The following is a 69750-nucleotide window of genomic DNA, read 5'->3' as shown; positions in this document are numbered from 1 at the left end:
TTTATTGATACCAAGCAGCACCAGAGCAGCCGCAGTCCCGAGGAGGGGTCAGCCTTGCTGCTGGAACAGCGCAGACACAAAGAGGCTTTTTCTGTGTAGAGGAACTCAGCTTTTCCGTGCTGCACATGGCCTGGTTTGGGTTACAGACCAGTTTGTAGAAATGCAGTGAAACGTGTACCCCCCTCCTGAGGCACAGACACCAGCACCCACTCCTAGAGACCTCATGGAGGAAAGATGCTCCACCAACACTGTGCTCCCAACATACCATATCTGTTGTTATTTATCCCCTTGAAGTGTCAGCACAGACACTGATGTAGCACTTCATGAACTAAACCGAACTCAGCTGGCAAACTCCACAGTGACATTAAGCAAATCTGCTTCTTGCTGTTATTTATCTGCAGGGATAGCTCTATAATTAAGGTCAAGCAGTGTTGCACTCAAAGTAAAACTTGTGTCAAATTCTCCCTGAAGAGTCGTCATTTTCAAAAGAAAGCTCCTTCTGAGATTTCACAAGAAAACTTCTTATTTAGGTCAGTACTTTCAGTGGGAATTGCTCTGCAGGGGAAGATTTTATATCCCAGGATCAAACAAAATAAATCTCAAGTTGTGAAAAATAATGACTAAAAGTGTCTATTAAACCTGAATAAAAACTGCTGGGGTTTTACTTAACAGTCCTGCTAGTTCTGGGCAGGCTGAGCAGGGGGTGGAGGCAAAGGTGAGGGGCACGGGCATCAGGGGCATGTGGAAGCAGAAAGGGTCACCAGCGTGGGCAGAACTGTGGCACGGGGATAAGGACCTGAGTGGGCTGTGTGAGATGGAGCTGGGCAGGAGGGACAGGAAGGAGGAGCACCAGGATCACTGGGAGGTCAGAGGACACAGGAGGACGTGGCACACCAAGCCCCACAGCCAGTCACCCACACACCAGGGGCTGAGGAAGTTCTCATGCCAAGCTGTGGTCTCTGTTGGGACCCCCACAGCCATGGTGGGACAGTGATGGGGAGCAGTGTCATGAACTCACATTTGTATGTCCTGAACTGATTCTGAGCCCACAGGCAGCAACAGTGGCCACGTGACGGGCTCCCGCTCGCCAAGCAGTGAGTGTCCCACGCACCGGGGACTGTGGGGTTTCCCTGGCTGAGACTGACATGATTAATGGTCTCATTACTGCAGCTTTCACTGCGCTGCCTGACACACTCTCTTGTGCTTGTACACAACTGTGGAGTCCTCACTCCCAGTGCCAGCTCTGATTCATATGTCAATAAACAGCGAAAGAGAAGCATCTTTCCCTGCCAAACCAAACAAACAGTATCTTTTTGGTCAGGGCTACAACATCCCCATGAAACTGGTGCCAAGGGGCATCGTGCTGATGTCATTCCTGTCACTGCTGCCACTCCCCATGCCATGCCCATGGGTCAACAGCCCTCAGTAGGTGTGGGGCACCCTGGCCTGGAATGTCCAGTCTCACAGAGGCAGAGCACACTCCTCTGCCCTTCAGGGCCAGGCACCTTACAGCCAAAAGTGGGAAGGGGTGGTGGAATGCATTGTTTACTGGCACTTTTATCAATAAAAAGGAATTATTGGCCTGTATCCCTCCTGAAACTTTAATAAAAGTCAAACGATTGGTTTTTTTCTTCTCTACTTTTTCATTTATTTCTAATACAGACTTGCACTGGGACCAGATCAAGAATGCTTTTAGCCTTTCCAGCAGGCCTGGTGGAGGCATGCCCAGAAGCAGGGTGGGCAGGAGGAGACTGCCCAGGATCTCCACTACAGTGGCATCCCTGGAGCAGCCACTGACCCCACGCCAGGCTCTGACCGACAGAGATGTCCCACAGCCCTGGGAGCTCCTGCCACACCTTCCCTGTGCCATCTCCTTCTACATGCAGGGTGCTGTTCTTGTAAGTCCAAGACCTACACCTTGGCTCACATCAGTGAGTAAAATGGTTCAAGGTTTCATTCCCTGCACCTTGCACAGATCTGACAGTGCTGATGAGGAAGGCAGAGGCACTGGGGAGGTCTGAGGTGCTGGGTGAGCCCAGGTCAGGGCACTGCTGGGGATCTGTCCTCTTTAACACTTCACCACCCTAAAGCCTGACCATGCAGGCTCTTCCAGATCAAATTCCGGACTTCCTTGATGGAAACAGCTGGATTTTCTGAAGGATAAAGGAAAATGTTTTCCATTAACACATCTAACACACCCATTAGTGTGTTCTGGCTGTACGCAAGTGCTAATGAGATTTCACTGTGACACTGCAGGAGGAGAGACAGTAATTAGGGCAGTTTCTGTTCATGACTGGAGTGGCTGAATTAATTACTGGGATTAACCCTTCTGCAGGAGGCAGCAGCTCTCATGGGAGGGAGAAGGAAGAAATGAGTTAATTTGGTGTGATTATCATCTAACAGAGGACAGGTGCAAGCACAGGTGATGACAAGCAGTGCTGTGACAGCAGTGCTGGCACAGGTGGCCTTGCTGGGGAGGTGAGTGCAGGCTCAGAGAGCAGAGGGGCAGGGCAGGCAGGCAGGCACAGAAAACAAAGGAACGTGTGGGCACACTGAGCAACCTTAGCTTTTTCTTTACTTCCCTGGAGGTTTTATGTGTGCTGTGCCCGCTATCCAGGCAGTACCCAGCTGGCCAAAGGTGACTCTGGAGATGTTGGCTCCCAGGATGTCCCAACAACACTCACAGAGGACTTCCCATTCTGTCACTCTCACCAAGACCCTAGGCAGACCCCATGGGAGGGTGACAGGCTCTGCAGCCCCAACCCAGTGAGCAGCTCTGGCTCCCCTGTGAGGGCTCCCATCCCTCCAGAGCCACCAGACTCTGCCCAAGGATGTGCTAGGAAACCTTCCCAGAGGAATAAAGCTATGGAGGGAAACATTTCTCATCTTAGCAAACAAGAAAAGGGAAAAATAAGGTGAGCGAATGTTTTATTTAAGGGACAATTTAATTGCTGACATCTGTGATAAAAGCTGTTTTTTTCCAAACTGGAATTCGTTTCTATCTCAGGATGAAGCAGGGATGTGGGGGCAAATTCTTTGGAGAGTCCCTTTGAGTCCCATCCAAGGAAGATGGGGAATGAAATGTGGCACATGTTAAACATGTAAATGAGGTACTGATTTACTGATTTATCTGTTTCTCGCATGAGATCTTCTTTGGCTGCATCAAAATTACTGTATTATTTATAAGCCTTAAACATTTAAAATTAGATGTGTGGTTTTAAAACAAAACATCAAAACCTTAATGCAAACCACATTGTTTCAATAAGAAATTAGATTAAAAAAAGCAAATTCAAAAAGTTTCTGTGCTGGATCAAACCTGCACCTCATGTGGTTCACATCCACGTTGGATCCATTCTGTAGGACTGGGTTCTCTTTGCAATGATTTGCAACAGTGAATTCAAAATAAACAGATCTGGTTTCATTCATGGAATATTTCCTTGTTATTGAAAAGCATCATTTTCTGCACTGTCCCTTGACATTTCTTGGGGAAATCCTGGAGACTCGCAGCTCACTGGAGGCACCAGGACATCCCACCAGAGCCAGCAGAGGGATGTGCAGGCAGCTGCTCTCCCTTCACACTGCCAAGGGCTCAGGAGTTGTAACTTCACTCTCTGTGGGTTGTGACAGTCCCTCTGAGGGCACAGTCCCTTCCCCAGGGCAGCTGCCCTTGCTGGGCTGCTCGATAAAGGATTTGGAGGAATCTGCTGCAGAGCACCATCACCCTCTGCCTGTCCAAAAGCAAGATAAGGGATGACAATGACTGCCAGCAGCCCTCTACCAGTTTGCCCACTGGTGAGGCATGTGCCTGTGCCTCTGAGGCCAGCCAGAGCTGCACCTGGTGAGGAGAGTGAAGGTCTGAAACTGCCTGGTCACTGGTTTGGTGCAGCAGTGTGAACTGTGCCTCTGAGCGTCATGGAGTGTGGGTTTGATTCTACCACCACCTCCAGCTTCTGGTCACTCGTGTGACTGGTGTGTCCTGCAAGTGGGGAAAATGCTGATGTCTTTCACTCACCCTCAGGGGCTGTTGCCCTGGCATTGCCACCCCATAAATGTGTCAACAGTGAAATGCAAACCAAGTCACAGTGAAGTCAGCATTGCATCAGCTGGTTTGCCCTTCTGTAATTGCACTTGTGGCAAAGCGGAGTGGGAGGATGAAGGACTTGGGGCTCCATATCATGGGACAAGGCTCACTGGACAGGGGGATGTGCTGTGGGCCACACTGCACCTATTCTGTCACATCACAGTGATTAATGTTCCCAAAATGGGCAGCTTTCCCCTCATGAGGTTGGAAACGACCAACACCCCACTGAGCAAGAGGACAGGCCCCTTGCCCAGTGCCACGCCAGGACTGGCAGTGGGCAGAGGGAACCCAGTGCAGAGCCCTCCTGCTGCCTGGGTGCCAACAGGAAGACAAAGTATCACCCCATAAACACAGGGCAGAGCAGAGAACGAGCTGTGGCTCTCCACGCCGCTGGGCTGCCATCAGTGTGTGCCCTGTGTGCTGGCGGGTCACAGATGTCACTGCCTATTGTCACCATGGGGGACCCCTGTCAGCCTCTGCCCACTGGTCCTGATGTATTTTTTCCCTCCCAGCTTTGTGGTGTTTGTCACGATGAGTCAGCGTTACCCTCTACAACAAGTCATCCCTCCATCCTTCTCAGCACCCTCTCTGCACTTGGGAAGCTGGGAATCTTACTGGAGGACAGGAAGAGTTTGCTAACACCCCATTTAATGCACATTTTTCTAAGAGCAATGGAGGAGCTGAGGGGAAAGCATGGACTGCAGGAATTGTTCATTTCATTTCCTGTGGTTTCATAATTTTGTTGCTTACCAATTTTGAGTTTCAAAAAGCTTGTGGTTTCCCTACAGCCCTTGTTTGGGGGGGAGGACACATTTCAGTAGCATTCTGAGCTGACATGGGATCCCAAACAAAAATAATAAGATGGCAATTGGCTTTCTGATCTATGTGAGAAAAAAACACAACCCTGCTCTGGCTGTGCTTGGCCCAGAAGAGGCAGCAAAGCAGAATCCCCAGTGTCAGCGGGTCACCACAAGTGTCCAGGAGGGTGTAGACAACAATGGGACACTTCAGAATGGGGGAGACAGGAGTGAGTGCATTTCCCTCCCCTCTTTGGGCAGATTTCTGTTTCACTGGACAAAATGATGCTGGCGCTGCTGAGCCGAAGGTGGGCACAGGTTCTGCTCATCACCCAGGCTGGCCTGTTCCCCTGAGCTTGGAGCTTGGCCACAGGAGCTCAGTGGGTGACCCAAGGAGAGATTTGTCCTGTTCTAGCTAATGGAGAGCTCAGGGATGTCAGGATGAGCCCAGATGTCTCGAGCTGGGACACATGGAAACATGTCCCCAAGTGCCTCCCTGGAACAATCTACGAGTCACATGGATTAGGTACAGTGATAGCTGCAAACATCCTCCTCTGGAGACTGCTGGGGAGTCAGCTTTTGTTTATTGAAAATAAACTTTCAGAGGTGAAGAGAAGCCTGTTGGTGAGGAAAATAGGTTTGTGAGCTCAGAATTTATAGCCTGCCTCCATAAAACTGTCCAGAATCTGCGGATCTTTCCTTCAGATAACCATGTTAAAATAATTTTCATTCTGTTAAATGAAAAGTGCTTTAAGTTTGGCAGGGCTGTGCTGCTCATGCTCTCACCACTTCATAAATAATACTTTATAATAACAGCTCAGAACAAAACAAAAAAAAATTTGGGAAGGTGGGGGTGCAAGGTCTGCACCAAGCTCTCGTTGTTGGCTGTAAATACCTCTTGCCATGATGTCAGCCACTATGACAGAGGATCTGCCCAAATCACTACCATATGTGGAGCCAGGGGTTGGGCTTTACCTGGACTTTCCACTTAGTGAGTAATGTGGCTCACAGTCCTGGCAGCACTCACACAGCTCAGGGCTGCAGACTCCTCTCCACTTCCCTGTGAACCAGTTACTAATATTGGACAGCACAATTTCATCAAATCAACTTATTTTTATTTCCCCCAGACTTTTTCATCCTATAAATAAAAATCACTTCACACTTTCCTGAACGTCTCTGATATGATTTAATTCAAAACACACAGTCACGGGAGCGGGAGGAGGATGAGAGCTCCTCGTTCAGACAGAAACCAGAACCCTGTCAGGATGGGGCGAGACAGTACCGTCGTTGGGAGGGCAGTGAAATAAGTGTCAAGAAACAAACCAAATTCTCACTGCAGAAGATACATCCAACTGTTTGAGGCTTTACTGTGGCATTGTAAAATGGGTTCTGTGGCCTGAGACGCCCTGCTCATGCCCTGCAGGCTGCCAGCAGGCTGCGAGGGCTGGGGACCTCAGTCCTTCCCCCTTCATCTGGTGGCAGAGGCAGCATCCTCATGTTTGGAACAAGGAAGCATTGGGCAAATGGTCAGGGATAAACCTTGGACACCACAGCCTCCACTGTTCCTCACGCCTGCCCCAACTCCTGCTGGTCCTCTCAGGAACACGGAGAGTTGAAGACCAATAATACTTTTAATGACCCTCGAAAATTGTTTGCCACCCTTGAAGGGGCTGAATTAATGGAATCTGCCCAGACGTGGCCTGGGTGTGACAGAGCCTGGGGAGGGATCTGCCCCTCGCCCCACAGAGCAGTCAGGGCGCGGAGCACGACCCCCCTCTCTCTGCAGGGCTCAAAGAGCTTTTCCTCCCCGCATGGCTCTGCACCCATGATTCTAATTAGCCTGCTCTGTGAAGTGGTTTGGGGATGCAGCTCGTATGAAAGGCACAGTAAAACCGAGTACTAAGCAGCAGAAGGACATGTCCACATGTGGCAGCTGTTAGTCATATTGCGGGGCCCTTTGTCTGGGGGGACTCAGCCACACACACCCAGCACTGGCATGAGGAAAGCTCAGGGACCTGAGCAGGCACAAGCAAACGGTGGCCAAAGCCTTGAGACCTCTGTGTGATAAGCCCTCCCTAAGGTCTCACTGCAGCAAAGTGTGTTCAACTGGAAGCCCCACAAGCTTTAACCCCTACCCCACACCCCTTAGGGAGCTGCTGCTCCTGAGTCCCCCCGAGCCTTGTGCGGGTTCTCAGGTCAATGACACTCATCTGGGTGTTTCCCAAGTTGGGGCAAGGAGACTCTGGGCTTGTGGAAGGGCTCATCACCCAGCTACGGGCTTCATTATCCAGCCCTGGCCCCAGCTTTTGTGTCAGTGGGAGGGAGATCTCCGAGGATTTGGCTCAGAGCAGACAATGATGCCATGAGCGCAGTCTTTCTCAGTGCCAATGAGTCTAACCTAATAAAAGGGGGAAATTTCCACTGACCGCAGGGGAGCGGGATGGTTGAGACGGAAAAAAGAGGTGGAAAATTATTTATGACAGTGTAATTGCATTTGAGACAACTTGTATCCAGCCAAGATTCCACAAGAAATTTAGGAAAGAACAACTTTAGGTCAATCTGATTTGTTGTCCTGTGTGTAGCAGCAGAGGGGGGAAAATTTCCCTTGTGAAAATTGGGCTCTGCAACCATATAAGAACTCATAATCCAAATTAATGTGAAAAATAAATTGCTGGCTGGCATCCCTGTCAGCGACGGACACTCACTGCAACTCCGCTGTCCTGAGACAGCAGCACGTCCCAGTGTGCCCAGCCCTGCCGAGCTGGCATCTTCCTCTGGTTCCCTTAAAATTGGGTTTTATTGCCTCTGGGGCTGGAGGGAGGAACAAAAGGATGCCAGAGCTGTGGGCAGGGTGGCAGTGCCTGCGTAACTCAGGCTGGGCAAGGAGGGGCCTGCTCACACCCCAGCCAAGGGCAGGACTCCACACTCTGCTCCCAGCCCTCTCGGGATCATGCCTCATCCTTGGGGCCCCCAGTACCTATCTGGGGGCTAGTTCTGGAGCAGTGGAATTTCATGCCCTGGTAGATGCTGCCTGGGTCACTCCAGCTCTCCCTGTGGCTCCCTGGAGCTCTGGATCTGGCAGCTCCTCCCTGGCCAGCACAAGGGTTCAAACCTCGAGTAAATGACGGGAATGTGCTGCTCTTCAGCCCAGCTGGGCTGCGGGGCATCACACTTCCAAGTTTTCCTCCTCCACCAACATAGCCAGAAACCTTCACTTTTTTTCAAATAAAGGTGAGAGTTTAGCAAACTGCAAAAGCCTCTCTGGGCTCGTTTACTGAAGTGTAGAAGTTGGAGCTTTCAGAAAACCCACCAGTAGCTGCAAAAAGTGGTATCATTTGAATAGCCAGGGCTGTTTGCTCTCTGCAGCAGAAACTTGAGGCTGCAGAGGAGCCTCACGAGCTGGCATGGCGGTGTGTGGGCTCCAGAGGTGTCATCTCTGCATGGAGAGGTTCCAAGGTTTTAACCTGGCTCTGTTAGAGAATGTGCTGCTAATTCCAGTGGTTAATTTTATTATGTGTCATTTCCCTCCATTATTTGGTTCAAAAGATGAAGACTAAACGTAGATTTTAAAATTATCCAGATTTCAGATCTTGCCCCTGGGAAAGCTTCAATCTCATCTTTTGTTTTTGTTTCTGGATTTTTGCAGGTCTGCAAATGTGTTTGTTTAATAATGCAGCTGCAGGACAGATTAAAAAAGCAAGTATTGCTGGCATTTAATATCTCTAATCCAGCAGTAAGACAAGCCTGCCGACGGTTTGCTTAATGTTCAACAGCCTTTTCTGATTAAGCAAAAGGTTTGAAGTGATTATAGTTTATTTACAACAAAAGTGGACTTAAATGAGAGTTAATTCCTCCCCCTCCTCCCTCATCGGGCTGGGTGCCAGTCACCATGTGTCTGCTCTGCTCCCTCTTTGAGAGCATCCATGGAAGCCACGGCAGATGTTCCCACCAGGCTCTCCAAGAAGAGCTTCTCCAGGAGCCCCCAGGAATGGCAGTGCCCCCCAGGGTCCTGGCTCAGCCCTGGCACTGACTCTAGAAGGGAGCCCTGTTCATTTCCTGGTCCAGCATTTCTTAAGCAAATCTTCATGATATTGCATGAGAAAATTCTAATTTCAAGCACTAATATGCTTTATTTTCCTTATTGTTCATCAAATAGGCTTGAAAAAGCAAGAGGCCACTGTGGTGAGCAGTGGTGGCAGCCCCCGGGGCTTGGGTGTTGTATCCCACCATGGCCCCATAATCCAGGGAGACAGCAAGGAGGGAAAAAGCAGAAAGAAGAGGTGAGAGTGCAGGAAAAGAGGAGGCAAAATCCACTCCCAAGTGATGTGAAAGCTAAATATGTCTGAAGACCTTTATGGTCCCTGTTGGACAATCATCCTCCCTGCCTATTTGCCACTTCCAGGCGTACTTTCCCTGTTAATTGGAAGTAATTTTCCTATAAAAATGTAAAATTGCTTCTCCAAAGAAGCCGTCAGGCACACGCCGCTCACCAGCGCAGTGAAATGCTGTCGGTGCCGGGTCACGGGCCATGGGCAGGGCAGTGCCTTGGGGGATTTGGCATTTCCCAGCAGCAGCAGCAGCTCAATGGACACAATGAGGCTGGTGGGCCCCCAGGCCAGCACCAGGCACTGCCCCTGTCCCTACCTATGGATCAATGAAGGCCTTGGCTCTCACCGGCAGGGAGTGCGAGGAAGAAAGACACAAAAGCTTCAGAGAGTGAATAAACTCAATTAGATCGCTGTAATTGCAACAAGAATTAGTGTGGGGGTCGGGCACATGTGCAGGAGCAGAGCAGTAATTAAAAGTGCCATGTTTGCCATGCTGGGGAGGTGGCCTGCTGGGTCCCAGCAGTCCCCTTTGAAAAGCTCCATGATGGAGCTTCGAGCCTGGATAAATACAAATGTCAGTGCCTCGCAGCCTGTGGGGGGACTCTCAATCCACAGCTCAGTGGGAGAATCCCCTGCTTTACATTCCCATCAGTTGGGCTAATTTCAGAGTCAGGCTTTGATGTGCTTTGGGGAGCCCTGTGTGCTACACACTTTCCCAGCGAGGCGTCCTCTCCCTTTCTCAAATGCTTTATTAATTTTCTCCTGTGGTTTTTTTTATCCTCCCTTTCTCTTGGGCCTGCCTGCAACTTCTCTTTTGTGCTCACCCAGCAGGGTTCATAGAGGAGAATTTATATCATTCTGAAATAAATATAAAGAAGGGATAAAAGGGGAGATGGAGGAACCTGCAGAGACCAGAAGGACAATCCATCCTGGGAGCCAAGGTCTCCTTCCTCTGGCCACTGGCCCCATGTGGCCTCAGCACTGGTAACACCAGTTTCCCAGCTGCATCCAGAGCTGCTCCTCCTCGTCTCTGCCACCAGTTCAGGGACAAGGATAACTGATGTCCTGAGGGACAGCAAAGGTGACAGTGGGCTGTTAACAACCAGGGCACTCCACAGCAGTGGGTAGGAAAAAACTGCTGCTCAGAGGTTCCTTGGAGCCCACCCTGTGCCATCTTGCCTGCAGTCACTTGAAGGGCAGCAGTGCCACCACTGTGCACTGGCAGGGCAGGCTGTGAAGTGCAGGAGATGGCACTGCCATGGCACAGGGTGCTCCTGGTGCTGCAGGATCCTCACAGCCCCCAGTGCCCTTCCCAGCGCACAACAGCAGCACTGGGTGTGCCCACCACAGGGCCCTGCCCACACTGCCGTGGTCCCAGTGGTCCCCTCACTGCTGCTCCATCCCTGGTGCTCACCAGGAGCAGCCTGCAACCTGCTGAGCACTGAGGCCATGATTGCATCACTGCTGGGGTGTGTGTCCTTTCCAAGCTCCTCCATGGAACTCCAGCCTCCTCCACCTTCTCCTCTCCCCTTGCCTGCCCCCAGGTCCCACCCCAGGATGCTGCTGGGTGATGGTGACACCCACATGCCGCAGTGAGCAGCCCTGGCTGATCAGCTCCTCCAGAACTGGCATCCAGCTCCCTTCCTGTTTTTTATTATCAACTGAATTTGGCATGGAGGGGATTCTCTCCCCACATCCCGTTGGCACAAAAAAGGCTCAAAACCCAGCAAAACCATTGTTTGTGCTCTAAGGGCGGGGACCAGGGTGAGGAGAACAGCATGTTTAGAGCCCAGAGCTAGGAACCATGAGAGCATCTGGAACAGTTAGTGGGACAGGGGCATTACAATTAAATAAAAATGGGCGATTACAGAACCATTCCCTGGCTCTGACACACATAAGGGCAGTGGTGGCACATGCCTGAGCACGCAGTTAGAGGGGATTCCTCTCCTACAGGCGCGGAATAAATGGAGTTTTCATCGGGGAAGGCTGAGCATGGTGTGACTTCCGTGCATGGAACGGAGGAGCACGGCTGCCCTTTGCAAGGACGTGGTGCAGAGGCATCTCCCACCGGAGGCAGTGTGTGGCTCCAGTGAAAGGAGCCACATTTCTGGGGGCCAAAGAGGCCCCAGAGGAGCCGGAAAGTGGCAGCAGCTCCCACTGGCCATAGCCACCGCCGCATCCCGGTCCCTGCACATGGCAGGGAGGCTCCTGTGCCTGCCAAGCTCCACAGCCCCTCCAAGGGTATGGAGTGTTCAGCCTTGGCTGTCAGTTTGCAGCTGGAACAGAGATTCTGAGACAGCTTTCTCTTTTAACAAGTCCCTAAGGAGCATTCATGCCCTGTCCCTCCAGTTCCTGCTGTTTGGAGGGAACTGGCAGGGCTGGACAGCGCAGCTTTTGCAGATATACAAGTCCTGCAGAAAAAATCCTAGTGTTCAAGGACGTCGGCCCCATCCCCTGAAATGTGCTGTTTTCATTAAAGCAGTGAAATCAGATTTCAAAAAAGCCAGGCTTTGGACAGCGGCCCTTGATTTGGGCCTGATGAACAAGATCCTGAAGCAAAACAAAGGCTGTTTCCACAATGGTCGAAGGGAAAGGGAACCAGTCCAATTGCAAAACTTGGATCCTGGCACCGAGGGAGTCTTTGTGTGAGAAACCTGTGGCAATGGATGGCAATGACTTCGGGAAATTCAATACTCGCCTAGCTCATAAACAGAAAACAAGGAAAATAAACTTGGGCAGATGGGAGGAAGCAGAAAGCCAAGCCGTTGATTTCTGCTGGGCTGGAAAACAGCCTGGCTGTCCCCGGCTGCGGGTCCTGAGCTCGATGGCTACCGAGGCCGTGTCAGGGGTGCCCGGGGCCGCGGTGCGGGGCTCTGGGCACGGAGCGATGGGCTGTGCGGCTGCGGGAGGCACCGGGCGAGAGGAGCCCACGGGGAGTCGGGGCAGGATGGACACGGTGCAGGAGCGGCACGGAGGGAGCCCCGGCCCCGCCAGACGGGAGCAGGGAGGTGGCAGTGCTGGTGCCCAGCCCAGCTCACCCCGCGGCGCAGTGGAGGGGCTGGCTGCAGATTGCCTTGTGCCACTTCTTGTGGAAGCTGGAAACGCTTGGCCGCGGCGGTGACAGGGGTGGGACAACCACTTGAATAGAGGAGAAGTTTCTCTGCCAGCCTCCTCCCGGAGTTTGCTGGTGCGCGGTGGTGCCGATGGATCCCTCATGCAAACCCTCCCGTTGTGCAATCTGCTGGCGCATCTCCTTGTCCCGGCGTTTCCATCCCCTCCTGCCTGCTCCCGGCTCTTCGGCGGGGTCCGTGTGCGGTGGCCGGGCCGGGATGCGGAGCCTTTTTGACTTACACCACTCCCCGTGAGTGCTGTGTGGAAGAGGAGCAGTCCCGCAGCGCAAGCCAGGTGAGGACCTGACGGCTGGGGATGCGACAGGAGCAGGGATGAGGGCAGCAGTTAAAGGTTCAGTGAAAGAAATCACTTTTGAAAAAACTTTTGAGAAACAGAGCCAATGGCTCCATACAGCCTCAAATCTGCTGCCAGATGATGCCGCCTTGTTCAAAACCCAAGAACTAACTGTTCCTTCTTGGCCACAGACAAGAGGAATCAGTATTTAGACCATTTATGGGCCACAGAAGGTCAGTGGAGATATGAAATCTGTGGATTCACTGAATTCCCTCAGTACCACAACCCCACATTTGCAATTACAGATTCATGGAGCTCAGCATCCCTCCTGCCACTGAGCACAGCCTGTGACCATGTTGTGTGCACAGTCCCAAAGCTGATCAGGCTGCCCTTGCTCCGTGCCAGGCACTGGCCTTGAGTGTGCCCCAGAGGGACAGCATGACTCCAGAGGTTCCCTGAAATCTGGTATAAGGATGCTGGAGAGTCCCATGTCACCCAGCCAGCTCCACAGGAGCAGTGTGTGTGTGTAGGAAAACCTATGGAATCTTTATGATAAATTGTCTTTCCCTTGGCTCAGGAAGAGAAGCAGCATCCTCTCCTCAGTCTGGGCAATTATCCTTGGTTATTTCATGTTTTAAGCTCCTGACTCAAAACAGAAAAACAATCAAGAGGGGAGCAGCACAGCTAAGCTGTGCACACTGGGACACAGTGCCAGTGCCTTTAACACCAGCCTGGCATTGCCAAACCGGGGGAGCAGGGTCCAGGAGGTGCCAGCACCACTGCCCTGGACCCAAACCTGCTCCTGTTGGTGTGTCTGCAGCACTGGGCCCAAGGGGCAGGACCTGACCAGCCCAGGGCTCTGACCATCCCTGCCATGACGAAGCTTTTGCCTGTTCAAACCAGCACAGACAGCTTAAAGAAATCCAAGCCAGCCACCTACTGCTGCTCCTTGGAAATTCAGAGCAGCGTCATGCCTGACCTTCCTTTCTGACACAGAATTGCATGAGAAATACTTGTGATAAAATACAGTGAATACTTTCTTGGAGAAAAAACATCATAAATCAGCAAGAGAAGCACACTTGAATTTTAGAGGAATATGTCAGAGACACTGGCCAGCCATTAAATTTCACAGGTTCAGTTTAAGATCTTCAGGAGATTGCTGGCATTGCCTGAAAGGGAGAAGAAAATTATAAACACATGCTGGGGGATCTGAGCGAGACACAGAAATCTGGAGGATAATCCTTATTGCTATCCAGGATATAACCAAATAGCCACAAAAAAGAATTCCATTCACCTGCCTGGAGAATGACTGACCATAACATCTAATGCCAGCAAAATTAAAGACATTTCTTCAGAGCGAGTGGATCAGGTATTTGTCGACTGATGCAGGTTTGCTTTGGCCTCGCCTGGCCCTTCCCTGCCCCAGCTGATCTCCTCATGTGCCACTAGTCTGCAATGTTGCACAGCCCATCCTGCAACCGAGCTCACTGCCCATCTTGTACCTGCCAGGAGAACCCAGGGCTCCTGCCAGAGGATATGGACATGGGGTGCAGCAGTGCCCAGCACCGTGCATCAGATCTGACTTGTGCAAAACTGGGAACATCACTTGTGGGGCAGCTTTGGGAGGACAGAGGAGGAGATGATGTCTGCAGGGGATGTAGAAGAAGTGAGGAGACAGTCATGGTGCTTTTGGACATCTCTAGGCATAAAACTGTGCCTTTGGGAAAGCAGAGGGAGGTGAGAACCACAGAGAACAGGGCCATGCTGACTCCTGGGGCACTCTTGTCCTTCAAACATTCTCACAACATCCTCCTGCCCAGCCTTGGGCACAAATGATACTGAATGTCCACATGGAGCACCAGGACGTGGGATGATGCACCAGGACACAAGATGATGTACCGGGGATCTCCATCATATGGGATGATCAGCCAAGGGAACACCAGGATATGTGATGATGTACCATGGGAGCTCCAGGATGCAGCTCTGGAAATTTGCCCATGAGCTCTGCAGGTCTAAACTCAATCCTGGGAATAAGGATCTTGATGGAGCAGTGTCGTACGGGAGTGAAGCACTGGGAGCTCAGGAGTGTCCATGTAGACACAGTGGGAAAGCCAAGAGACACCATCGGCAGGGACTGCAGAGCTGGGAGCCTCAGGATCCAAGGACATTGTTACTATACTTCAGATTATATAAATAACCCACTGAATAAAACCACATGTGACCACATTCTGTTCTCCATCCCTCTGCTCTGCCGGCAGTGCACAGGCTCTTGCAACACTTGTTTACTGGGGAGACTGTATATAAAGCGAAAATAATTTGCTGGGTCTTATGTTTCCACTTTAATTCTCAGTGTATAAAAAAACCTGTGAATTTGCTAATGGGCTTTGAAAAAGTATTTTTAAAGCAAGGGCAGCATGACTCGGTGAGTTGTTACAAAGGATTACAGAGGGAACAAGGTTTGCTAGGAAAATTACTCCCTTAAGAATATCTGGAACAGCTGAAAGGCCAGAGCCTGCTTCTTTCCAAGAAAATAAACACATTTCTGCATGCAAAATCAAGCTTCAACTCAGGTATGGAGCAAGCTTGTTTGTTTTCTGGTGTTTCTGTGCTTCCCATGGGCTTTGATGTTCAGTTTGACATATTTGAAGGCCAAACCTACACTCCAGTTCTCTCCCTAAAGGAAGATTCCCATTGCATCTTTAAGGCACACTTTTGGACAGAGATAAATGGTGACAAGTTTCAGGAGTGTCAGAGCCAGACGGTCAATTGAGATTCCTTTATATGTTTCTCTATTTCACTCCAGAGTTGATCTTGCATAAAAAAAATATTTTTTTTAGCATTAGTTCTGACTTCTCTGGAGCAGGAGGATTTGCAAACAGTCTGCTCAGGGGCCACAAACCCTTGGCTTGCTATTTCCTGGTTATTATAATCCACCTGCTTTGGGAGTTTTGTATGCAGGGCCAATTCAGATCACTTGATTTGCTGGAGGTTTTTTTTATACAATGTCCTCATCCAAGGAATCAGCCCCTCCTGTCACTGGGAATGGGAGAATCGGTGTGAGCCTTGCACTTAACCAGGTAATGAGTTGTTATTCGTTACTCATAGCCTAAACCTCCTGGACAATGGTCCCTGAAATTCTCCACAAACATTTGCCAGTTCTTCCTCCAACAGCTGACAAGTGGGAAGGCAATAAGTGGTGATCTGATTTATAATTTTACAATTTAATTTTACAAGGTCTGCTGGCAAAATACCCACATCCTCTCCCATCACTCCTGCAGTCACTCTGTCTGTGGGGGCTCTGTCCTTCCCAGTGAGGTGACACAGTGCCTGCAGCTCTGTGCAGAACTGGGTTTTGGTTGTACAATCCAGCACATCTCCTGCCTTTAGGCAGTTTCACCATTTTCCTCCTTTCCACAGACACCTCCATGTCTCCCTGAGCAGTGTGAGGAACGCACTGGATTTTCTGCATCATGTTAATCAGAACCAGGCATGACTGCTGTCCCTTGGGCTGGTGGGAGAGCAGGAGTTAACCCATCCTGTGGGATGAGGCTGTATTTGCCACTAGGCTCCTAAGATGAATAAGCTTTTAAGGACTGCCAACTTCTGAATGGAGACAGGAGGACCACAATAGCACCGACTTAATAACCAGCAGCCACTGGCCAGAGCACATATGGAGGCAGTGTGGTTCAGCTGGAAATAAACCCTGGAGGTGTCAGGGCAGCACATAAGGGCTGTGCTGGCAGCGTGGAGGTGGAAAAGATGAAATCTGATTGCTGGGGAAACAAACAAGGCTGCCAGGCTGGACATGCGTGTGAGCTTTCTCTTCCCTGTTCCAGCCTGGGGACCCAGAGCTGCTGCACTGGGGGTGACTCAGAGGCTGGCGGGCTGGGGAGGCGATCCTGGGCTCTTGCAACACATCTGCTGGCTTGTGGCTCCTGCCAGGACACATCTCTGGCTGGGACTTGCATCCTTTCAAACCAGCTGAGAAGCAGCAGAGGAAACCAGCAAACCGTGCATGGGGCTTGGCCTCAGGAGACCACAGAGAGGCTGCAAGCCCTGAGACCCCACAGAGCAGCACCTGCCGGAGCTGCAGGCAATGGTTGGGCAGAGACCAAGGGCTGCTTCTGCAAGTCATGGTGGGGTCACTGAGGGGCACCTGCCCTTTAACCCCACTGGCATCACCACCTCTGCACCAGACCCTGAGGCACAGAGGGATCCAGAGGACCTGTTGTGGCATTTGCCCTAAGTCTTAGCAGCTCTTGGAGCTCCTGCACAGCAGCAAACTCATTTAGAACATTGTACATCACCCTGAAAGCAGCTCCCTGAGCAAGGGCAGTGGGGCTTGCATGGAGGAGCCACAGCTAAGCTTAAACATCTGGTTCTGTGCATTCCTATATTGTAATAAAATAAGTCTTCCCACATATTTCACATCATCTTTGTCTGGGCATCACTGAACTGTGAAGAGAGAAACTTTTTTGTGGTTTTCCAAGGAACAAAGAGACAATCTGCATCTGGTGAGGTGTCCTGGCAGCCTCCTGCACTCTAAGCCTGCATCTCACGCTGGCCATGCAGCCTCATGTCCTGGGACAACTGCCTGGCCCACAGCACCCAAACTGCAGAGCCTGGGGGGACTGTGGTCCCCAAGGCCCAGGGACTACAAGAGAACCTCACTGCAGTCTGCAAAGACCAGAACAGCAGCCAGTAAACAGAAAGAGGCAGCAGGAACATACCTGCAATCTGGATCCCACCTTTTTGGCCCCTGTTCAAATGAAAGGACAACAACGAACATTAAAAACTCACAGTCCCAATGAAGTCCAGAGAGAACCATTCCCTGCAGCTGACCCAGGTGCTCACAGGCACAGCCTCAACACCTCCCAGAGTGGGCACAGGGAGAAAAATTGCATTTTCCCTGCAAAATATGAACCTGCTTGAGCAGGTGGTTCAGCAGAGGGAGTTGGAGCAGAAATCTGTGGGTAATTAACAGTGCAAAGTTGAAGCAAGCTGGATGGGATCACGCATAGCATGGAGCATGGAGCTGCCTTTGTTCCCTGGGAGCAGCCACGGATCCATTCATTCCCACACTTTTGCCCCTCAAGCTTCTGGCACTAGTGGTGCACCTTGACTGCTCTGGTGCTGTTTACCTTTGATCATGGCCTGCTGTGAGGTGCTCAAGTGGCCCAGTGGGCTCTCTGGCCACCCAGCATCCTGTGAGGACAAGTGACTCTCCAGTATCAACAGCTGTGAAGAGAGTTCCCTTCTCCTCAGCTGGCCAAAGCAGCCTGTAAGCCATCAGCCTGCTGTGTTTATTTGAAGCAGGCATGTTTAAGAGACCCTGGGCTTATCTTAAGTCTCCCACTTAAGCAGAGAAGACACACCCACAGGGCTGTTGAAGGTCAGGGGAACATTTGGCTGCAGCCACCCCTTGTGGATGATAAATGGCCAATGGGGGAATGCAGTGGGAAATGGGATGGACTTGGCTGTAAATGTGAGTGGGCAAAGTGAGTTTGATAGAACCTGAGCATTTTGAGGAGGGGAATGTGGCCCCCACTCCCAAGCCTCCTGCTCCCCAGGGCTCCTTGCCCCTGTTCCCTGGCACAGGCTTGAATGTGTCCCCATGGATCGGAGCAGGGAGACCCCAACCATAAATCTTCAGGAGCCATTTTTCAGTGGGACTAGATTACATTTAGGCCATAACTTACCAGTCTGTTTGGGAAAAGGGATTTCATTCCTTTGCTTCTTCTTGTCAGAATGGATTTACTGATCCCAAACATGTTCCTCACACTTTATTTAGGGCTTATTATGTATCACTTACATTGCTGAGCTGTCACCGGCCTGTCTGCACGGTACAGGCAGGGAGACAATGCACTTCCCTGCCCTCCTGCTCTCCCTCCAGATGTGGAGCTGGGAGGATAAGGCAGATAGGAGATCCCTTGTCAGATACCATCTGCCTTTTTGGGGGTTATTCTGCTCCATGCAGGGGTCAGCCAGGCTCAGCACAAATGAACATCTTTCCCCAGCTGTGTTACCAGGAACAAGGCACCTGGAACAGGCAGTTTTGTGGGAGAGGATCTGATTTTCTCATTAAGGAATACCAAGTGATGGCTTTCGAGTCCAGAGTTTTGCCTTTGCCTGTATCATGATGGGAGGTTCCCCAGTGCTGACAGTGCTCACTGGATGGGTCACTTCTACAGAAATGTCAATATTCTTCCCTGAACTACAGGCCACGTTTCCTCCCTGGCAGCCCCCTCTGTGCAGTGCTTTGGGATCTGCCTTCCCACCCAGCACCCAGCATGAAGAACAGGCAGAGATCCCAAAGCCCTCCTGCTCCAGGGCAACTTTCTACCCCAAAAATTCCATGGCTTCTTCCAGGACTCCAGGAACTGATCTGCTGACCTCTGGGAGCTCTGAAAGCAAGAGGAACAGTGGCATTAGATGTCAGATCCCTGATGATCACATGGGAGGGAAAACACAGGCAGGATTTACATTCTGTTCCTTACAAAGGCTTTGGCTGGTGTACTAAAAGTTGGATGGAGCATAAAAATGGAATTTATTCAAATTAAATGGTTGCAAATGTCATACTGCATTGAGCCAGAAAGTTCTCCTACACACAGAGTGGAATTTATGCTTCTTAAATCATGTGGGTTTACCTGCTACTGTCCAGACAGGACAGGCCTGTCCCAGACTTCTGATCTCAAAAATAAAGAACAAACAGTACCATATTGTCAGAGTGCCAGCATCTATCCAAAAGATTTCAGAAAGGCAACATATTTTTGAATTAATTAACTGAACTCTGTTTCTTTCCAGGTGAATACGAAAATTACCTTCAGATGTAACTATAACAGCAGTGGTTCCTGTTTAGTGTTTGCCCTGAGGCTCAGAACCACTCACGAAATTAGAGGACTATCAGGCTGGTGACTAAGGGTTGCTGACCCCAGAGGAGCTCAAAAGGAACAGGTTCAATGGGGGAGGATCTCCCTCCAAAAGACAGACCCCTCTGAGGGTTTTTGAGAGATGACCCCCAAATCATAGACCTCAGAGGCTGAGGACCCTGTAAGGAGGTGACCTGTGCAAGCTGCCCTCTGTCCACGGGTGGCGGAGATAATCCCCATGCCTGGTCCTTCTTGGCCACGGTCCCCTAAAGCCCCAGAGGACACTTCCATGAGTCAGCTCTCCTTTTGGGGGAATTCTTGGCGCAGAGAGCAGAGCTCAGCACCCAGAGGTGAGCCACCCTGCTGGCGCTGGGCCCCCCATCCATACTTGCTTATTTTAGCCCATGACTGCCTGACTCCAGATAATTGGATTATCTTTCTGCCTGCTGTTACATACACACTAAAGTCCAGCATGCAGAGTGGGGCCGAGCTGGGCTCTCGGCGGGCACTGGGGCACCCAGCAGCTTTCATCACATGTTCCAGAACACACAGAGCCTGTTGAAAACAACGGCTTGTAAATGCAAAGCTCCATCTTCAGTTACTGCTCCCCTGCATCAGGCAGTCGCCTGCTTTCCGTGAGATATGTTCCAAGTGATAGCATTTGTCTTTAATAAATGGGCACTACATAAACTGCCTCCTATGGGAGACCTGGAGGTTGTAAGTAAAACCTGATGTTTCCATTTCATTGTAATGCATTTGCTCAGAGATTAATTCCAATCCATCCCCTGTTTAATATCAGCTGAAGGTGTGCAGTGGGTTTGTACTGCTATTTATGAAATTCGTATCACTGGGTTTAATCTGTTTCAGGTTCCCCAGCTGTCTCTGCATCTGTATCAGCTTGACCTGAAACAGGGATATTCTTCTGCTGGAGTCACTGGCATCACCAACATTCAGGGAGGATGAAGAGCAAAGCTCCTTCTACGGCTACAGAGTATGACTGTAGATATGAGGTTCTCATCCAAGTGTTTCCTTTAGGATACCTCCTGGGATACTTCCTCTTAAGGCCGAATCTATCTGTGCTGGTCCCTACTCTAAAAAAAAAACAAAAAAAAAAGGATTCTGAGATGCAGAACCAGTTCCCATGTGTCAGAGCAGCATTGCTGCCATGCTCCTGCATGTGCTGTAAACCCAAGGAAAAGACCAGCACATGTCAGGCTGCAGCACTCAGGCTCTCTGTGCCTCCTTGAGTGCCCCTCATATGCCTCTCACCTCAAACACACCAATCCGTGTGCACAGCTTGGACCTTGACATGCTTCAGCAGAGAAACGCTTCACAGGTAAATCAGTGATGGTTTCTCGGCCACTCAGCAGACACCTGTCACAGCATCCCTTTAACACAGAGCTCATGGAGCACAAAACCCACCCGGAGGATAACAAAGTGGCACAGGCAGGAGTATCTGTGTTTGGTTCAAACAGATGTAAACCATGTGCTGAGCGATCCCTCGAGTCCAGGGCTTATGTTTCACCCACCCATCATGTCCTGGTGCTGCATCATTCAGGCATTTCTAGCAAAAGTGATGAGATAATCTCCGCCCCGAGGGAGCTGCTCTGCTGGTATCTCCTGTGACAGGAGGGGGAAGCAGAGTGCTGCCTCCTCACCTGATCATCTTTGCAGAGATCCCTGTTCTGACTCAGACTCACTAGGGAATACAAATCCCTCAAATAATTTCTAAAGACTTAGAAATTAGGCTCAGGGAGGCATCATTGGTTTGTGTCACTGCTGGAAAGAGAAGAGAAGATATTACCTCAAGTTGTAAAGAGTCATGAACAACTGGATGAGAAGAAATGCATATTGCATTTGTTTTGCTCTGCTCCCCACTTTTTCTCACTAAAAAAAACACCACCACAGAGAGTAAATGACTGAAACCATAAAGCCATTAGCTGAACTCTCCAGCCTCAAAGCTGTCCCATTTGGAAAGGTCCAGACAGGACAGCTGCATGTGGGGACCCCGCTGCATGCTGACACATGGGACTGGGTGCCTTCATGAACCCTGCTGAGAACCTGAGTTTAGCTCACAGCAAATGCCCTTTGGGGATGGAAAAAAAAAAATTAAATAAATAAAAATAAAAAAGAGAACGACTGACCCATTTGAGTTCCATCTGTTGGGGTTTATAACTGTTCTCCTTATAATTGCCAGCAGACAATGTGAATTGCAATTAGCTAATTGCTTGCTAACTTTCCGTTCTAATAATAGTCATGTTCCAGAGTTATACAAGCTGCTGTTCCCTTGCAACTGGCAATAATAAATAATATCATATTCCCTCAGCTTTGCCATTTCTTCCAAGTTTCATCCCCATGCAAATTGCTCCAGCATGTCCTAATCCCTGACGGGATGGCAGAGGCATCAACAGCATTTATTTGTAGTTCCCTGCGCTGAGAGGGTGAGACACTTGCAGGAGGATGTGGCATCAGGAAGCTGTGACTCTAATGTGCCATCCCTGCCACAGAGCCAGCACAGCAGGGCCAGGAGGTGCCTCTCATCATGGCAGGGCAGCAGGACCAGGGTCTGCATCCCTGGAAATCCATCCCTCCCATCACCATGTGTGTGGTTACAGCTCTTTGGAGGTTTTGGGTTTTGTTTGGCTTTTCGCTTTCCCTTTGCAGGATCAGATGTGGCCCTGGCCCCTGTAGTGACATGTTTTATTACCAGTAGCTTCAATAATGTCAGCACAGACCCAAACTGGAGCTTTCAGGAACACACACTCTCCAGCAGCAGAACCAGCTGTACAGTGTCACTGCTGCCGTGATAAGGGGGGACTGGACTCCAGCAGGGCTCCTTAGAGGGACAGGGGTCCCGTTGAGTGCCGAGCCCCAGCATTCCCAGGATGGGGGGCATGGAGAGCTCCCTTCCATACGGGTGAACTTTTCAGCACCCCTCTCCAGGCCGTCCAACCTCCAGCTCATTACTGCCGTGCAGATGTGGCTAATTGAGGAGCAGAACAGCAGCCTGATCCAGCAAAGTCAAGGCCAACAAAATGAGCAACATCATTCCCTGGCGCACGAGGGACTACTGAACGTGGAGCTGCCAGCAGGCTGACATCTCCAGAGCTTACAGACTAATCTCATTAAACCCAACCAAAAAGTCTTTCAGAGCTGGGGGAGCCGTGTCCAGCAAAAGCTGGCCTGGATTTTTCACCTCCTGTTTTTTTCCACACGCCTGATTGTTCCCTGTCACCCCGCACTAAGGCAGGGGGATGCGGGACCCTGGCTGCAATGGAGCACAGGATGAGGGGTATCTGCCCAAACCCCACTGCTCCAGGACTCTGCCCTCAAGGGCTTCTGGCTCCCCAGATGGTATTTGCACAGAAGGCAGAAGGGGGTCTGTTCAGATTCTTCATAAGCAGAACTTTCTGTTGCTGCCTCAGATGCCCTCCCAGCTCCTGTTCCCATTGGCTCCTCAGCTCCAAAGTTGCTTCAGTATGTTTCTCCTTTGGGCGCAACTATCAAAACTTTTCCCTTCCCACCTTCTCCTCTCCCCTGACTGACTCATGAGTGGATTTATGAAGTTTAAAAGCACTTTTTGTACTATCAGCACTCCACAGCCCTGTCTTCCCACTCACACAACCTGCTCTCACCCCTCCCTTGGGGCTTGGGCAGAGGTACCAGAACCATACCATGAAAGGAAATTCTCTCCCTCACCTCTCTCAGCAACTGGAGATTGCTGTCCCCTCCCCACAGCTCAGGTGCACAGGGCAGGAGGAGGCAGCTCTTGCTCAAACCAAGTAGCAGGACATGAGAAGCTGGAGGAATCCAGCCAAAGGAACAGCTTTGCTCACTTCTGCTTTGGCTTCCTCTGTGAATGTTTTCTCTCAGCAGTGGTTGATGGGTTTCAGACTGAAGGAATGTTGGGAAACGAACAGGAGGAGTCTGTGACACATTGCATGAGATGCCAAGGACTGGTGGTGATGCACAGCAGCTGGCAGGTTCCTGATGTGTACCTCACCTGGACTGCTCCCAGGGCACCTGCTGCCTTTTCTCCAGTTGTCCCAGCACACCCACAGCCACCAGCACTGGCTGCAGCTTCTCTGCTCACACCAGCAGTTGGAGACCATAACCTGCTGCTCCACACCCACAGTATTGGTGCTGGCTGGGCCATGCCAAGGGGACAGGTGGAGGGTTTGTGGCAGAAGCCTCTCAATCCAGGGCAGGAGATGGGCTGGCAGAAAAGCTGCCAGGACCTGGCAGCTGCCAGCACAGCTTGTCCCCAGGGCCACTGGCACACTGCAGAGAATGGCCATGGCATGGGAGGCTGAGGTGCCACTGGACCACGCTGCATACAGAGGAGTGTCTCTTCTGCTACCCCTGTATAGGTCACTGCCAGGTGTTCTTGGACATGAGGCCCTGAGGTTTGACCAGCTTAAATTCATCTCCCGACCTCAAGAGAGCCGAGTAAAGGTCCTGTAGGCTCAGTGTGGGGCTGAGGCAGGTCCCCAGCTGACAAGTGGCCAGGGACTACACACAAAAATGCTCTAAAGCTGACAGCACCAAATGTTTCTTCTCCACCTAACACAGTTGTTTGGGATTCAGTTAGGAACAAAACTGCATCTTGTAGGTTTTAATAAAGCTCTTGGCAAACAGTTCAAACACTGGGGAGGGAAGCAGGAGAGAGAGGTTGAATTTATGGGAGCAGGAGGAGATCATTTGCTTTCTTAGGAATTGGAAAAGATTAATAGTGTGCAAAGGTTCTTGGACTCATTCCTCACATAGCAGAATGGTTAGGAGACTTACTGGCTTGATGTTCTTCATTCTGTCTTCCCCAGGTGGCCTAGAGACTGTCTGGGCTGCAGAGACAAGGACCAGGGAGAAAAGAGAGCCATCCTGTGCCAGCCCCAGTGAGAAGGCAGCTGTGGCACACTGGGGGATTGAGGGGCACCAAATCTCACAGATGGCTCTGCTGGGAAATTAAATAGGTACTCAGTATTTCTATAAGTGCTGATCTGTGTGAAGGCACCAGCACCTGGAGAGGTGGTGGGAGTGTAGGGCAACAAGGCAGGTTTATCCTTCCACCACACACCCACGCCAGGACCACAGGGTGCCAATGACATAGAACTGTCCCATATCAAGAATCTGAACCTGGAGAAGGTCCTGTCTCTCTCCCACCACTGGCATTTTGCAATGATCATGTACCACGTGAGGTGAATCCTGAAGCAAGGAACAAAGAAAGGAAAAACACAGGAATTTCCCAAGTTTCACTGAACAGCCCAAAACTTCTTTCCAATAGTCAAAATACGAGGCAAGCCTCACTGCACACAGAGTGCAGGGGAAGGTTGAAAAGCCACTGGATGCACATGGGGAACCACAGGTTCTGACTTCCAGACAAGCCAGAGGTTGTGCTGGAGAGGCAGACTGCTCAGGCACAGCTTCAGTCTTACAAATCTCATTTGGCTCTGGGCTGACAGACAGCCTGTGTCCCCAGGGAGCTGTGCCAATGCAGCCTTTAGCGTGGCCCAAGGGGCTGCAGCAGATCCACACTCACCACCAAGGACAGGACACAGAGGTCACCTGGAGAGTGTGAGTGACAGGAGCCACTGACTGTGTCCTCTGCCTGAAGGAACAGTCATCTCTCCAAAACCAAAGTTAAGCTGGAAATTAGATGAGAGGATGGGCAGAGCCACTTGCTTTCCATTGTTGGTCCCAGTCAGAGGAATAGATTTGGAGAGATTTCCTGATTTCTTCATGCTGCTGTAGCAAGGAAAGTCCAAGCCAACACCCTGACACTTGGCCAGGTACAACTGCAGCACAGAGTGTTTTCAAGACTCCATAGACATCCCTGGACCTGTCAGCAATGGAAAATAGACTTCTGTGCTATTTATGGATGTCTGTTGTGCTCTGATTCAGGAGTGGAAGGCTGCAGTGGTGCTTAAAACACTGCACTGGAGGCAGCAGCAGCTCTCAGGCAGCCACAACAGTCTGAGTCCTCAAATAATATTAGGAAGTATAATGTTTGCTCTGTCAGAGAATGAATGAGGAACTTGAGCAAAACTGCTAAACATAAAAGTTCCTGGACATCTGGAAATCATTAGTCAGGAAGGTGCTTGGGACAAGGAGTTCAGGCGAGTTCAGGAGACACCTACTGCAGATCTGTGTCCACAGGAGGAGGGAGGAGGAGCGAAAGGGTTGGGGGGAAAAGCAGGAAGGGAGGATTGAAATAAAACCTCTGCAGGATGGGCAGTGAGAACAGGCTCTGTCCTGCAGTGACATGCAGCACAGGCGGCCCTAGAGGGTCTGCAGGGGGTGGGAGATCAAGGACCAGACCATGGTGGCAAAGAGCTGGCCAGGTAACTGCTCATGCCTGTCCTTGCAAGGGCAGACACGGGGTCCTGTACTGAGCACATCCCACCTCGGGAAAGCTCATCACTGCTTCCCAGCCACGTGTCCCCACCCACCACACATCCATCTGACCAGCAGGTTTTGTCCCCTTGGAGCTAATCAACAGCTCAACAGGGCAAATGCTATGACAAAGTCAGGAGCACTAGAGAAACACTCCAGAGAGCTGGGTGTGGGGAACAGAGCGACACAGCCAGGTAAGGCAGTGGGAGAATCTTTGCTTTATTTCAGAGCAGATAAACACTCAGGCAGCCCTTTGGGCCCTGCAAAGTCACAAAGGAGTTCTGCTTCAGGCCAAGATGAAAGTCTCAAAGAATAAGCACAAAAACAGGGGCTTGTGAAATCCATGCTAGGTTTATTAAGTGAATCACAAAGCTTTTTATCACATATTTCTGCCCCTGAGTCACTTTACACTTCATGTGCCAAATCCTTTGTCTTTTCCCTAACTGTGGACCCTTGTAGTACACTCATTTTTGGTATCTGTTTGAAATCCATGAGCCTGTGCTGAAATAGAGCTTTGGGGTTTCTTTTGGAAGTCTGGCATTACTCACAGCAGGCCCCCATTTCTGAGCAGAACTGTGCACGGGCCCTGCTGCAGCAGAAGTCAACACTCACCGTGTGGGAGGACACAAACCAACCACTTACCAGTCAGGTGCTCCCTATAAATGTTCGTGGGTATTCGAATTTAGTAACTTAATATAGTTTGTGCTTTCTCTGGAAGTGAAGAATAACTATTTTCTATTGGAGGTAGCAGGAGGTAAAGCTGAAAATCAAAGCGTGAGCTTTGTGTTTCCTGACCATTTTCATTTAACAAGGTAGCTCCAGCTGCTAACTGCATTTTATTGCATTCCTCAAAGACAGAATTCCATGCAAGAACATTTTGAGAGCTCTGTTCCAAAAATAAAGGTACTTGGATTTATTTTTATGGTTAGGTGTGTTTTACCAATTGGTCTCAGAGCCCTTGGTGCTGTCCTTACCCACAGCCTCACTCGGGTATGGCACAGGCTGGAGCTGAAGCAGCAGATGCTGATCTCACTCACCTCCCTCCTGTCCCAGTAATCTGGAAGGTGCTGAAATCTGGCACCCAGTGACATCCCTGAGGTGTCTCAGTCAGCCTTGCAGCTCCCAGGCACAGGAGGAAGCAGAGTGGCCTTTCCCCCTCCCCGTTGTCAAGTGCAGCGCTGAAAGACTGAACGCCCACCTTGATTGTCTTCTCAGGAGAACTCTCAAACCCTCAGACTCCCGAGTGAATGCCAGCTGAAGGGAGTCCCACACACATGAAAAGCCACGTTCCTGTTAGCAGTGGGGACCTTGGCAGCCGTCCTGACTGAACATCCGGATGTGGAACAGAACAAGCCCACAGCTGATCCCAATTAGGGCGCTCTGATGCGGAGGTTCACCCGCAGCCTTCAGAACACTGCAGACAAATGCAACTGCTGACACGGCCCATCAGCCAGGAGCAGCACAGAGCAATTAATCACACCAAAACTTCAATGAGTGCCTCTTTCACCCCGTTTCAGTCAGTCACAGTCAGGACACAGCCACTATCACTGCAGAAAGCTCCCTCAGCACTTTTTGCAGGGCTGTTGTTAGCCCAAAGACAGACATCAGAGGCCAAACATCTGGGTGAAGCAGAAGGGCCACCACCAACTGTGCTGAACATCTTCCAGAATTGAAATCCATTTGTTCTTTGTGCAGATGTCCTGGACAGAGGCTGACAGGAGTGTTGAAGGGCTGTGCAGTGTGTGCACATGTAAAGAAAATTCTGCATCCATGCACATCGTGATCTACTGCTTTGTGATGATCACGCGTCAAGGCCTGAGCAAGGATGACACCACGATTCACCCTGCAGGCATCAGCCTCGGCCACCCTTCAAGCCCTGGGTAAGGAGCACAAGAGTCTGCAGCCAGGTGAGCCCCCACCAGGACCCCCAGCTCCCACCCTGCTAGGAGCAGAACCCACCTCACTTCCACCCTGGGCAAACACCAACTCTCTCGGCCAGAACACCCAACTCCAGCAGGGGGACCGTGGTTTTCTTTTCAAGTAGAAATGTTAAGCCCCATCCCATGACGTCTCCGTCCTGCCAGGAGCACTGGCAGCCCCAGCCCTGCAGCCAGCACCTTCCCCCCCCTCCTCATGTTGCTCCTCCCAGCACCCCGATCTCCTCCCGCACCCCTTGCACCCCGATCAGCTCCCGCGTGCCCTGCACGCCCCTCTCCACAGGTCGCACAGTGCCCTCAGGTGGCCGCAGGGACTCCTCAGGTTGGAGACAGAAACGGGAGCACAAACCACCCTCACAATGTGTCCAATACAATTCTTTATTATCTTTGTCTGCAAAGCTGCAGTTTCTTAACAAGTACGTTATTTAGAGACAAACATTCCCCTGCTTCCCGGGAATGAGGGGATGGATCAGTGCCATGGCTAACAAAAGGTGTCCCTGAACTGCCAGCAGCTGCTGCCACCAGAGAGTGAAGTTTTAAGCAGGTTTAAGTGGGCCCTGGCAAAGATATCAGAGCAGTGTACTCTGACAGCCCTGAAAACTGCCTGTGTCACAACTCAGGCATCCATGCACCTCTGTAATTACGTTTCCAAACCAGATTTGCTCCCTTCTCCCCCATCCCCAGGTGGGATGAACACAAACATACTGCTCAGAGGCACAAGTTTGTAAGCCCTGATCTATTTTCTTTTTTTGTAAAGACAGAACTCAAACATCTTTCTTACATGGCATCAGCCTGAGGGACTCTGTGTTACCCTCGTGCATCTGCAGCACCTCACGTCAGTAAGTCTCAACATTTTTCCTGTGACACAAAACATCTGTGGCAGAAGAAGGAAAGCACAAGTTCTGCAGCTGGAAGTGACTCCCTTCTATCCTCAAGGTTTGTTCAGCTCAGCCTCTTCTTCAGACACCAAGTCCATTTCCACTTGAAAACAGGACAGTCCAAGCATTTCCTGCTGAGGCCAAGAATCAACTCATTCAGCTTGCAGAAAGCACCAGCAGAGCTCCCTCAATTCTTCATCACCTGCATTGCAGCACCACACAACACTCCAAACTGGCAGAAGTTGCTCAGTGCCAGTCCCTGCTGCTCTGTCAGGAGCCAGATGAGCAGCTCAGCTCTTGATAGTTCTCCACAAACAGCGAGACCCTCAGGAGAGTATCTGAGTCAGAGGGAAAACAACAACCCTGTCAGCTTAATGCACTTTACCTGTATTCTGTACCCCCAAAAACTTACATTGTTCCTAAAGGCAATGTAGAAAAGTATTAAGGAAAACTGATTGAACAGTGAAATGGGTCACTAAGCCCTTGTTACACCACAAAGGTGTTGCTTCCAGGTGTGGTGGTGAATACTTCCAACTGAAGCTAAACCAGATCTCAGAGCAGGTCACAAAGACCAACTGAGCAGGGTCACCAGGGTGGGGACAACAGCACCAAGTGCAGGGAAAGGCCCCCAGAATCCAGGCACACGGAATTACCTTTAACAACATCCTCCCTGTGGCGCTCCAGAATCCTCTCCCAGGCCTGCGGGAGGGCCTCCATGTCTGCCAGGCTGTCACAGCTGAGGTGCTGCAGGAGCAGTTTGCTCTCCAGGTACCTTCGCGCCCGGTAAGGACAACAACAATGAGAGAACTCTTGAAGGGACTGGAGCACAAGTCCTATGGGGAGAGGCTGAGGGAGCTGGGGGTGTTTAGCCTGGAGAAGAGGAGGCTCAGAGGTGACCTCAGCACTGTCTAGAACTACCTGAAGGGAAGTTCAAGCCAGGTGGGGGTTGGTCTCTTCTCCCAGGCACTCAGCAATAGGACAAGGGGCTTAAGCTCTGCCAGGGGAAATTTAAGTTGGATCTCAGAAAAAAATTCTTTCCAGAGAGAGTGCTCAAGCATTGGAATGGGCTGCCCAGAGAGGGGGTGGATTCCCCATCCCTGGAGGTTTTTCAGCTGAGCTTGGCCGTGGCACTGAGTGCCATGATCTGGTAAAGGGACTGGAGTTGGACAAAGGGTTGGACTTGATGATCTCGGAGGTCTTTTCCAACCCAATCCACTCTATGATTCTGTGATTAACAACCCCCCCAAGCGCTGCCCAGAGCCCCCTCCAGCAGGATACAGGTGCCGGTAGTGGCGCTCCACGTCCTGCAGCCCCTCCAGCACGTCGGCCAGCGAGGGGCAGCGCGGCCCGCGCCGCAGGGCCCCCTCCAGCCCCAGCTCCGCCGCCCGCTCCTCGTACACCCGCAGCACGGCGGCCGCGGCGGCTCCCGCGGCGTCCCGCACCTCCCGCAGCTCCGTCCTGCCGGCACAGCGGAGTCAGCCGAGCCTCCCGCCCCTTCCTCCTCCTCCCCCTGCTCCTCCTGAAGGCAGAACAAGGCCTAAGGAAGTTAAATGCCTAGTTCTGCTAAGAGAAGAAACCTGCCCGTATTACTCAACGCATGTTCTTTCTGTTTTACCAAAGCAGTTCTGCTCACTGAACCAAAATCTAACACAATAGGCTCCCAGGCCATAAATTAAGTACACTTAAGCTTTTGAAATAAGTATGAGAGCCCAGAGCCAAGATTTTGTAGAGTTAAAGCCAAGATTTTGCAAGTTTGACAGGTCGTGTCATTAAACAAAGAAAAGGCAGAAGCCCAACAGTGATGAAGATGCTTCATGATCACCTGAGAGATGAAGTCAGGAGACCACCACCCAAATTTCAAGCCAAAAGGAAAGCTCTGCCTAAGATTTCGCCCAGCCATTAATATGGGGATAAGAAGGTGTAATCATACACCCCAAACTATAAATTGCTTATTTTACACAAACAAGCCAGGCTAGTTTTTGCCCGGTATGAACCGGCTTGCCTCCAATGTTACTAATAAATCTCTTTGCTGCTGAAAGAATAAAAAAGTCTTTTAGCAATTCCTTTTACTCTGAGATTAGCTCAGCTGGTTAAAACTTGGCTGTAATAATGCCAAGATCATGGCTTCAATCCCCGGTATGGGCCACTGACTTAAGAGTTGGACTCCATGATCCTTGTGGGTCTCTTCCAACTTAGAACAGTCTGTGATTCTGTGGTATAATCATTTACAAAGCTTTTGGGGCTACACTCCTCACCGCCGCCCGCCGAGCTGCTCCAGCAGCGCCTCGGCCGCCCCGCGCTGCTTCCGCCACAGCCGCTCCCGCAGCTCCGGGAAGGCGCCGAGCGGCGCCGCGTCCCACGGCAACCGCCTCGCCGCCCGCATCTGCGCCGCCAGCGCGGCCAGGGAGCCCAGCAGCGGCGTCCAGGCAGACAGGGCCGCCCGTCCCGCCCTGTCCGCTCCCACCGCCGCCAGCCAGACCCGGAGCGCGGCCGCCACCTCCGCCATCGCCGCCATCGCCGCCGTCCCCGTGTGCGTCATCGCCCCGCGCCGCGCGCTCATTGGTCGCTGCGGCCGCGGCGGTTGGTTCGAACGCGCGCGCGGGCGCGCCTGGCACGGAGCGGGGAGACCGGAGAGAGATCGGGATTGAGAGACCGGACACACCGGAGAGAGAAATCGGGACAGAGAGAGAGGCCGGACACATCGGAGAGGAATCGGGATTGAGAGATCCGACACACCGGAGAGAGAAATCGGGACAGAGAGAGAGGCCGGACACATCGGAGAGGAATCGGGATTGAGAGACCGGACACACCGGAGAGAGAAATCGGGACAGAGAGAGAGGCCGGACACACTGGAGAGGAATCGGGATTGAGAGACCGGACACACCGGAGAGAGAAATCGGGACAGAGAGAGAGGCCGGACACATCGGAGAGGAATCGGGATTGAGAGACCGGACACACCGGAGAGAGAAATCGGGACAGAGAGAGAGGCCGGACACATCGGAGAGAGAAATCGGGACAGAGGCCGGACACACCGGAGAGGGATCGGACACACCGAGAGAGAGACCGGACACACCGGAGAGAGATCGGACACACCGAGAGGGGCCCGCACACCGACCGAGGGACCGAGACCGACCCGAGGGAGCGATACCGACCGAGGGAGCGACACCTGGGCCTAGCACTGAGTGAGGAATAGAGCGAGGGAGCGAACCCCGGGCCCGACACCGAAAGCGGCTTCAACCGCTGCACCGACCCCCGGCACCGACCGCGACCCCGCCATGGCTCCCGTGAGGAAGAAGGGCGGGATGAGCGTCCGCGGCCGGAAACTGGAGGCCTTCCTGAAGGATTTCGACTGCGAGGGTGGGAACGGGAGAGGGAGCGGGAACGGGGCTGGGAGCGGGCACGGCCTGGGAACGGGAACGGGGCCGGGAGCGGGCACGGCCTGGGAACGGGAACGGGGCCGGGAGCGGGCACGGCCTGGGAACGGGAACGGGGCCGGGAGCGGGCACGGCCTCGCCGGGGTGACGCCGCGTGTGCCCGCAGTGAACAAGCGGCTGGAGCGGCTGCAGACGGACGGGGAGCGGCTGGTGAAGGGGGTGGAGAAGCTGTACGACATGGAGATCCTGAGGCTGCCTCTGGAGCTGCGCCAGATGAACTGGCTCGAGTATTTCGGTAACCGGGGAGTGGCGGGAGGGGGCCCCACTGGGACAGGAAACCTCGACGGGAGTAAAGGGAGCAGCAGGGACCTGCGCCTGGAATCCCGGGGACAGGCGGGGCTCTGTGGGTGCCACCTGGTTTGTGCTGGGTTTTGCATCCCAGTGGTGACGGCCCTGCCTTGCTGTGTGGGCTGTCCCAGCCTTGCACTGATTGGTTTAAAATATACCCTTTTTTAGGTAAAGAAGGAAGTGGACAGGCACTGGAGGAAGCAGCCATGGTAGGTTTGCAGCAGAAACATGGAGCTCTCTGCAGCTGTCACACCAATGCAGGGAATTCTCAGGCTATAGCAACGCTCTGGAGCATTGCAAGAGCAAAAGTTACATCAATATTTACACAGATCCTGCTTTAAGACTTAACATCAAGAAATGCCTGTTGTATCCAAGGTAGGATTTGCATGCTCTGGCTGCTCTGTGTTCACCTTTCCTTACCTGCTGGATTCCTCTCCCAGACCCCTGGGAGCACATGCACATTGCAATAAATTAGAGCATTTCCAAAGTGGCTGAGCAGCAGTGGGGAGCTGAGGCACACTTGCAGTTGCCAGACCAGGCACTGAGTCATGAGAGCATGTTGTCATCTCCAGGATTATGTGACAGGGCCCAGCTTGAGCACAACAGCAAACGTGGAGCTGCTCTGGGTGTAAAATAATTAGGGGTTTGCTCTACAATTCACCTGAACTCCGAGCTGCCAACAATCCTAATGGTGTCACAACTGTTTTAAATTTTAGGCAGACTTGGAAATAGCAGAAATAGACAAGCGAACAGCAGAAGTTATCAACACTCAGTTTAAACTCGTCAAGAAAGGTCAGTTGGAAGCTTTGTGGGGTGATTGGTGAGGTGCAAGTGTGTCATGGTTGCTTAATGTGAATGATGATTCAGTTCTTGCTCACATCCCTCAGGAAAAAAGAAAAGAACCCTACTTTTATCCTCAGTACCTGCAGTAGCACTGGTTGGTTTTATAAAAACATTCAAAATCGTTCAAAGTAGTGCTCTGTAACACTTGCTCTTTCTAGTGGAGAAATCCAAAAGGAGTGATGAAACCATCGAGGAGAAAGCAGAGCCTCCATCACTTCCTGTACCAAAGAAATCCAGAGCTGACAACAGCCAGTGTTCTTCAGAGACAGAGACTGAGAATCCAAGAACTGCACAGGTAAATAGCTGTTCTATGGGGTGACTTTATTCCCAGAATATAAATTCCTGACTGAGATGGTGACTAGGACTGTCCAGGATGCTCTGGGGGGAACTTCAAACAGTTTCCTTGAGAATTCTAGTGATAGGGGAAGGTCATGTAGGTTTGAATACTGTTTGTTCTGGGCTGTTGTGCCATGAAAAGGAGACTGAGCCAAGCATTTTGTATGGAAGCATCTGTTTGTGTGGACTCAGCTGTCCCATGAGAGGGAAGTGACTGATCTGGTGCATGATGTGTGCTTCAGGTAAAGGCATCCACCAAAAGGCCACCTGTGGTCAGAGCACACCGCTCATCAAGAGTGAAGCGCCTGAGCAAGAGGTAATGGGGATGTCTCTGTTTCATCTCCAGAAATGGGGAATCAGAGTGTAAATATCTCTCTCCTGGGATAGAATTTGGTTCAGCTGGGGGGCTGGGAGTTTTGCCATGTTATAGTGAAAAATTGATGATCTGACAGTAAGTAAAAGATGACAACTGCCTCTCCTGTGAGGATCAGCTGTCCCCTTACTGAGAACTCCTGGGTTTTGTAGTAATCACCTTGTTCAGGCCTTTGATAAGTGTTTCTACAATTTTCTAAAGGTCATCTTTATGAGCAGATGTTTATTTCCCTTTAAACAGATCAAGCAAAAACAGCTTTATTACTCCAGCTACTGGGAAAATTGGTGATTTCTGTGCTCGGGGAAGTACCTCCATGGTCACAGCCAGATTTGATTCCAGGTTTGTATTCTGTTAGGTTTCTCTGTTAACCTGTTAACAGAGGAAAATAAATCTATTTCCCTTCTCTCTCTGTTACAAGCCGGTTGCTTTCTGTCACCTGTTTACAACACAATCTTGTAGCAGCTCTTCCAACATGAAATGAAAGACTTTGCCTAGAAGTGCTTTGAGCAGATGTAACTCACTAATCACCTGTTGTTTCAGGGTGTTCAAGACGCCGGGTTTGCGCACGCCCGCCCTCAACGAGCGCGTTTACACCATCTCTGCCAACGGCAGCCCCCTCGCTGACACCGGGGATGCCGTCCTGACCCTGCCCCTGGGCAAAGGGGAGGTAATGCCAAAGCTTTCACCTGCAGGGGCTGGGGGGATGCACAGGCGAGGCTGAAGCTTCGAACCTCCTGGTGCCTCATCGGCTTCAGTTCATCCACTCTTGTCTCTTTAGCTGTGCTGCTATATCAGAGTGTTGATCAAGCTTAAAAAGAACCTTAAAAGGCTCTTAGTCAGAAGTGGGAGCTGCTTAAGCTGGTCAAAACACAACAGAAGGATGTTTTCAAGTAGCAGTAGTGACAGTTATGCATTAATGCACTGCAGGGAAGGTGGGAGATGAGCTGCTGCTCAAGCTGAGTGTAGTTCCCTGCCTGTCTGTGGTCTTCTATAATGTAAAGATCTTAATTCCTTTATTTTTTAATTTTATTTTTTTGCTGCCTCAAGCTGCTGCAGCTGACCAAAAGAAAACCTGAGATTTGTGTTTGTTTCCACAGACCATACGTTTGACAGCAAAGGATTTGACCAAAAAGAATTTTCTTCAGTTGGACCCCAAGGCCCGAAGGCTCATGAAGAAGTTGTCAGTAAGTCTGGGTATTTTTGTCAGCCATGACCAGAAGTTGTGAGGCAGTGCTGTCACTCTGTCATCAGTCAGGAGACTGTTGAGCTGCAATACAAACCCCTTATTCCCTGCCTGGCCTTGTCTTGTATTTTGGCTCGTGTCAGAGGTGAAGAAGCAGCATGGGGCAGGGAGGGAGAGGGAGGAGTTTGCATCACATCTCTCTGGATACACACTGGGGAAAAGAACTGTTCCCAGTGCTCTGAAAAACAGAGGGTTGTCCTTTAGGCCAGAGCTGTGGGTGGTTGTGGGCTGGACCACTGTCTCTGAGCACTGACTGATTTCTCTTTCCTTCCAGGTTTGTCTTGCACAGGCTTGCAGCGAGACAAAGAATCCCCTAGATGGAACTCAGTGAGCAAGGACATCCCTCTGGAAATACATTTTACCTTTAGGACTGCTACCTTCATTTAGTTCTTCTAATTTGTGTGTTCCTTCCATTAATTTACAGAATGGAAGCTAAGAACTAGTTTTTTTATCTGTTATAATCAAGGTATGTAATGGGAGCCAAATAAATTGCTTTTTTTTAAAATTTGTGTGGAAAAATTAGTCTTTATTTCCTATTTCCTTTAAGGCTGAAATCATGACACAGGTCTCTCAGGTTTGCAGATCAGTAAGTGGGCAGAAAGGCTGTTTTTTGGCAAGTTAAGAGCATTCAGATCAAAGAACTTTGCTTCTCTAACTTTGTCTAGGGAATTTTTTTCTAAAAATAGGCCTGTTTATTTGTTAGCTGGTACACTGTCTTTTCCAAAGATGCCTCTTTGTTCTTGATGTAAGCCCCTTTACAGGGCTATAAACAAGGATGTTGAGACTTTGGAACTTTCTCTGTGTTAGAAAAGTTCTGCTTTTGGCATGGCTAAGAAGGGAGATGGGGACAAGCTGCAATCAGAGCTAACTGAGGTCTTGGTGTGGCTTTTTGGTGCAGTGTGGCATAGGAGATTGCTCTCCAAAGGAAAGTCAAGTATGAATGCTGTTCTACAAGCTAAGATGTTACTCTAATACAGACCTCAGGTATATACCATGGATTTGGAAATCTCTGTTTAAGAGTTTTGGCAGGTTCTAGGTCCTAACTGCAGGTGGCAATATTATAAACCACTCAGCTACATGCACACCTGCCTTGCTGTCATGGAATTCTGTGAACATATTAATTAAAAGCACTGATTAGTTCAGCTCTAAATAAAAATTTTGCTCATTTACAGATATGTAAGTCAAGATTCTGCTTTAAACACATCTTTGTCAAGGAAACAGAATTGAATGCCCTCTGAAGGGCTTCCCCAGGGAGCCCCTAGAGCTGCCACCACCGTTCTTGTTGGTAACAAACCACACTCCTGTGCTCCGTGGCTGTGCTGAGGTCACAGCCCCCCAGCCACCACCCCCGAGCTTCCAGGGAAAAGTCAATACTTGTGGGTCAATCTTCCCTATAAAGCACAAGCCCTGCTGATGGTGCACAGTTCAGGTCCATGCAGAGCAGGGCAGCCACCTGCCTTCATACAGAATTTGAATTTAATTCCCTTGCTGTGGGATAGTAAATGGCAATAAGGTCTCAGTTGCTGTTGTGACCCCATCCCTGAGCAGGGCTGAGACCTGGCTACAGCCCCAAACCAAATACAGTGCCCTGGGGAAAAGCTCTGCATCTGGTGCTGTTGGATGTTCCTGTGTTATTTCACTATTTCCCAGAATAAAATTTGTGAATTTTCTCCTCACTTACCACTAAAATGGTCCAAGAGCCCTGAGGCAGGATGAAGAGGTCAGCAAGCAGTGGCAGCCTGAAGTTTGGGGTCTCTCTCTGCCCAATGTGCGGCAGAGTCAGGAGAGGGGCAGGAGCAGGGCTCTGCTTGAGCTGGAAAGCTGATCTCCCACCGAGGGTGACCTTGTGGCCCAGGAGCCTGGGAAGCTGGATCCTGATGGCACTTGATTGATGGGATCTGAGTTGTTCTCTCTCAATGTCAGTCGGCTGCCTCTGCTGACTGCAAATGAAGGCACGAGAAATTGGGCAGTAATTGATGCCAGATGGAAGTGCAATTGGAAATGCCTCTGTCTGGAGCATGTGGTGGGCGGGAGCCTCAGCCAGGGCAGTGCTGAGGTCACAGATTGAGCCCACTCAGATGCTCCTGCTTCGTGTTTCTGTCCCCATCACTCCCTTTTGATCCCACCAGGGCTTGGGTATGGGAGGATGTGCCAGCACAGCCCCAGCACTTTGCCTTAGCCTTGCAAGTGCCCATTGAGTGGACAGAGGGATCCTGGGCAGAAAAGGTCTTTTTCTTCTGCTCTTCCACTTGTCACCTCCCAGAGGCTTCCAGGGTGGGGAACAGGGCAGCATCCTCTACCTGTTGTGCTTGAACAGGGTCATTCCATCCCATCCCAAGGCTTCAGGAGCAACTGTGGCTCCACAAGGTGGGACCAGAACTGTTCATAGGGACCTGGGTGACAAATCACCAGTGACGTTGTTGAGGGGAGCACGCACACACAGTGATGGGGTTGTAATGAATTAAGTGCTGTTAAAATTGATGCAGGGCTGCTGTAAGGAATGTGCATGGGTTGTGAGGAGTCAGGCACAGGTGTGATGAATATTGTCCATCAGCTGTGATAAAAAGCCTATCATCCCAATACATATTTTCAAAAACTAATTTAAGGCTGAAAGAGATTATTAAAAATGAGGAGAGGAAATTGTCTGGGATATATTTAGAGTCTCTTGCTAGGTAAGATGAATTCCAGAAGTCAAAATACTGCCTGTGGGGTGAAAGGGATCGATGCCGGTGTTGTGGTGGCTCATGATAAGAAGACGGCTGAGACAATTCTGCTGCCAGAGAAGAGCATCCAGGAAGGGAGAGCCCTTGTCTGGGACTGGTGTGCTGTAGACTGGAAGGCTGAGCTGATCCCACAGCACAGGGACCATCCTGAAGTCATCAGCCCTCCCAAAGAGAGTGGAGCACAGCAAGGCTCTTCCCCAGGGGTCCAGCTGGTCCCTTCCTACCTCAGTTCCCTTCCTGAGGCTGTGGCGACTTTGCAGCTGGAAAATGGAGATGTGATCTGGTGAAGAATCCCAGGGATCCCCCGGGGAAGAAGCTTCTGCAAAATAAGGTTTTATGGGCAGCCATGCCTGGAGATGCTTGGGAGAGAAGACCCCAAACCCTGGTGCTGGATAGGCTCAGGCTCTGTCCCTCTGCCTTTCATTCTCTATTATTAAGAGGACACATGTTCCTGTACCCCGAGTGCTGTACCAGCATGGGTCTGAGGAGATAAGCATGGCCAGCCTGCAACCTGCCGCGCTCTGGACATCTGGAAATCTGAGTTTTGATCATGGCTGTTCCCTCACTCTTTCATTTATCTCTCTGTGCTGTTCTCAATGACAAGATCATTAGAAGCCCAGTTGCTGTTGCAGAGCCCTTCCTCCTGAGCTGTGTGTAACCGTGGACGATGCCTGCAAGACAAGAGGCTTAATTGTGTTCTGCCAGCACCGAGGGGCTGTCATCCAGGCAAATTTAAAGCCAGGCTGGATGGGGGTGGGAGATGCACCTCCATTACTCACCAGCCTGGATGAGGTTTAGCTTTATTGTATCCTGAAATAGCCAGAGTCTGGGAGGTGCTGATTGAAGCCATTTGAAAACATGACAACATCCCTGGGACGAGAGGTGTCTAATCTAATGAAGCCAGAACACATTAGCTAAGAGCTGCACAAAGCGAGGAAAACGCAATTAAAGCATTCCTGAGGACAGCTGTCGACCTGCGCCAGGGACACCAGGACGGAGACATTGGCACGTGTCTAATGAAAATAAATGATCTGTTTGAAACACTCCTCAATCAATAACAGAGCCTCAGCCTCACAGGATGTCATGAACTGGTGCAGGCCCATGCTCATTTGGGGTTCCCCAGAAGAGCCAGTGGCACCTCCCTGTGCTGCACTGGGGGCATGGCAGGGTTTTGTCTTTGCAGCAAACCAGCCCAGGAGTGTCACCATCTTATTCCCCAGAGCTGGATTAAGGGAGCTGCTGGGATTAGCACCCATGCATGGCACATCAGGACCTTTCCCAGACAAACACCCTCCCCGAGGCTGCCAGACTGACACCTTCTGTTGACCAGGCAGGATCTCTTCCCTCCCTGCAGAGTTTTGTAAGTTTTTGTTTCTATATAACCCCTTAAAACCTTTCAGGATAGTGAGGTGCAGGGGTCAGTGCTCTGGCCAGGGCAGGCAGCAGTCTCTATGTATCACTGCCGTGGTGTTGGGGAAGTGGAGAAGGAGAAAATGATCCTTTTCCTTCAGTGCTCAAGAGTATATTGTGCTTTGTGCTCTCTCCTCCCAGCTCTGCTGTATAGGAGCTGCATTTAGGATCAGGGTTTCCTGTTGCACATTTGGATAGAGACACTTTCGGCTCTCCCTTTAGACTCTTGCTGTTATAAATAGTGATTAAACCCAGACACTTCTGTAAATCGCTGGCAAAAGGAACTTGTATCAAATCACACTTCTTTGGCAAGACTTTAAATTGACAGTGACAAGCTTATTTCTAGAAGAAGGTTCTATTTTGGGGAGCTTGATTCACTGTGCCACTTGGCGTTTTGATGCAGTGTGATATGATACCTGACACATCCTGTTCCCTGCGAGGCAAAGCAGGGATTTATGCATTGCTGTGAGACAGAGCCACCCAGCTCTCATCATGCTGTTAGCAGTGATTTTAACTGGCTTAGGGAAACTCTTATCATTTTTGGGGTCCCTGAGCCTGTTTCTCCCCAGGGATGTACAGCATTCCTGATGTACATTCCATTACCCTGAGAACCTGTATTTACAGTCACAAACCACCATTTATCCAACACACAATTGCCATCACCCAGGAGCACCTAAATCTCACAGAAAGCATTTTTACTGCCCTATTAATCTCTTTGTCTCCTGGCATTTAATAGAATTCACTTAAAAATATTTCACAACATAAACGTCCAGGGCTGAGTGCCATCCCTATGGCTGCCTGGAGGGACAGCCCCACCACCTCCATGCTCAGGACACCAGGAGTATGTTGCTCCACTGCTTTTGTCCCTGACCCTGCTGCCAGGCAGGTTGATGAGCCAGACAAGCCCTGGCAGCACCAGCTGCTGCCCCACTGCTGCCCCATCACACCTGAGTGCTTCTTTAAGCCTCCAGTGAACAGACATCCCCCTGGGAACATGTCAGCAGGGAACAGATTTCATTGTATAGAAGGGACTTGCAAGAAAAACCTGAATTGCCTGGTTTTAAGTTCTGCAAATATTTCCCCAGGGTGCCTCTGGAACAGATGATCGAGGGCTCCTGCGGGGATATGAGTTGCTGCTGCTTTATTTCAGCCCCATTATGGAATTTAAATACTGTGGGAGTTAATGGAGATGTTTATAGCTGCACGTACAGCAGCGAGCTGGGCTCCCTCCTCACAGGGCAGAGCAGGGGCAGTTCCCCACATGCTGCAGGTGTCACAGCACCCAAGGAGGTGCCCAGAAACAGAGCAGCGAGGGGACATCACAGAGACAGAGCTGCCAGTCTGGTGGGAACAGCACTGACAGCTGGGCAGCACCACCTAAAGTGCCCATTTACAGGATGCTCTGTAAACACTGGTGCAACCTCCTCCTGGCACTACTGACTCCTGAGAGTCTGGTCTGACAATATAAATATATCAGGGCTCATTAAAATGGCCTTTTATTACTGACATCCTCTAAGTGTCCTAGTTATAGGGGCCAGGACCAGTTTACCACTATGTGGGTATAAACAAAACTGTGCATCTTCGTGGGCTAAACCCAGTTTTTCTCTGTATCATTTTTATTTATTGTAATTTTTTTACTAAATTGTAGCTCTGACTTGCAATCTCTCTTGAGTTGGGTTCATTTCTCCCATTGGTTTTCCTTTAAACCAGCACACTAACTCAGACATCATCCTGAAAAAAAGGGGGACAGGGGCAGGTGCCTGAGAAGAACACCCTGTAAGTTCTCTTCATTGTAACAAAAGCTCCAGAAACCTCTGAACTACTTCTCATCTCTCCTCTTTCCCCTCTGCTGCTGCCGTTGGGGTTCCAGAAGAGGCAGGAAAAGGGTAGCTCCTGCTCCCCTGGTGGTGGCCGTGCCGGTGCCACAGCAGTGGCTCTGGGAATCATAGAGACCTACTGACAGCGTACAGCTCCTCTGCTTTTGTCTGTGCCCCTTCAGGGGTGGCAACTGCCCAGGAGCTGCCGCTGTGCCGAGAGATAACGGCAGCTCTTTGTTTGATGCTGAAGGTGCTTGTCAGCCTTAGTGAGATAAAAAGGCCAAAGACATTTGTAATTGCGTAATTAAATGTCTCCTGTGCCTTCCAGGCGGCTCTTGCTGCTGTGCAGATGGCCCTGCTGTCAGCAGGATGCCACGAATGCAGAGGCGGCTGAGGTCACCTGTGGTGGGGCTGGTGGGTGCTGCTGGATGGCACCCAGCCCTGTGCCAATGTCACCCAACCTTATGCCAGTGTTACCCAGCACCTTGCTGAGGTCAGCCAGCCCTGCACCAAGGCCACATCAACTGGGATGTGCCACAAACTCCAGCACTTGCCTCACACTGGGCACCCCTCAGCAGCTGGCACAAGTGCACCCAACTTGTCCTGGCTGAGGTGGGTGCACAGCACTGGGGACAGCCTGGCAGGCCACTGGGAGCCTGTCCTTCGTGAGGCAGGAGGAGCTGCAGGGTCTGACTGTGTCACAACCTGCCTAGTGCTCCTTAGGAACACCAAGACTGTGGGAGATGAATATGAGCGGGAAAGAAGGATCTGTCCTGGTGACACTTGAACTGACAGATCGCAGATTACAATGATAGATGGCACCTGCTCTTCCAGGTAATTAGCAGTCATTTGTATTCAAACCTTGCTCTTCCTCCAGGGCCAGGCTCTTTTAACATTCCCTGGACACAGGGACACATGCCAGCAAAGCTGGGCTTGTCTGACCCCTGCATGCTGTGACAGCCATCAGAGCAGAGACAGGGCTGTGCAGTCTCGCTGCACTAAATGTTCAGAAGATGAACAGGGAAGGTGATGGATTTCATGTCTGAGGTTTCTCAGTGGGAGTGAGGGGCAAAAAGAGAAGCCCTGCCTTCTCCTTTGCTCTCCCCAAAACATGAACCCATTGGTGGGGCCTGCCAGAAGCAATGAATGTTTTATTTTAAAATATCCCCCATAGGAGCAACACCTGCCAAGTGCTGAGGCCAGCCCTGACCAAGCACTGCTGCACCTCGGGGTTCTCTGTATGAGCCATAACAGCTTCTTGATCCCCCTTTGCCACCAGAGCATGGCTGAGCAGGGTGCAGGGCTGCTGTAGGATGTGCCAGCCCCCCAGGGCAGCCAGGACAGCAGTTGCCCCACAGTCTCCAGCCAAGATGGTGCCAGGAAGGTCACTGAAAAGAGACAAACCCATTACCACAGCCCCCAGGAGGCACAGCTGCCAATAACTGGGTAAAATCTGCCTCTGCTTGGCTGGGACTGAGAATCCACTGTTCATCACCCTTCTCCAGAGCTCTAATTGTTTCTTTATAGTGCCAGTACAGCCCTGGCAGGCTCCGAGCGTAGGCTGCCTGAATTAATTGATCGACAGAAGGCAAATAGACTTCACCCATTCTAAGCACCCATTCAGTCCTTTTCCAGCAGCTGTCACTGCTGTCACTGCACCAACCCGGGCTCCTGTGCCTGTTCCCTGGCTTTGAGAAGCCTGGGAAAAAGAGAAGTGCACGAGTGAGAATCACATGAAATAATTTCTAAATATCCTTGTGCAGAGTTTGCATTTAATGTGCTGGCCATACAGACTTTCAATTTACTCAATTAATTGATTAAATACATGCCTTAAGCACAGGAACTCTGCAGTTTTCCCACTGCTCAGCAGGATTCCCACACTTACACACCAGATTGTGTATCAGACTGATAATTGCACTTGCACTGACAGCTCCACACTGAGAGCACCTCCGAGGTTATCTGGTCCTTGGGGTGGGAGGGATTCCCACCTGCCTGAACAGCACCTGGCCCCACAGGCCACCTTTTGTGTCCACACAATACACGAGCAAAGCAAAGTGGGTGTTTTTGTCCCGACAATAGTAAGATAACACCCTCTCTCCACAGCTGGAGAACAGGCTCCCACCTCGGCACTAATGTTATTTAACAAAACAATACATCACTTCACACCTTGCTGCTATTAAAACTGTCCCCTACCTGCCACCCCTGCTAAAGTGACACTTCTTCCCCAAAAACTGAAATGAATCACACAGATAAGCCAAGGCAGGATTAGTGGTTTGTTTTACTCAGGTATTTAGATATCTTTTTATTGCCATCTTCAGTCATGGTTCAATAAATACAAAATTAACAAAAATGTCAATAGATTTTTATTACTTTTATAATTATTAGTATCATTATTATTAAATATTTCAAACCAACTGAGATTCCCTGGAGATGTCTGACTATAGTTCAAACATGAGATGCACACAGTGTCCCTTGTGATATTATATTACATTTATCTCAGGCTTACAAAAATATATATTGACTTCTTGAGTGTGTATTTACAGTATTTAACAGGTGGCTGATGAATATAAAAGCATGTGGAGATGAACCAACTTGATTCCTGTTTGGTTTCATGTGAGGAGGGTTGTTGCTCCCACAGCTCCCAGCCCGGGGAGGAGGGACAGGAGCCTCACACTGTGCCAGAGGCTGGATGGGAAGAGACCAAAACCATTTTGAGGCATTTCCCTTGGTTGAGCAGCTCCAAAACAGCATTGCTAATTAATTTAATTATACCACTTCCCCAAGGAGAGGGGCTGAGAGGATGCAAGTTAATTTTAAAATCATAACAACAATCTATAGCTTCATCTACTAATTTTGTTACTCCATGTTGGTGAGGAGCTCAATTAAAAGTGTTTATTGTTGCAAGAAACTGGGCTAGGGGCGTGTTTGCACTGGGGGCACCCCCAGCAGCAGCTTCCCAGTGCGGGTCCTGAATCCCAACAGTCTGGATGAGCAGGGAGAGGAGGAGATCTGGAATCAAGCTGGTTCAACCCCCTGCCTAGAGATCTGTAATATATTTTCTATACAGATAAAATGTAAACATGAGGAGCACACAAATTGCACTTGATCCTTGGGATTGGGCATTTCACAGATTGCAGGGCTCAGTTCACCACTATTTCTCTGCGGGCTGGGAAACAGTGGGATGGTGAGTGATCAGCCCAACTGGACATGGGCCAAACTAAAATTATTTCTGCTAAAAACACTAACCGAGGCATTGTGGAGTATTGTCTGAACTGAGGAGGGGCAGGAAGGAGAGAGCTCATTTTCCTCAGTGTGTGTGGGCAGAGTGACCAACCTGCTGGCTCCGAGGGGCTGCCTCAGGACCCTTCACTCAATCCTCATTCAGATCCCCATCCTCTTGGAGCAGGTTAACAGGAGGGTCTGACTGCAGCAGATTTCCAGCCACACTGTGAGCATCTCCCACAGCCCTCATCCCCTTTGTAAATCTTTGCCTTTCAGCATTAATAATTCACTTGCAATACTTACAGATGATAATAAAAGCCCTACAAAATACCATACAGGGCTGCAAAGACCCATTTAATTAACTAACTTCAAGGAAATTATATTATTAAGGAGATGCTATTTATGTCTTTGTCAGGGCTCGGGCTGCAGCCATGGGAGCTGCTGACAGTGCCAGGCAGGCAGCATCGTGCTCAAAAGCAAAGTGTGGGTGTGCCCTGGATTGCCTGATGTGCCCTGGATTGCTTGGATGTAGCACCATTTGCTCTGCTCTTTCCTGGAGAATATTTAGTTTTGTTCACCAACTGAGGTGTCAACACTCAGAGAAGTAACTCTGAGCAGAAGGGATGTGGCTGGGAAAGACTTTCCTTCAGCACAGATGGGGAAAGTCACCTCCCAGGATCTGGGAGCTGGGTGAGAGCTGTCCTCCACTCTCTAAAAATAAAAGCAATAAAAAAGCTCCTTGTGGGGTTGGTGGGATCTGTCAGGTTGTATAAAAGTACCCATGGATTCACCAGCAGAATACTAGATACAGAAACATCAGCTCTGGTTTAAGACAGTGCACAAAGGTCCATCCCACCCTGTGAACTCAATTACCACCTGAAATGGCATCAATACAGTTTGACTCATCTTACAAAACAGTGCTGGGGAGAGCCACATCCACCCAGGCACACCGCACCATCCCAGGAATCCTGGGCTGCCCTGGCTCAGGGGATGGAAGCCCTGCTCTCTTGCTACATGGAATGACGTGTTTGGCAGCACCCAGTGATTCCCACAGCCCACCTGAGACCACCAGGTTTCATGGACAGGGCTGGTTGAGGCCGGGGGCCGTCCCTCCCCAGGAGCACCAAGCTGGTGCTCTGCACCTTCTCAGGGCACGCTTCACACCTGCACACCTCGGCCATGCATCTGGATCACCTGGGCCCGGAGGCTCTGGATCCCACTCAGGATGGTCTTCTGGTGCTCCATCAGCGTGATGCCCAGGCTGAGGACGTCTCTGCAAAATGAGCCCCACATCAGCCAGGACAAATCAGCCCTGAACACCACATATCCCAACAACACCTGCTCCCAGGCAGGGGCAGCACAGGTTCCAGACATGCAGGAGTATGAAATTCCCAACATTTTCTCCCACCTGAAGCAATACTGACACTGACCAGGAATTCTGGGCTAACAGGAGCCTGTAGAATCCCAGGCATGGGACAGCTCCAGCCCTGCCACCCTGTGCTGTGGCACAATAGCTTACCAGTAAATCACACTGGATTTGGCTCTGCTCTCTGGCAGGGGAAGGACACACTGACCTCACTGCACTCACAACACGAGGTTACAGCCATGAAACCACGTCACTTACTGAGCTGTCATCCTGGCCACTGACTCCAGGTAGCAGTAGCCCGCAGCAGTGAAGTTGTCCTTGTACCTGCCCATTTCTATTGTTTCCAGCCACTCGCCTACAGAGCTGAAAGATGGGAAGGCTGAGAAGGTTCGCTTGGAGAGAGGGATGGATGTGCTGTGGGACCTGCCAACAGAGGGAGTGGTGAGGAGGGAGTGGGGCATAGCATGGCAGAGGGGGACAGGCAGGCACAGTAAGAGGGCAGTCACCTGGGGCATGTGGAGCTGGGGCACTTTGGGGGCTCCAGGCTCTGCACCAGCTTGCTCAGGACATTATGGATGTGGGAGAACTTGGGCCTCTGGCTGCGGTCCTTCTGCCAGCAGTCGAGCATCAGCTGGTGGAGGGGTGGCTGGCAGTTTGCTGGGGCAGGCAGGCGGAACCCGTCCTCCACAGCCTTCATCACCTGCAGTGAGAAGGGTGTGAGGGGCTGTGCTCAGGCACTGCGGTGCAGATTGAAGCACAAACTCTGGGGCAAACCCTGGGGCAAACCTCCCTCCTCACACGCCCCCAGGAGCAACAGCAGCTCCTCTGCAATGGCCACACCATCATCTACCGCACAGCTGGAAGCGACTCACGTCCTGGTGCGACATGTCCCAGTAGGGTCTCTCGCCGTAGGACATGACTTCCCACATGACGATGCCAAAGCTCCACACGTCGCTGGCTGGGCTGAACTGGTGATACTGGATGGCCTCAGGGGCTGACCACAGCACCAGGCTCTTCCCACGCTGGATGGGCAGAAGGGCAGGGAATGATGTGCTTGCCCAGCAGGATGTGGCCAATGCTGGCGATTCCCAGGTGGCCATTCATCATTCAATGTGCCCTGCCTGGCACTGCAGGGTGGACACCGAGCAAACCCTCATGCCATGAGCATGTTTGGTACCAGCAGAAAACCTTCCTCTCAATTTGTTTAAAATGGCAGTGCAACTGTACACTACATGGAAGTTTGAGTCCTGAAATATTAATGGGGAGCAGAATGTCCCCAGGAAGGGCTGATGGCATTTTCTACATTAATATTTAACAAAAATCACCTCAGAGCTGCACAAACAAAAGTTCCTCTGCTCCGACTTGTTCTCCTGTAATGAGCCAACTCTATCCTAGCATCCACACAGTGCTCTGAATGCACTTGGGGAACCAGGTGAGAGAGACCACTGCTAATTGTAATTAACAACAGGAAGACCTTGACTCCAAAGCCACAACCCCACTGCAGCACAGTGGGAGAAGTCAGGGCTCCTGCTGGACTCTCCATTCTGTGGCTCCATACCCATGGCACACCTGGGCATGGCCGTGCAGAGGGGCTGTGGCTGGGGCAGGAGTAGTGCTGGGCCACTGCTATGCAGTTCCCTGCCCAAACACATTGGGATTCTATCTGAGAAAGAAGCTGAAGGTGCAGAGGCCCTGTTCATACCCTAAGGATGGAAACAGGAGCCTAGGAAGCGTTGACAACAGAATGTGGAAATGCAGCTCACCATGGTGGAGAAGATGGTTTCCATCTTATCTTCCTGTGGCTGTCTGAACCCAGTGATCTTGCACACGAGGCTGCTGCTCACAAGGACCTTGTGTGCAGCCAGGCTCTTGTGTACGTAGCCCATCTCTGCCAGGTATGCCATGCCAGAGGCAATGCCCTGCAGCATGCAGACCAGCTGCGAGCCCTTGAACTGCCCCTCATGTTTCTTTGAAAGCAGAGGAAGAAAAGCCAAAGGTCAGCAATGGGGACACAACCAGCAGAACCCGAGCTGGGCAGACCCCACAGCACTCACCCTGAGAAAGGAGTCCAGCAGGCCGTTCCCCATGTACTCCATCACTATCATCATAGTGCTCCCTGCATGGACAGACAAGAAGCACAGCATGAGTCTTACCATTGCTCAGGCAGTTTGGACATCAGGGGGGTTAGAAATCCCGGTGCCAATCCCTGCATTGCCTGGCTATTGGAGGAGACAAGGACTTTTTCTTGGCCAGGTTGCAAGGAGCAGTGGGTCTGGGGCTTTCTTGTCTTTCCCACCTAGGATTCTACTGGATTCCAGTATCAGAAGTTCCTTTCATCAGGACTCTGAACCACATCACAAAGGGCAGCACAGCACAGGGAAAGCAAAAGCAACCTGCTCAGCCAGAATGCTTCCTTTCCTAATAAAAAGCCTAGTTAGAATCAGCACACATGCTCCAGTTCCTTTGGATTTAGATGAATATCCATTTAACTACCTGGCATCCGGAGCCTGGTTCAGCACACATACTCCTGGGAGAGCAGAGCAGTCAGTCTCATCTGTTTTACTGACAGAATCTCACTTCAATTTGCTTTTATTAAAAGTGCACAGGTTTGGCTGCTAGGCCAGTCCCACTACCTGCATTTATTAATCTAGCTGGAAGCTTTTTATTAATCATCAAAATGCGAAAACAGCTGATCCATGTGGGAACACCAGATCTCCAGGGAGCCAACTGCACCTCCAGCACCAATCACCACTCCAGTGCAGCAGCCTAAGCCCATCCCTGCACAGGAGCCTCCTGGGACCCCCATACCTCTGGTGATGACCCCCTCCAGGCGGATGACGTTGGAGTGGTCAAACTGGCCCATGGTGCACGCCTCGGCCAGGAAGGAGCGCTGCTGTTTCTCCGAGCAACCTGCCCGCAGCGTCTGGATGGCCACCGGCAGCTCCCGCTTGCTGGGCAGCTTCAGGCACCCCCGGCACATCTCCCCGAACTCTCCTGTGCAGCAGAGGGAGGGATTAAACAGATCCATGGCTGCACAGCACCCAGCCTTCCCGAGGACCTGCCCTGGATCACACTGCTCCTCTGCATGGCTACTGACCCTCAGCCATCTCAGGAGCCTCTCAGGTGTTTCCACCCTCTGCTCCAGTGTGTGTTGTGTTTTATCCCATGAGAAGAAGATTAAGCCCTTGTCACTGAGCTCTTACTCCAGAGCTTGGCCACTCTGCCTCCTGGCTAAGCACGTGCAGGGCCTGCTTCCCAGGGGGCAGAGGGTTCCTGCAGTCTTTGATGCAGAACATCCCACTGCAGAGCCACACACTCCACAACAAGAGCTACGGAATTCCCAACATAAAAAGCCAGTATTGGCTTTACAGCAAAAAGTGTGTAGCTATGAATAGCTTTATTGATTTGAAAATCAAGTTCTTGTTAGGTCAGCAGTGGGACAAACACACTCCCAAATTCCTTAGATTTAAATGTCTTTCTGCTAATTTATTTCTTGATTTTTCAAACACCAGTTTGCTTCTGAAAGGTATGGGGTTTCATCTGAGCTGCTCCAGGCCACAGCTCAGAGACAACCTTGTCCCCTCCTCAGTGTCCTCTCACTTTCAACACTGTCCTTCAGCTGCAGGAAAAGCCCTTCCCTCCTCCCTTTCTCCACCTCTGCCACTGCTGCAGCTGAATTTATCTTTAGGAAATGACAAAGAATGATCATGTTTCCTACGTTCTGGCTCACAGTAGCCATTAATGCTCTAGGGCCTAGTCAGGGGATTTTAATTTGCTTTTAAGTTTTAAGCAGTGAAGTTGATGAAAATCGATAAATCATTGGGTTCACATATTTATAAATAGTTTTTATGCTGCTGTCAAACTGCCCAGATGCAGGTAACTGCTGATGCTTGCTGGTTCGTGGGGCACTCACTTGGCTGTGCTCAGTGCCTCAGGAAAATACCAGGAATGTGGAACCAAGTTCCCAGGGAAAATCCTCACCAGCCCCTCTCCTACCCTCTGCTGCAGGCAGGTACCCCCAAGACAGGAGTAATGTCACAGCACTGCCATGGCCCAAAGTGCTGGGGGTGAGAGGAGAGGGCTCTGGCTGGGCTCCAGCACAGCCCATGGCACAGCCACCACCCCATGGAACTTGCCTGTCCTGATGACCCTCTCAATTTTGATGCTGGCATTATCCAACTCCTTGGCAAAGAGGTGCACAGCCTGCATGGGGTCTTCACAGGTGTCGGGGTCAATGTATGTCCTCCTGGTTGGTATTTTAACTGCAGGAAAGGCAGAAATGGTGGATGAGAAGGGCTCAGGAGATCTTCCACCCACCCATCCTAGGAAATGCTCTCCCAGCTTATCCATCTCCAGGGCTGTGGGCAGGACCAACGTGCCACCTTTCTAGAAGCAAAGCAAAAGACTCAGCTATAGGGTTTCTAAGATTTTTTGTGGGATTAAGTGAACCCAACTGCTCTGCTCCACTGCCACAAACCCTGGGTAAAGGAGAGTGGTCCCTTTGGTCCAGCTCCTGCCCTCCAAAGCCAATTTAAACAGCCAAGGCAGGCTCTGCTATTCCTGAGGTGCTCTGGGGAGCAGAAGAGCACATGTGCAGTCCACAGGCATATGCAAAGAATCAAATAAACTCATCAATCCCAACATCTGAATTCCCTCTGACAACTGTTGTCTGTAAAATTATTGCTGCTCAGTAATCCAGAGTAGCCCCAGAAAAAAACACAAGGCTGTTTGCTCATGCTTGTGAGAAGCTGATAGAATAATTCATACACCCCATGGAAGGCTGCAAGTATTCCCATTTCCTGGCCCGCAGTGACCCGCACGCAGGAAGGACGGACACTGGTTCATGGAGCTGTCAAGCCCACAGTCCCTGGAGAGCCTTGCTGTGCTGACCCCTGCTCTGAGATAACACAAGATGAAAACACTTCAAAAGTGAGGACTCAGGGCTGCCTTGGTGGGAGCCAGGTTATTAACAGCAATAAATTCAGGAATCCCCACAGTCACCCCAGTCACTTACAGTGGAAGTACAGCTCCTCGTCCCCATCCTGGCTGGCTTTGCTGTACCCACACTGCCTGCAGAGAGAAGGAAGATGCACTCCAGCATCTGGACAGCAGCCCCTTGTCCCAGTTCAAAGCCCCCATGTCCATGCCCAGCCCCGTTCACCTCCTCCAGACCATCACGCCGATCACTGTGGACACCAGCACTGTCAGCCCTGCGATGGCCACCACCACGATGATGAGGATGGGGTTCTGCTCACTGGAAGCCACTGTCACTGTGGGAGGGAAGCAGAGCCAGTCAGCTACATGCCCTGGGGCAGGTCAGAGGAGAGAGACCACCTCGATCACTGTTCCCACAGCCAGATCATATCCCCCAGCGGTGTTGTGGGACCAGACACCCACCTGCTTTTCACCATCCTCACAATGATTTTTGTTGTGGTTCAGCTTTAAGAGCTCAGCCTGGTGGGATCAGCCCAACATGCTGGGCAGTGCTGCAGGCGCAGACAGAGCAACCCAGCACTGCCTCACCAGCTCCTGGTTTTGTTAATCAGAGCTGAGGAGGATTCCTGTTTATCAGAGGGACACATCAAAATTTATGGCTTACAAATAGTTTTCCTTCATCACACTAATCCCTTCTCTTCCTGCTTTTGCAAACAGCGGTATTAAAAAGCTACATTCTCTATAAAATTTTTATTGGCTTCAATTCATTCTGAAACGTCTTGTGTGGCAAATGGAGGCAATTTAAAGCCCTGTTAAACACAATCTGCAGGAGCTGTACTGAGCCAGCCAGCTCAGGCTCGCACTTCCAGCCAAGGTGGGGGACTGTGCTGAAGCCCAACATCCCTCAAGCCCTCTTTTATTAAAATAAGATGCTTCTGGACCATAGTTATGAATGAGAACTGAAAAGAAAAAGCCCAAGCAGAAAACACTGATGCTGGCTGTCCTGAACCAGCCAAGCAGAGGACAAGCCAAGTGCCTCCTGAGCCAGGACAGCAGCAGAGGGAAAGGGAAGGGGAAGCAGTCACGTGCTAAGGCATATTCTTGGGCAATCTCAGCCAAGTCTCCACACCAGAGAGCACCTGCCCTTACTGATGCTGCACTGAGAAGAGCCAGGCATGTCCAAGACAGACAGGGCACCAGGACCAGGCGTATTAAAATCCTATGGGAAAATGCAAGGAAAGCAGGTCCCTGGGCACTACATGCCCTTAAACCTGGAACAGCAGAACCAGAGGAATGGGTGTTGGTCCTCAAAACCAGGAGCAGCTGGGGCAGGAGCTGTGAGCACAGCATCCCCATGGCCCAGCTCAGAGCCCTGACAGGGACAGGGACACGAGCCCTGCTGCACTTACACTCTGCCAGCGTCTCCACTTCAATGCCAGGGTTGAAGTTCCCGTAGTCTGGAGAGGAAGATGTTCGGATTTGGAAGATATAGAGGGTACCAGGCTTCAGGTTATTGACTGTCACGGCCGTTGATGTAGTTTTCACAGTTGAGTAACTCTGATCTCTTTGATCCTGTGAAATAATGAGATACCTGAGATGGAGCTGGACTGACAGCTGCACTGAGGAGCCAGCACAGCACAGCTGCATCCTTGCCTTTGGGTCCTGTCAGGACAGCCTGTCCGAGCGAGCAGGCTCTGACAGAAACAACACCTTCACTGGATGTCTCATTAATGGAAATTACATGGGAAGGTCACAGGAAATGGCAGCTGGAGCTGGATGACGTGCTGTGAGAACAGGGGCAGGATGGGGTGGTGGGAAGCAGCTGTGCAACCCTGTACAATTCCTTCCCCCCACACCAGGGCTTGGCTATGGTGCCAGCCAGCCTCTTCCCACCCGCTTGCTGCAGCCTCTGGAGTCCTGGAGTAAATCCACATGGATTGGTAAATTCTGAGGAACCACCAGCTGGCAGGTGTAGCCCCAAGGAGCATCCCAGTGCCATGGCCTGGCACAAGCACAGGCAATGTCCCAAGCCCATGGACCAGCACAGACAATGTCCCAGTCCCATAGTCCAGCATGGCCAGTGTCCCAGCCCTGTGGTCTGGCACAGGCACAGGCAGCAGCCTCTCACTGCACCACTCACATCCCTACCAAATGTGTTCTCCATTTGATACACTTTTTCTCTTGAATCTCCACAGTTAAAGCAAAAGCTTTAAAAGCAAAGATTAGGAACTAAGTTGATTTTCATGTCAGCATCAAGAGCCTCATTTCAGTGAATAATTGCTAAACTATAGATAAATTTCCTACTCAAGCAGGACGGTTCCTCATTTCATACCCCAGGTATTGTGTTGCTGCAGCCCATTTGCACAGGAATTACCATCTCAGGCTCCAGCATTTGCCCTCCCCCACAGATCCCTCCTCTCAAATCTATCAGATGCTGAAAATCACATTAATATGAATCAGCTTCACGGTAGCTTGTTTCTAAATACAGAACACTGACATGTCACCTGCGCAGTGTGCCTGACATGCCGTCAGCTCCATAACGAGTCTGAGCACATGCAGATACAGTAATTTGCAGAACTGTGTCATAAACTGCATTTATTTTGATCTAGAGCCTTGCCCCTGCTCTGCCCACTGGTATTTCTTCTAAAATTCCCAACCCACCATACCTGTCAAATAGCAGCAATTTTTAAACTGTCATAAAAATGCTTGTTGGGCCTCTTTTGTGTGAAAGGCCACTCACAGGTCATCAGGTTTGTGACCCTTGTTCCTAAAACCGTGCAGACCACAAGATCCAGCACTCTCCCAGAGAGCAGGCTGGGAACGTCTCCTCAAAGATGTAGGAATTCACTGTGGTGTCACAGTCCTGTCTAGCTGGTGTCATGCAGTGCATGGATGACTTGGGACAGGGATAGTGGGCACAGGCAGCACCCGGTACTGTGCTCCTAAGGGTGGACCTGGCCAGCAAGGGAAGGACCTGGAGTTTGCCAGAGCATGACCAGAGCCCAAGCCGGTGCCCAGTGCCTACCTTCTCATAGTACTTGACCTCATACTCAGTGCCATTGGCAGCTGGGAAGCCTGGCTCCTGCCATGACAGGGAGACGCTCTTCTGCTCCACTTTATCCGTGCGGATGTCGGTGACAGGGGTTGGTGCTGAAAAAGGGGAGGGGAAAAGGACAGTGACTGCAGTGCTGCCTCAGTAAAACCTTCAACAACTTCAACAGCTGCAGAGCATGCAGCTGCTGCAGTGCCCTCTCTCTGAATCAGGACTGGAGTAACTTCAAGCTGGTGACCATTCAATGGAGAAGACAGTGGTGAAACACAACAGCTTTGTAATCCGTGGACAGTCAGGAACACTCCAATGGAAAACTGGCAAAAATCCTAATGGCACCCTCTGTTCTTGGTGCTGCAGAGGAGTCTGAGCACCAGCCCACATCCTGGGCTCTGAACCTCTGCTAAGGATTTCTGGGAAAGACAAAATGCAACCTTTGATCAGGAAGGCTGGTGGGACACACCAAGGCCTCCTCAACCACTTGGTACTGGATCTGCCCCATGTCACCAAACAGCTGGGAGTATGGGAGAGCCACCTGCTCACTCTGCTCTGAGCACAGCCTGTGCCCCTGCAGCTGGCTGGGTATTCCTGCTCAGCACATGCTCCATGCTGAAGGTCCCTTCCTGACACACACGCACCCATTTAGTTTATGTATCGCAAGATGTACTTGCCACCTATTCCCATTTTAACCAGGTTTGCCTCCAAACTTGTCTCCAGCCTGTGCAGCCTGCTCACAGTTCTCAGGCACAGCAAAAGGTGCACAGGGATGTTGACTGTTTCCAGCTTGTCCCCGTTCCCATCAAATCAGGATATTTGCTGGACTTGTCTGTCTCCCACAGAGATACCTGTGGAGAGGAACAAGTCACTGGAAAGTAAACTTAAGTATCTGTGAAAATTTGTATTTATTACTTAGCTCATTAATCTTCACCCTCCTGATGTTTTATTCACGATGATTTGCCCCTTGATTCCAAGTCCCTTTGGCTTCCAATGAGAGCATGAGAGAAGCCAAAAGGGCAGCTCTCAGTGCCCACATGTGCCTTCCTCTGCTGTGACCCACCCCATGGCCTGGGACATCATCAGACATAATCCCCCAGTGATTTCATTGGCTCCAGAGCTGGCCTGTAAGAGAACATTGACAAGGAACAGAGAGCAAGCTTACACCCAGCATGAAGCACAGGAGGAAGGTCAGTAATGCTCCATCTGTGTGGTGGTAAAGGGCTGGCACTGGTAGCACCCACCTGTGGTGAAGATTCCCCCAATGTCTGCCCTGGGTCCTGCTCCTGTAAACTAAGCTAAGCATTTCTTGCTGAGTTTATATGGTTCCCATCAATAAAATATCACACAACTGCCCTCCTGTAACTCTGAATGCAGCAAATGGACTGGAGAGACCTGAACGTGTGGCCTTGACTGTTAACAAAATCATCAGGAAAAATCCCACTTGCTCAGGGATGGGTTGTAGAGCAGAGCCCATGGTACATCCCAGAAAAGCAGGCACCAGCCTCAAACAGGTTTAAAGAACATTAAAGAAAATCACACAGGCTATAAAGCATTTCACACTGTGAAAAAAATGTGTTTCCTATCAATATTTTAAGCTCTCCTAACATTGCCTCTATTCTGAAAAAGCAAACATTAAATTATTCACCACTCTGCCTGATTTTATAAACTCCATTCCCCTGTACGTGGGTTTTCTCCTCTTGATTAACCAGCGTAGCAGCAGAACAGGCATAAAACAAGATGTGGCAGCGTGTCCCTCCCTGGAATGATCCACTGCATCCAAAACCTCCCCTCAGCGAGGGACACTGAACGACTCTGCACCGTGCCCTGCCCTGCCCTGCAAGGACCAAGCAGAGCCTCTTCTCCCCTCCCTACCTAGTTACTGATATCCCAACACAGAACATGCCCTGAGCACTGTTCCAGGCAGCTCCTGCCTCAGAGTTCTCCATTCCAAACCAGAGAAGCTGCCTCTCAAGTCAGCAGGGAGCTTTTTCAGGGCAAAGACCCCAGGAGTGCAGATCCTCTCTCCGGAGCTGGCTCATCCTGTGGCCCCACTGTCCCCTGCTCCCTGCAACAGCCCCAGGCACACACAGGGAAATCTGCTTTGGAGGACCAAATCCAGTCCAAACACCTTCTGCAGCCTCAGGAAGAAGGATGCATTCCAGCACTGGCTGCATTATTAATCTGCAGCAGATTTAAAAGCCCTTTAAGGCAGGAGCTGATCCCTGCCGGGAATACAAATGACATGAGCCCAGAGTGCACATTTACATGGCTAATGCAGCTCCGCTCCTGCAGGTGAACAGCTCCGTTCGCTCCTCAAACATTTTTATTTAGCCCCATGCTGGGGCCAGATTAGAAAAAACACAGTATTAATTTTGCCTCCTGCAGACTAAATTGCATCTCTTCTTTTTCCTGCAGATACAGGGAACGACAGCCAGTTCCCTCTGGTGACTGCTAGAGGGGAAGGGCAGCGCAGGTCTGCACTCGAAGCTGGATTAGAGGAGCAGGATCTGATAGCTAAATAGGCTCTTGTTTCATGTTTAATTTTTCCTCTGAATTTGTGTATCTGCAGCCAGATTCCTCCTGCTGCTGCAAAGGACTTCCCAGGCCACGGTATGACAGCCCTCATGGAACTCACTGCTGCTCAGGCATCTCTGGAGTCTCCTTTCCCTTCACCTCTGGTCCCATCCGGCATTTCTGTGGTGGGCTCTAATGATGAGGGGCTGCAGGGTCAGGCCTCCAGGAGATGGGACAGTCTGTGGAGAGGCTCTGCCAGCCATGGCTGCATGTCTTGCCCACACAGGGTACCCTCCTCGCAGTGGGGTCTTACAGCCAAACTCAGCCGCACAGCCTCCTCTGCAGGAGATGACCCTCTCCCCCTCTCTGCCAACAGGTTAACCATCACTGTCACTTGGCAAGAGGAGCCCAGGCACTGGGTGCCTGCAGACAGGGAAGCCCCAGCCTGGCATGCCCAGAAGGGGACACCTCATCAGCAAAAACTGATCATGTTCCAAGAAACTTCTGAGCCTCAGCTGCTCAGGTAATTCCAGGCCACCATCTGCATCTGGAGACTTGACAGCTCAACAAGAGACATTGATTTTGAGCAGATTACAGGATTAATTATCCACATTCTTTATGTGCATTTCAGTTCCCTCAGGAGTACACAGTGTCGAGTAAGGGGCTGATATTCCTCCTTCCCAAGGGGAAAAACTGGTCTGAACAGCCAACTCATGGGTTGGCATCACTGGCTTTGCTACCTAAGAGGACAGGGTATTTGCTGCCCATACCTGGCCTTCATGCCCAGCTCAGACCCGGAACCCCAGACAAGGAGATTGTCCCTCTGCCTCCACCAGACTGGAGGAATGGCTTGTTATTAGACCTCCTTAAGCTCACCCTTCCCCAGCCTGTTCACTGGCTCACTGGCCTGAGCTCGGGAGGCAGATCTTCCCAGAGCTAAATCCATCCTTGAACAGCAAAGATCCTAATGAGGAATGACACCTCTCCTGAGGAGCAGCCTGCAGCACAGCATCCCTCAACAGATCCACGGGGATTAAGGTATGAGGGAAGAGAAAGCAACAATGTGCACAAAAACATTTGATCAAGTGGTGGGGAAATTATTTAAAACAAGATCAAAGTTTAATCTCTTCAGATGAAATTGTTGGCCAGTTCCTGCCAAGAGGTACGTGAGGATCATCTGTCTCCATTAACTGTGGCTTGGCAAAGGATTTTCATGCAAATTAATAACATAACCACAGGGGAATGGACAAGGACACAGCAAGCCAGAGCTGACTGTCCTTTGGCACAGCCAATAGCCAAGGAAGGACTGACCCCTCTGGCCAGATCCCTGTCCACAGTCAGCCAGGTGCCAGCTTTCCTTCATCTGAGGGCACAGAAATGCCAAACAGGAAATGGAAAGGAACAACTACGGTAAGAAATTGTGTCAGAGACCAGTGCAGGATAGAGAGAGAAAATCAATTATTTTGTTTCCAAAGGACAGCCAAAATTGGAATTATATGGTTTAAGGAGTGTTTGTTTGTGAGTGGGCTGAAAATACTGCTTCATCAAAGGTATTTTTCTTCACTCTGTAAATTCACCTGTAGCCAGATCACGGAGCAGGCTCATCCCTTTGCAGCCCAGGCTGTCACCACTGTCATCTGTCATCACCCCCTGAGAGTGTCATGGGGCGGTCTTTGCCCACCTCTTGGCCATCACTGAACACCACATCCATGGCACCAGGGCAAACCAAGCAGAATTGGGGCACTGGCACAGCAGGCCTGTGGAGCTCCAGGACACCACCCAGAGACACCACCACAGACCCGGAAAAGCCACCAACCCGGCTGTGGAGCAGATGTGGTACACCCCCGAGGTGACATGGCAGAGCAGGACAGTGCCATCCCCGTGCCCGTGGCCGTACCTGCGTGGCCGATGGAGACGTTGACCTCGGCGTACTGTTGCCTCCAGAGTGGGCTGACACCTGAGACACCATTCATGGCTGTCACGCGGATGGTGTAGTTGGCGTGAGGCAGCAGGTTCACCAGGGTGACCGTGCGGTCCACCAGCCCTGTCTGCTGTGGCACAAAGCCCACGCTGCTGCCACACTGCTCACAGCGGCCCCGCAGCGCTGCAGGGCACCGGCCACACCACAGGCTGTAGGTCAGGTCGCTGCGGCCACCGGCGTCAGCTGGGGCGTTCCACTCCAGCACCAGAGATGACTGCCGAAGGCTGTACACCAGGTTCCTTGGGGCAGAGGGTGGGCCTGGAAGCAGAAGAGTGTCTTGGCACAGGTGCCATGACAAAGCTACAAGTCCCCTGGGAGCAGCAGGGCAGGGACCGGTGGCAGAGCATGAGAGTGTGGTCCTAGACAGGGGACAAGGGGACACGGAGGCGTTGGTGTGTGCAGCACAGTGGGACATGGGACAGAGGATCCCAGCTGGAGGGATGTGTGTGCACCAAAAGCCAGAGGTCACACTGGTTTCTCACTGTGTGTGAGAAGCACCTGGTTGGACCCATCACCTCCCCAGGTTTCGGACACTGCCCAGCCATGCTCAGCAGAGCCAGAGGGCTCTTCATCACTGTGCCAGCAGCTGGACAGCATCCATCACCAGAGCAGCTGGAGTCCAATCCAATTAACTAGAGGCCATTTAATTAAAATCTGTGAACTGTAGTGACTAAATGACTGCCCCAGTTTAACCAGGGAGTCTGAGCGCCCAAAAATGCATCCGTCTCATCAAACCACAGCTTCAGCCTGCAAGTCCCATGGTGCAGGGACAGCCCCTCGGCCCCTTCCCCACTGCAGCACCACCCCAGCACAGGTGGGAACCCCAGGGATGTGCTCCCACAGGTGAGAACACCTGGCAAGGGACACCCCCTGGCTCTGAGCTGCAGGATGGTACAGCACCTGCACCCTGTTCCATTGCCATGAAGAGTGGCCACTCCAGACATACGTGTGCAGGATGCAGATGGTGGGTCTGATGGAGACCTGGAGTAGTTCTTCTGGCACAAGCAGAACGTGGAGGCTTCCTCGTGGGTGAAGCTGTGCTCAGGGCATGGAGAGCAGCGAGGGAGACGGAGGGAGATCTTGTAAAATCCTGGAAGGCAAGCTGAAAGAGAGGGGGAGGGAGGTATGGGAAGAGCATCACAGGCTGAATGGCATATGTCTGATGACTGAATTTCCCAGTTTCCTGGGACATTCTTTGCTGCCTAGCCAGTAGACACCACCCTCCAAGCTGTGCTTGGGCACCTACCTGATGCTGGCACCAAGCAGAAGAGACATTTGGGTAGCTCTGCACTGACTTCCACAGTAAATGAGATTCCCTACCTAGGGCACTAGACAATCCAGGGAAAAACTAGAAAATGTAAAAATTATTCTCAAAACTTCCAGCTCCCTGTTTAGATTTGAGAAATCAAATCAAAACTAACATTACATCCATAAAATGGAGACAGAGTTTTCTTTTTCCTCTAGTTAGGCAGCACTGACTATAATACAGGGCAGAAAAATCACTGTGTCAGGCAGGACAGGAAAATCAATCCTGTTTACAAACATGATGGGACTTGAGATCTAAGCCCAGAGCTCCCATCCCTCAGATGTGCCTGTCACACAAATCTGACACCTCATTGTAGAAAACTGAAAATTTCCAATTAGAAGCATCTTTCAGAATGTTCCTCCCTGTTTTCTAACAGTCAGAAGTAAGTTTACAGAAGTATCCATCCTTAATTATCACACAAAATGCACCTGTTTTCACATCCCAGGCACAAGCACCACAACCCCGTGTGAGCACATCCCACGAGAAGCCGTGGGCTTTACTTGCTAATTTTGTTCTTTGGGTGTCCGAAACTTGCCCTTGAGAAGAACAAAGGCACACAGCACATGTGATGCATCATGTGTGTGTCTCTGTTTCTTTTTTCAGACAAACTCCCACCCTCTTCCACCTCATCCTACGAGAGTTTTTCTTGGTCTCCAGCTGGTTTAGGTGTCCGTGTCATTTTGCAGTGCTCATTTCTGCAGTGGGTATGTGACAGCTCTCAGGAGATCGGGTCATCAATTTATAGAATGAAATTGTACACTATTTTCTATCCCGTTCCTTGTCCCCGGTACTACCACAATTAAATTGTTAAACACTAAAATTCAATAATTCATTCCCCCAGAGCCAAAGAGAAGCAGCCAGATGTGTCAGACAGATCAATCATCTCTCTCCAGCTCCACCACTGTTGACCACAGAAGCTCTTCAAGGTGTGTCTGATCCACATCACTGACAGACAGAGCACGTTCGCCCCTCGATGTAACACTGTCTGCACATGTGGTCAAACCAGCAGCAGAACAAGCTACACTGATTTGTGCTGCAGGTTGGCTGATCAGCCAGCACAAAGTAAGCATGGGAAGGGCTTCTCTTACCGCCTCACCTGACGTGGCTCCTCGGATGGGAGTGGATGTCTCCATCGAGAGACAGTAACATCTTCTCCAATTCCCAGCCTGTGCCATAGGGAGAGCAGGGGCAATTGAGGATGCAGAGCTGGAAAATGCATGGTTTCCTGTTCCCATGGCACGGGACAGCTTTCATCTTCCCTCCCCAGCAAAGCCCTGCCAGCAGCAGGAGCGCCATGCGCGCCAGTGTGAGTCAATAACGGCTGCAGCCTCACTCAAAACACCTATACAGGCATTTATAATTAACACTACAACTTGGTTGGCTTCCAAAATCAATTCCTTTCCAGTTTTTGTCATGGAATTGTATTTGACAAAGTTCATCTGCTTTAATGTGTGTTAATTTTCTCTGCTGAAGCAGGCATTCATAAAAACAGTCTTTAGGAAACCCACAGCTGGGGGAACACCCAGCTGGTACTAAGTGGGTGCTGCAGCAAGAACCAGGACAGCACCAGGGGGGATGAGGTACCCCAGAAGCCTGATAATCCCTCCTGGGAGCACTGGGTCTTCCCCAGAGCTCTTAGACTTGCATCCAGCCTTCACCAAGCAATGCTCAAACCTGCAACCTCATCATTTTCATTAAAGTTGTTCTAACACATCTCTCCCAGGAGCTCTTGCTCCTGCTGACCCCTTGCCAGACCAGGCCAGCACAGTCAGCCTCCATCTATCTTAATTCCACTACCAAGCCAAGCAAGTCACTGTTTATTATGTTCTAAACATTTCATCAGTGCTTCAGAGGCGAGGTGCCTCAGGCCAGCACAGCAGCCGCGAGGAGGGACAGGCACTGCCAGCCAGAGCCTGGACAAGGACACGCTGCCCAAACCAGACAGGGCACCTTGTGCAAACCACCGGCAGGATGGAGTTTCAGTGTGTATTGAGCTTGCCAAAGAGTCTTATTGGCAGCCACCCTCGGGTAACAGAGAGGCTCCTGCCCCCTCCCCGCTGGGTTTGCGATCTTGCCTCGTCTTACCACGCCAGCTGTGATCAATACCGCAGGCAGAGCGATGCCGACACACAGACAGACCCCTGGAGAGCAGGGACAACAATCAGATCCAGCCTCCACAGCAGTGCGAGAGGAACAGCATGAGGAGCGATCGATGTGAGCACTGAGTCGGGTCTCCCACTCCCTCTCAGCTCAGTTCTGTGCTCAGATGAGATTTTTGGGCTGCACCACCCCAGAGAATCCAAAAGCACCTTGCCTTCCACGCGGTTTGGGGGGTTTTAATAAGTGGGTTTAAATGTTATTTTCTAGCAGCGTATGGTCCAACATGTTCCCAGCAACTCTGACACCTTTAGACAAGGCTACTCTGTAATTTTTGCCCTTGTTAAATAATTTGAAGAGCATTACAATGAAAACCTGTGTCCAAGGGCAAGATCTTTGTACATTCCCAACAATGAATTCTTACCAGCTGAAATTAAATTCAGTGATTCAGTGCAGAAGAAAATAAATACACAAGAATATTTAGTGAGACAGTCTTGAAATATCTAACAGAGTGAATCTGCTGAGTCCAGCCAGGACTGACAGAACCTTGTTGCTATTTATGCCGGAATGTTCCTCAAGGACACACTGAAGCAGGCACATCCACTGAGCCAACTGCAATTTACTGTTGTCTCTCAGTTCCCTAATGGATCCACCAAACAGTTCCTGGGGAAGGACTGGCCGACCAGTCTCTCCAGTGCATCCTGTGCCTGCCGAGCACTTTGGCTCACACAAAACCCCTCAGCCATGGGCAAGACACATTCCCCCAGCATTTCAACAGCATATCTATCCTGCAGGCAGGTATCCATAACCATCACCTGACAGGAATTCTGCAAAGACTTGTGATGCTTGTAATTTTTGGGGTGGTTTGCTCTGAAATTAAGTGTCATGGAGCAATTCACATTTGTTGTCTCTGCCATGATTTCCATAGCCATAATTATTTCAGACACTGTGAACACACAGTCCTAAATGATAACTATCTCCAAGCCTGATCATTACTCCAGAGACTGAAGAGAAAGCCCATTTTACATGGGTGTTCCATGTGCATGGCTGATGGGAAGCAGCACCTGCCACCCAGTGTTACAGCTGCCATGGAGGGTGTCACTGATGGGCAGGGGGAGGCAGATATTCCAGATTCATTCAGGAGAAAGCTCTCCACCCCTTTGAACTGTCACTTTGTCATTAAGGGGCTCCAACCATGTTCTGGTAGACCACAACACCCAAAAGGAGAAAGCCAAGCAGTAGCTCATGCAGGAAATCGAAATATAAACTTCCACAGTGACTGTTCCTCCAGTGCAAGCATAGACTGACTCCCACAGTCCCTGCAGTGTCTCCAGCCCTCCCAAGGGCCAACTTGGGGCAGTAGTGCCAGCTCTGCAAGCACAGGGTCTGGCTGAGGGATGCCCATGGCTGCATCTGTGATGAAAGCAAAACCTGGGGCTTTGTGCAACTTACAGAGTCTCAGGAGGAAAAATAAACTTATTATGCATAATCTTCCAGCATCAGTCAGTAGATAAAATAGACTCCAGGAGCACATACAGGTTTGTAAGCTAATGTATAAAAGATGAAACAAATAAAAAGCACCAAGTGCTGTATGTTTGGATCCATCTCTTTTGTATTTAAACAGGAAAGCAGACCTCAGGCTTCAGGAAGTGTCTTTGCACTAAATGACAAAATACTGTAATTTATCATTTTAAATTTCTCTAACTTTCAATTGAACTATTTATTTTGCACCTAAGGACATTGCAGTGACACAATGTTGTGCTGAAACACATCCAACTGGCAGAAAAGCATCTTACTCACCCCACATCCCACTCCCAACAAAAACCTTTGCTTTCTCCCTGAGCAAGAGAAATAAATCTTTATTGATGTCTTGCCTTTGGCATGTTGAATCCAACATACTGCTCAAAAATCCATTCAGTGATGAAGAAAAGTGTGGGGAACTTTTTATTCCCCCTTTCAAACAGCCACCACAGAAACCAGGAGCTGCTCCCTGTGCTGCCACAAGCAGCACATCACTAAAGCCACATCCCTGTGCAAGGTTACCTTCCCTGGAAAGGGGAGAAAGAGACCTCTTTCTCTCCTTAAAACGTCATTTAAGAATCCTGACAAAGCACTCGAAACTATTTCGTCTCCAAGACTGGTTTCAGTAATGCCATTCCCACACAGACAAGGGGCATGGACACTAATTAGACCATCATTGACCCGACTGAGCAGGGCTCCAGGTGCTGGGGAGGGAGAGCAGAGCACAGAGCCAGCTCCCACCTCTGCTGTCAGAAGTGGGGGGGAAATGAATTGAGAAGGAAACTTTGCCAGAGCACAAATTTAGGTTTCTGTCAAAGAAGAGTGGCTGGCAGCTATTTTTGGTAACTGGTCTCCATCATATTAACTCAGTGTCTGGTTTAAGTTGTCTTGTTTGCAGCAAATCTGGCTGGTAAATATTAACCTTGGGCTTTGTTGAAATTCTCCTTGCAGATATTACTAGGAATTGGAAAAGATGAAGCACAAGGAGACAACTTTACAGGCACACTTTGGGTAGATCCTCCACATCACAGCTTCATTTACACAAAAGCTATTGCAACCCACCACAAAGCAAATAGCACAAAGGGGTTACAGCTCACATGTGGAAAAATTAAGGGTAAAAGGCATCAAAGCCAAGAAACGAAGCAAAACCAAAACAGGGATGGGCAGGGGATCACCAGGACTGCCCACTAGCCTGCTGCACATCTGCTGGGAATGGGTTTTCTGGTCAGAGTACGTGCAGCATCTGGCTACAGAAATACATCAGATGAGACAAGCAGCCAGAGTGCATTTACAGTGACAAACCTCTCCTCTTCTTCGTGAGTGGATGTTAAACAGACACTAAGGCTGTGCAGTCCCACCCCAGAGATGGCTGCGCTCCACCGACCGCCAAAATGATTCATCAGAAACGTGCAAACCCATCAGCAGCACTGGAGCCCCCTCGGAGCAGTGGTGCAGGACAGGAGGATGGACAGGGAAAAGCTTGGCTTTCCTGAAGCAGGAATTAGCAGAATCAGAAGTCCTATTGGGGTTTTTTTCATCTCTTCTAATTTCACAGTGAGGACACAAATGTTCTCTTGGCCCAGGATGCTTTTGGCACTTGAGTCAGGGCTACAGGGACGCCAGCTCTGTGACCCAGTTCAAACACCTTCACCAATTCACCTCCTGCATCCCTCAGCTGTGTCACAGCTGCCACCAGTGCCACAGCCCTGCTGCCACCACGACCCACAAATGTGACCCCAGCTCCTGCCACGCCACAGGCACCAGTGGCAGTAAAGCCCTCACCTCCTCAAGACCATCACCCAGACCTCTCAAACCCACAAGGGCTGTGACAGAGACCATGGCCAAGGAGTTTCGTGGGCCAGCAGGATTCAGCAAACTCATAGCTGTCGAGCCCTCCAAATGGGACCAGAGTGGTGGATCCAGGTGCTGTGCCATCAACTGACCCCAAACTCCCACTGTATCCACCTGCCTTCAGTTCAAGGGCTTCTGTCCTTGTTGAAGAATTTGCACAGCCCTGGCTGCTTTCATCTTTTAAAGCTCTTAACTTAGCACTGTACTAATGAAGGGCTGCAAAACAAACCCAAAACTTTCAACCTTTAAAAAATATTTTCTGATATTCAACCAGATATCAGATGCTGCTCCACAGAGAGTGACTAATGACCTGCTTTCTGTGAGAGGGGAGAAAAACTTAATTATGTCCATTAAATTACTTCAAATATTTTTCCTCAGAGAATATGAATTATTTAAACTCAACACAGAGAAACCTGAAACATTAGCAAAAGCCTTCTGGGACTCACTATGTAAATCCCCACTTGAAACAGATGGGGAAAGCATGGCGAGCTGCCACGCAGCCACTGAAGCAATCAACAGCACTGAGATTTCAATTGGATAGCTTTAATAAGGTCTTCTTAAGGAGAAGCCACTGCCCAGAGCACTGGGAAGGGCATCCCACTGCCTGGAAGAAGGAGGCACCGTCAGCACAGTGTAAAGCTGAAAAGCCTCGAGTTGCTCCTGAGACACAGATCCAATTCCACTGGAAAAGCTCACTCTCCTACTGCACCACCCACCTGCAACACAGGGGAATTCCACCTCTCTGAGGCTTATTTAGGTGTTTTCCTCACAAATGCTTTTTGAGATGAAAAAGAAGAGGTCTAACATATCACCTGGACACCAGGCATGGGCAGCAAAAGGTCTTTTCAGGTGTGTTTTACTGAGGAACACATCCCCTCTCCCAGGTCCAAGCTGGCAGGAGGGTGCCCAGGGGTGGCATTAGCCCTGGAATTCTCTCTATTTAGAGGCTCACATGCTCCAAGGAGGAGCACAGCAGCCAGCATCACACACTCAGGGCTGATCCCACACCTGGCTCTCACCTGCCTTCAAAAGTGAGATGACAGTAGTCACAGCCCCGGGTTCATTAGCAGGACACCCGTTAAGGCAGAGGGTACATCCATTTTTTCAGCTGTCCTTAAACACAACCTTGTGAGCTGTAAAGTCAACAAATTATTAAACAGTGTCCAAAGCATGACAACAGGGATATAAAGTTCTAGAGTAATTTTAGCATTACAGATAAAGCTGTGGGAAATGCCTGATGGCATCCAGAGCTCTGGCACGTCTGCCCAGCCACACCGTGTCCCACATTCCCAAACAACCACCCTCCAAACGAAAATCTGGTGGTTCACTGGGGAGCTGCCATTGCCTAAAGAAACATATTGCTGACAAAAAGCAATTCCACTTGTCCGAGCTGTGCTCAGGCACCAGAGTGGTCTGGCAGCAGCACAGACTGACACAGACAAAAACTGCCAGAGGACACCAATGGCCACTTTTACCTCTGCATCCCCCGTCCTTCTCCTCAAAGCCAGGGCCACATGTGCATTTCCCTATGGGGACCAGCCACTCTCCCTCAGCGCTGCAGTGCATCCGGGGGGGATTATCCATGTCCACTTCAGCATGAGTGACACAAGTGCCCTTAACTTCCACCAGTGTCGCAAAGGCCGCCTCTGCCACCGTGTCCGGGAACACGGCCAAGTTCTGCACAGTGCTGAGGCATTTCTTGTAATAGACCCGCACAGAGACCAGTGCCACACAGGCACCCACGTCCTGGAAGCCCAGGTGGAAGCCTCTCTTGCTCAGGTGCCCAATCTCCCTCAGCTCGGTGTTCAGCTTCATCTTGCGCTCGCCCAGGTCCCCCTGCGTGAAGCTCTCGTCAGCAGCGATGGTGTCGATCTTGCTGTGCTTGCTCTCATGGATGCTCCGACCCAGGTCGGAGTCAGACTCCACATAGTACAGGTTGAAAGTCTCCTTGCAGGTGCTTGTCACGCCAGGGATGCTGTTGCAGTCCCGCAGGGTGAACTTGAGCTCGATGAAGATCCTGTGGCCGTCGCGCCTGGAGATCCAGCCCGTCTGCAGCCAGTTGTTCTGGTTTGGCTCCATGACGTTGCAGACCTGGTACGTGCGTATGGGCTTGTCGTTCTCATCCACACCACTGATCTCTTCCCACTGGGGAGAGAACACCAAGGGCTGTAAGATCTTGGGAGCTGACCCTACAGAGACACACCAACCACACACCAACCCATGTAAATGTCACCACCACAAGCCTCCTCGCTACAAGCCATTAAGTTGTAGGCACTGGAAGTCCTTCAGCCTGTCAAACCCACCAGGTGCAGTAACCCGGCTGCTGGACCACCTAAAACTCGAGCTTTGTGCAGAGGTGCAAGCACAAGACACAACCAGAAAGGCACTGGCAGCAGACCTTGGAAAACAAAGCCTGATCCTGGACACATCACCCACTGAGGAGCCAGAGCCTTCATCTCCCACACGGTGCTCAGATTTTCAGTGTTACAGAATGTAACACTGCATGGGCCACCCAAAGAAATCCAAGATGTCCAAGGAGATGTCACACATCACATGAGGACATCAAATGTCTTTGTGAACAGCAGCAGTAGCAGCTTCTCTGTTAGGAGAAGTTTTAGTTGGAACAGGACAAATCCTCAGACTGTAAGTGAAATGGTGTTTCCCCAAACCTACCAGCAGAGATTCTGATTAGTGAAACGATGATTCAACCCTCACAGCCTGAATGACGACCTGGCAATTTCCCAAAGCAATTCTTTCTGGGGGTAAATTTATGCAAAATAGCCAAAATGTACCCAAACAGAGTTTCTTCTCCAGGCAAGCAGCTGGGCCACACAGATGACTCCAGGATCTCTCACTATTTCCTCTGAATGCTTTGTTTTCATTCCAGAAAATGAATGTAAAGCAGCAAGGAGCACAACTCTGAGCTTTCTGACACACTCTCCTGAAAGCAGCTGTAGATTGACCCCAGCAGCAAAGCCAAGGCCTGATCAAACAAACCCTACATGACACAGAGCTCCTGACAACTCCCCCAGACACAGCCCTTTAGAGTCCAAGGACTGGACTGATCCCCAGACCTTGTGCTGGTGTGCAAACCACAACACAAACTCTTAACTGTCCTGTGCTTATTTGCTTGTTTTAGGAGTGTGTAAAATCCATTTCAAGGAGGGACTCCACACCAGCTGCACTGCCCATGCAGCCAACACCTCTTTCCTTACTCTGCTCCTTGGGGTACCAATGCTTATCGTGCCAAGCTGCCCATCACCTCTGGAATGAGGAGACCCCAGCGCTGCCTGTCCCTGCCCAGCTCCATGGAAGCAAAATGCTCATACTACAGGGCTTTAAATGCTGCTGAGCACCAAGAGGACAACAGATTCTCTCGGGTGGTGCAGGGGGACAGTCCCACCTCTACACTTACCCCATTCAATGGGTGTGAGGTCCAGCCCAGCTCTGCCTGAGATTCCTTCGAGTCCAGCAAGACAACTGCAGAGAAGACAGCACGTTAGCAAACCCACCGACACAGGAAACGCCGGTCAAACCCACCCAGTCCATCCGCTGGGAAGCTCAGTGCCGTGCCGTGCTGGGTGCCAGGGCGCGGGAGCAGCTCCCGCTCCGGCTCCACCAGCCGCGGCATCACCATGCGCTGCAGAGCCCTCCCTGCACACTCAGAACAACCTCGCAGGTACCTGCCCAGCGCCCTAACGAGGGTGCCATCCCAGGGGCGATCCCTCTGACCCCACACCCAACCCTGCCGTGCCTGTAGCGTGCGGCTCCTGGCACTGAAAGCTACCGGCGGCCGCTTTGAAACAGGGATTTCCCTGGCAGACGACACCCTTTTTTCCCCGCAAAACAGACAATTCTTTCTTTGACAGGACGAGATCTTTCCCTCCATTCACAGCTTCTTCACGATGCTCCCACAGCCTGCAAACAGCCACAGCCCCGACCGGCAAGTTGAGCCTCGTCTCGGGCTCAGACATCGGTAACGCGGGGCGCGGCAGCGCATCCCCGGCAGCCGATCCGCTCGGAGCGCCCCGGGATGCTCTTCTCGTCGCCGGGGCCGGGCGGGTCCGTCCGTGTCAGGGCATCCGCGGCGCAGACGGACCCCGGGGGCTCGACCCATCTGCTTGTCATGGTACCGGCAGCGATGCCGCACCAGCTGATCCGGTCACACCGCGGGGACCCGTCCGCCCTCTCCCGCTCCTCCCGCGGGTCCCCGCGTCCCGGAGCGCGGCGGCACATCGCCCCACGGCGCGTCCGGCCAGCCCTGAGCCGAGCCGAGCCTTTCCCAGTACCGCAACCTGCAGGCAACCGACATCGGGTCCGATGCGGCGGCACGGGGGAGACGCGACGATGCCGGAGCATCGGAGGGACACGGCGCGGCCATGGGGGTGCGGGAGCGCCGGAGCGGCGGGAGTGGCCCTCGCCCCGCCCGGGTCGGCTCGGCTGGGCTCTGGCCGGCTCACCCTGCTCGGCGGCGGCGCGGGGCAGCACCGGCAGCAGCAGCAGCAGCGGCAGCGCCGTCTCCATGGCGCCCCGGTCCGCGCCCCGCGCCCCGCGCCGCCGCCGCCGCCGCTCCCGCTCCGCGCCCCCGCCCCGCCAAACCCCGCCGAGGGGGCGTGGTCTTGGCCTGCGCAGCCAATCGAAGAGAAGAACCAGCTGAAAGAATCCTCCCATGGGCGTGGTCTGGCAGCGAGTGGCCAATCAGGTATAAAGGGCGTGGCCACTGTTGGCGCGCCGGGGCCGTTCACTCTGAAACCGACTG

The 69750-nt window shown here is 51.0% G+C and overlaps 3 protein-coding genes across 4 annotated transcripts; 1 reads left to right on the top strand and 2 right to left on the bottom strand.

Annotated features, from left to right (window-relative positions):
- Positions 1-28166: 28166 nt before the first annotated feature.
- Positions 28167-32077, bottom strand: AIRIM (AFG2 interacting ribosome maturation factor). Of its 2 annotated transcripts, XM_071576910.1 has the most exons (4): positions 30941-32075; positions 29964-30143; positions 29339-29457; positions 28861-29023 (listed from the first exon to the last, which is right to left on the bottom strand). In XM_071576910.1, exons 1-4 carry the CDS (start codon positions 31681-31683, stop codon positions 28956-28958), a joined length of 1110 nt encoding a protein of 369 aa, XP_071433011.1. In that variant the 5' UTR covers positions 31684-32075; the 3' UTR covers positions 28861-28955. The 2 variants fall into 2 exon arrangements, with proteins under 2 accessions (XP_071433012.1, XP_071433011.1); XM_071576911.1 differs by lacking the exons at positions 29339-29457; positions 29964-30143 and having other exon boundaries at positions 28167-29023; positions 30941-32077.
- CDCA8 (cell division cycle associated 8) lies at positions 31258-35700 on the top strand. Its single transcript, XM_071576912.1, has 10 exons — positions 31258-32042; positions 32226-32354; positions 32576-32616; positions 33124-33199; positions 33409-33545; positions 33829-33902; positions 34200-34298; positions 34500-34626; positions 35057-35143; positions 35477-35700. The coding sequence occupies exons 1-10, from the start codon at positions 31961-31963 to the stop codon at positions 35531-35533; spliced, it is 909 nt and encodes a 302-aa protein (XP_071433013.1). The 5' UTR covers positions 31258-31960; the 3' UTR covers positions 35534-35700.
- A 9832-nt stretch (positions 35701-45532) lies between these two features.
- Positions 45533-69492, bottom strand: EPHA10 (EPH receptor A10). Its single transcript, XM_071576996.1, has 17 exons — positions 69452-69492; positions 68407-68471; positions 66467-67136; positions 59163-59318; positions 58133-58474; positions 53701-53825; positions 52085-52247; positions 50902-51010; positions 50755-50810; positions 49877-50002; positions 48549-48734; positions 47795-47856; positions 47504-47707; positions 46613-46762; positions 46247-46440; positions 45999-46163; positions 45533-45647 (listed from the first exon to the last, which is right to left on the bottom strand). The coding sequence occupies exons 3-17, from the start codon at positions 67068-67070 to the stop codon at positions 45533-45535; spliced, it is 2757 nt and encodes a 918-aa protein (XP_071433097.1). The 5' UTR covers positions 67071-67136; positions 68407-68471; positions 69452-69492.
- Positions 69493-69750: the final 258 nt, after the last annotated feature.

This window comes from Pithys albifrons, chromosome 24, assembly GCF_047495875.1.
Source record: "Pithys albifrons albifrons isolate INPA30051 chromosome 24, PitAlb_v1, whole genome shotgun sequence".
NCBI classification, from domain to species: Eukaryota; Metazoa; Chordata; class Aves; order Passeriformes; family Thamnophilidae; genus Pithys; species Pithys albifrons.
Note: the sequence above shows the minus strand (reverse complement) of the source record. Positions and strands in the feature narration are given on the sequence as shown.

Bases quoted from the DNA above. Each gene is read 5' to 3' on its own strand.
- AIRIM (XM_071576910.1), bottom strand. From the start codon at position 31,683: ATGTGTCCGGCCTCTCTCTCTGTCCCGATTTCTCTCTCCGGTGTGTCC. The intron at 29,458-29,963 runs GTATCCTGCTGG...CCGGGCGCGAAG, and splicing joins GAGCGCCACTACCGGCACCT to GTACCTGGAGAGCAAACTGC. The intron at 29,024-29,338 runs GTAATTCCGTGT...CCTCTGACTCAG, and splicing joins CAGGGAGGATGTTGTTAAAG to ATACTCTCCTGAGGGTCTCG.
- CDCA8 (XM_071576912.1), top strand. From the start codon at position 31,961: ATGGCTCCCGTGAGGAAGAAGGGCGGGATGAGCGTCCGCGGCCGGAAA. The intron at 32,355-32,575 runs GTAACCGGGGAG...ACCCTTTTTTAG, and splicing joins GAACTGGCTCGAGTATTTCG to GTAAAGAAGGAAGTGGACAG. The intron at 33,903-34,199 runs GTAATGGGGATG...CCCTTTAAACAG, and splicing joins GTGAAGCGCCTGAGCAAGAG to ATCAAGCAAAAACAGCTTTA.
- EPHA10 (XM_071576996.1), bottom strand. From the start codon at position 67,070: ATGGAGCCAAACCAGAACAACTGGCTGCAGACGGGCTGGATCTCCAGG. The intron at 50,811-50,901 runs GTGAACGGGGCT...TTCTCTCTGCAG, and splicing joins GGCGTGATGGTCTGGAGGAG to GCAGTGTGGGTACAGCAAAG. The intron at 45,648-45,998 runs GTAAGTGACGTG...CTCATTTTGCAG, and splicing joins GTGGCCAGGATGACAGCTCA to AGACGTCCTCAGCCTGGGCA.